Source organism: Anguilla rostrata, chromosome 8 (genome assembly GCF_018555375.3).
Source record: "Anguilla rostrata isolate EN2019 chromosome 8, ASM1855537v3, whole genome shotgun sequence".
Lineage (NCBI taxonomy): Eukaryota > Metazoa > Chordata > Actinopteri > Anguilliformes > Anguillidae > Anguilla > Anguilla rostrata.
The window spans coordinates 32679805-32751893 of record NC_057940.1 but is presented as its reverse complement, the minus strand read 5'-3'; the positions used below and the strand labels follow the sequence as shown (position 1 = coordinate 32751893).

Here is a 72089-nt window from a genome sequence, read left to right as displayed (position 1 = left end):
ACGACTCTCGTCACTGAAGACTAAAGACAATAAATTATCAAAATGTAAGCAACTGGCATATGCCTACAGGACTGTTTAGTATTTGCACTGTAGGCATTGCAAATACTATTTATTATGTCATTAAACAAATGATAAAAAATCTTTGGTGCTGGAGCGGAAGCCAGCCAGATCTGTCTTCTGTGCTGAATGTAGCCTACTGAAAGACTCAAATGACTGAAATGAACTGATTGTGCTGAATGTACTGAACGACTCAAATGACTGAAATGAACTGATTGTGCTGAATGTACTGAATGACTCAAATGAAGTGAAAGATTAAATTGGTACTAAAACTCAAAAAGTAGCCTACTGAACTCACCAAGTGTATAGCATAGGCCTACTAATGCCTCATGTGAGCAGAAATGATACAAACAGAAACAGGAAATGCTATTTGTTCGGCGAAAGAAGTGTTTAGATTTGTGAAGAATAATGTCACAGGGATAATGACATTAATGACAACCTTGATGACAACTGAACTTTTTAAACAGTGCTATGAGAGCATATTGTTCTCATTTGGTAAAAAGAATTAACATATGAGCTATTTCTCTAAACAAAACTCGATGAATGCAGCCTAGCAGACTTTCGCTTGTCGCTTTCGCTATATTATTTCGCTTGTCTCTAGAAATGGCATTGTCCTCAAACATGCAAAAATAATGCTAAGAACTCAAAAACTCAATTAATTTTGATGTACTGACTCAAATGTACTGATTCATTTTAAAGAATCGAACTTCCCAACACTAAGCTGAACTACCAGCAAACTGCTGCAAAATGTAATTAAACTACTAGTTTAACTACATGTGGTTAAACTACTCACCAACACTGCTAATGAGGAAATAAAGCAGCATGTTCATGTGTTTCAGCACAACCCTGTTTTTTGCAGCATCGAGAATATTTGTCTCTAATTCAGTCCTGCGGCAACCAAAGGAGAATTCATCCCCACGACAGCACCTGCTGAGCAACCATTAATAATCATCCCATTGCAGTACCGAGATCACCTCAGTCAGTTATTTAATGATTACTAAAATTATGTGCACTTTTATGAGAAGTGCTTGTGGCTATTGATACATTTGTATATTAATACAGCAGTTGTCACTGTAATGTGTCAATAATATGTTAATGTTCACCAGTAAAAGAATGATTTGTTAACAGGTGCTTTGCAGTATTGTTTTTACACATTATTAAGACAGACTGAATAAACATTAGAAAACTGTTTGTTCCTTATGACAATGTTCATCATTTCCTGTTGTTCATAATCTATACAACCTTTAATTTTGCCATTTTAATATTCCAATTCCAGGCTTGGAAGTAAATAGTGGCTTAATATGATAAATTTGACGTCACTTTCCCACCGGAATACGCCCCCTCAGTCGGGACTGAGTGGCAAAACATGCTGCCACATGGCTGCCTTTAGTATAGGAAACTGCAAAACCGGGAGTAAAACAAACGATTATTTGCTTAAATTAAAGGCAGTTGGACTTGACAGTGATCCTTACAACGTACCAAAGAACCAGTGGTCCATGGACATTCAACAAGAAATCGGAGCTATCTTTTTACAGACTGCCGAAAGCTAAAGAAAAGAGAAGCGATGAATCGCTGCAATTCGCAGAAACAACTCGAATCCAGGCACCAAAACATGGATTTGCAGTTGTTATTTTGTGTCAGGTATGTTGGATTTTTGGGTAAAATCATACCTTAATAATATATATGCTTGGCTAGCTAATACTATCTAACCATCCCCCATTTGTTTGTAGAACACAAGGCTCATCATCATGGATGTTTTTTAATAAATGCTGACAAAAACTTTACAGTTACACAGAATATAAATTAAACATGCTAAATATTTAATTGATGAGTAGTGAATACAGTAGCCTACATAACTTAAGGTATGATTTTACCAAAAAATCCAACATACCTGACACAAAATGACAACCGCAAATCCACGTTCCGGATTGTTTCTGCAAATTGCAGTGATCTGCTTCTCTTTTCTTTAGCTTTTGGCAGTCTGTAAAAAAGATAGCTCCGATTTCTTGTTGAATCTATTTGTACAGTCAATCGCACAACAGCTCTTTCCCATTTTAGATGTGTTTTTTGTGTTTTCACGGCATTCAAGCTGAACGCTAACGCTATCACTCAGTAGTCTTTCTGCCACTCAGTGGGTGTAACCACAGTGACTTCTACCTACTGTGACGTCATGTGCATACCCTCTACAGGGTGGACAGAGCAATAAATCTTTGCTACAGGGAGCTGTATTTTTCAGGATGGACCATTTTCAGGTACATTAGGTAAGTGGGAAAATGTATGTGGAAAAGATGCAGATAAATTATATAGATATATTATATAGCATAGATGCAGTAATGTAGTAATGCATATTATCTTCGAGTTTAATCCTGACTAAAGGATTGCTTCTAGATAGTCTTGAAAAGGAAATGTGATTTGATATGCAGTGCTGTTAGGTTTGGGCCATTTTGAACCAACAGGTCAGACTCACGTCATTCACGTCATCATGCTGTAAAGATTGATCACATTGAGACTGGGTACTTCCTGTAATTTCTGTAGGTATGGCAAGCCCTTTTAACATTTAATGTTAAACTATGCCTAATTACATTTTAGATATCTACAAATGCATTTTGACTAGTCATAATTACAATGTGACTTGCCAGAATGATAATTCAAGATATCTGCAATTATAGACTAGTAAGAACGATAATCTGCAGATACATTTTGACTAGTCAAAATACCTTATAAGATATCTATAATGCCGTTACAGAAATTGTCATTGGACTTGTCACACATACCGAATGATATAGATACCTGTAATTCTGTTTTGACAAGTCAAAATGATATTTTCCTATTTTTGAATTAGAATTATTCCTAGTCAAATCTGCTGTGTCTGACGTGACTCTGATGCAAGGCTTCACAATGGATATTAGTCTTTATGCTTACTGTTTGAACTATCCATGTTATTGGCTCTGGATAACCGATACTTTATGAAAATGGCACCTTATCTGACCCATGTTCGGCAGTTGTTCCAACAACCTACGGTATACACTTAATGCACGTTGCTTTGGATGAAAGCGTTTGCCAAATAAACTGTTATGTAAATGTAATGTTTTGCAAACCTAGTGTGATCGATTTTTGGTTGAAGAAATGGCGGTGGCTGTTCTCAAAAAAAAAAAAATTTTTTTTGAAAATCCCATGAAGTGGAAAGAGATGGCGAAACAGGCATCTTGTTGCAGACAGTAAATCATCTGCATGTATAGTTACAGTAGCTCCATTCGCGCACGGGCTGCAGAATTGAAAACCCTGACAAAGACACTTGACTCTGGTTCAGGTTGGTCTGACATGGCGCTCGCTTTGCATTTCTAGAACTAGGAACTTCTTACAACAAGGAGCACGTTTTTGATATCTACAACTGCATTTTGACGAGTCAAAATGATCATTTAAAATATCTCCAAAATAAGATTGGTCTCCTTTCAAGATATCCATAACTTCTTTGTAGATATCTTAAAAGGACTTGTGACTAGTAATAACTCAAATTCGAGATATCACCACTTTAGTTATGACTAACTTCAATTCAAGATATTTACAATTGTATTTTGACTAGTAATATCTTATTTTTCAGATATCAAAAAAGGTCATTTAGATGGAGATATCTTTAATTGAGAACTGATGTGGAGATATCAGGGCGACAGTGTAGTATTATGCATAAGGAACTGGTCTTGTTCCTGAGAAGGTAGCTACTTGAGAAAGGTAGCTACTTAACCTGCATTGCTTCAGTATATCCAGCTGTATCAATTGATGCAATTGTAAATGTAAATTCGATGTAAAAGTTGTGTAACTTTCTATACAACTGAATGGCTGAAGTAACTATTCAAAATATTATTAGAGATATCGTAAATTAACATTGGGACAAGTCAAAATGCAATTAGAGATAACTTAAATTAGCGTTTTGACTAGTCATATGATAAATGAATTACAGATATCGGCAATGTGAATCCGGTCGGTCTGTTAATTAAATGTTAAAACGGCTTGCTATACTGTAGGCTTCTATACAGGAACGTTCTTTTCTCTGCTTCTATTTCGATCGCCAGGGGGCCGGGAGGACGTGCACCGAGCAAGCGGCCAAAACCAGACTTCGTTTTTGAAGCTCATTTCCTGGTTGTAGTTCCTGGTTGCTCACTAGCGCCACTACGGATGGCTCCAGTATAGGTGTTTTCATATCCGGTTTCCATGTAAGTCTACGGTACAAATGCGATCAAAATACAAAGTCAATAATTTTTTCTCACAAGAACAAATAGTCATAATAGGTGTATTTTATTGGTCTTATGACTGTCCACGGGTCGATTTCATGATTTATTGCGTCATTTGGGCACAGTGCCAATATTTGTTCTGGACCAATGAGGTACAGCTTGCGTCACTTCCGGATTACTGCAGAGGACTCAGCTACAGTAGGGGCTACAGTCTATGGTCACTGGGGTGGGCGGTGGCGCTTCTTGGCCTTGCCATTGCGGCTCCGGCTACGGTCCGCATGTGCTAAGTCTGAAAATGCAGGCATCCCATTTCGTGGTGATTTCATTATGGGGTGTGCTATTTACAGCTGCTCTAGACGACCATAAAATAATCCTCCTCTTAAGTTTTTCGGTATCCGAGTCATTTTTACTATTTCCTTTAGCCTACTTAACCAAATAATTACTTGGCAGAAAGCGTAATCAGCTTGCTATATTTGGTAGTCCAGTAGTAGCCTGTGCTAAAACAGTTCGCAACTTCGGCTACCAAGCCATTTGACTAGCTAGCTAACCTTAACCGGCAAACATTCAATCTGTCAAACGTGTTTGGCGGCTTGTCAGTCGTGTACATTCCGTAGATGTCTACCTGGGCCATGCTTCACGCATGTGACAAAGCTACTATAATCCCGATTTTGGGATAAACACTTTTTCAGTTTCACGAAGCGAATTAAGAGTTTCAAGGTTCATTTGCTGAATATACAACACACGGATGAAATCACACACACAGAATTTAACGAAATTAACCATCTTGGCATTTAGAAAGGAACATGTTTTTAGCATTTAAGAGACCGACAAGCTAGGCATTTAAGACAGTGGTTCTCAGAATCGGTTCTGGGGGCTCCTTGCGTATATTGGCTTTTCTCCATTGGTTTAGATGATTTACAAGAAAAAAATAATAGCCTAATAATAATTAGAAATTCAACGTAGGCTACATTATTTTTGTCTTCATGCACCAGGTGGAAAACTTGCCGTACAAAGTGCGTTGTCATATTTACACGCCTGCAGATCAGTTATTAAAATACTTGGTAGATTTGTTAATCACCGCTGAGTGTTAATTTTTGTTCGGTAGAAAGTGATTTGCGAACGATCGGTCAGCTAGCGTCACCCAGCAAGTGAACACCACAAACGGTGATGGAGTAGCTAGTAGTAGCAGGCTCATTATCTGACTGGCGAAAACCTACGACGATAACTTGCTCGGTTAACAGCAGATCTACCAGACAGTTATACGAAAATTTGCCTAGTCAAATCACCAGTAACCTACACATCTCCGATTGATTGACCATCAGTGTAGTCAATGTTCTTCCCCCGTGGTTCATATTGCTAACGCGTGAGCTAACCACGGACAGCCTACCTAGCTCACTGGCAAGCTGATATGCTAGCTAAGCATATTCGTTTTGCTGAGAAACATAAATTGAAGATAACTGAACATAGCCTAATTGTATTTTTAATGTCATACATATAACGTGATTACATGACACAGTACAGTCACGGATGGAAATTAAACTCCGTAAACATCTGATAATATATTTTAAAACATAACGGCAGACAGTCAGCTAGCCTCGTTCAGGTTGAGGGGCTTTTCCGCACCGGACTGTCAATCACATTGTAAAAATCACAAGACCGCTTATCTCTATGGTTTTGGCTCCAAATCGAGAAAATGGCCGCGCCCGCCATTGAGCTTCAAAATGTGTTTTAGAGACCCACGGAGAGTCAATGGGTGACGTCATAGTAGCTTTGTCCATATTTTTTACAGTCTCTGGCACCGAGGCACGGCCTCTGAAAGTACAAGTAGGTCACTTCCCACTGGGCGAAGTGAGAGCGAAGGCCTGCATATGTAAAGCAACACACCGAGAGATGCACTCACTTAGGTTATAGCCACGACTAGCAGTTTATAACACCCAAGTAAACGTGTTGTACTTTAAGTTAGCTAAAGGCACAGCATCCACACATGATCAGTTTACTTACTGACTTTAAACACTGATATCGTTTTCCAACATAGCAACAAGTAAACACGCGTAGCCTACGTACCTTCCCGAGACAACGAACCAGCTTCCAGTTCCCGTAATGGCTCCCCGAAAGTACGGAAGAATCCCTTCGCCGTAATGCAAACAAGAAAAACCACGCGGCTTTGAATGACGAGATCCTGAGATTCCACCCAAGCCACTGTCCTTGAACCAGCAAGCCTCGTGATCCACCACGCAGGGCCATCGGCACTCCAGAAGTAAGACTGGCAGACATTCAGGCAGTAGCTTGGCTAAATTTGTGTTTGCTCATTTTTCAAGTGAAGTATGCTATCGGTTGTATTTAATGTTGTGTTTAAAGCATATCACAACTGCCCAGCCTCGCATAGCTAACGTAGCTATATACTAACATTAAATGACAATCCGACTTTCTTTAAACCGAGATCTGTGCATGCGAGCTCCCCCACACTAATATGTTTGATATATGGTCCCATTTACTTAGAAATTGGAATGTCAAGGTGTACAGGGATTAGCTAGATGTTACTTACTCCAGTAGCCCAATCACCAGGCTATATGTTAGCATCACATGTTAAAACCTGGCTCACAAAGTTCTCTCCGGCACCACGTGCTGGACAACACACAGGCAATGCTCCAGTCCCCTTTTCGTATCATCCCCTATTTAGCCTTTTAGATTTTAGTTTAGATGTGTTTGTTTCTTTGCTCAATAAATTATATTTTATTAAACCGCGTTGTCGGTCTGATTATTTTTTGGATACATTTTTGAGCCTACCACCTCAAAGAACATAGGTAGTTAAAATGAGTTATTGAAATATGTAATGTTGAAATTCATAATCGTGATTTGATACTTTTGCACCATTTGGTCACCGCATGGGGTGTTACATATGTATATTCTCTTCATTAGTTGGCGCTCGTGTTGGAGTACGTGTATATTACTGGCATAGTCAGACACCCAATGTGAGGTCATATAAATTTTTATTTATTTCCCCTGCATTTCTTGGTGAAAATAGTGGGTCACGTAATTGGACTACACAATTTGGCTCTATTCAAGAAGCTCTCTCTCTTTTGGCTACAGTGCAGCTACTGTTACTATACCAGTAACACCCAAACTGATTACTCATTGACCTTAGATGTGAATCATTTTTGTACAGTCTATGATGTGAATGCCGCCTCTCCCCTCTCGATGGACGGCACCCTAGGCAACCGCCCTTGTCACTTCTGCCTAGAGCTGGCCCTGTCTGTGGGTAAGGACCTGTTCAAGGTTCTGTGGGTCTTGTTGGCTTAAAAAGAAAAAATATCAGCCCTCTTCTACTCCCATACTCCTCCTGGCCTCATGGTGCAGTTTTTTTTTTTTTAATCGTGGGTGGTAATGGGCTGTCCCTGCTGTATTTATCATTGGTCTGGATTGGTACTGCTGATTCCATGCCACCTGAGTTGAAGTACACAAGCTCCCCGGTGAGTCACACATTAGTGCACAATGAATGATTCTTGCTGCAGCTGCTCATCTTCTATCTCAGCTTGAACGGTTTGTTTTAATTTGCAGTTCAACAAAAATAAAAATCAATTAGTGATGTGCAAATTAAAACAACTGAATTGATGAAATGCAAATCAGCAAAATGCTATTGATACAGTTGATGACACTCAAGATTCCAGCTCACAACCAAATAAAATACTGGATTCTGCCTAGCCCTTAATTATTCTTTGACAGATGAAGTGAAACAATAAGGAAATGGAATATAACACAATATATTGTAAATATGATTAATGTGGAGTTATACATTCCAATATCTTGGCAATATATTTTCTTGCAATGCATTTCCGGTATATTCCATTTCAAGAGTAGAGGAACAGGAATACGTTTAGGGTTTGAGGAACATAAATAACAAGGCCTTTATTAACTATTTGCAGAGATTCTTGCTATGCATCTTTGTATGCACGATTCCCTCCCTTGTACATTTAGACCAGGTTGGCTTTATTCCAGGAAAACTTCTGATAATATGAGGAAACTTTTGCATGTGAGGTTTAGCATACTGCGGTGGCATTGTCACTGGATGCGGAGAAAGCTTTTGACTGAATAAAGTAGCAATACTTGTGTGCTCTTTTAAATTTGTAATCAAACAATTCACTTGTGGTTAAAGTGCGTATTCTAAGCATTTATTAAGACTTATTTATATGCTTTGGTTTCACAATGTAGAAATCACAGCACTTTTTATACACAATCCCTTTATTTCAGGGCACAGAAATGTTTTGGAAAAAATACTGTTACACAAATGACAGTCATGCGCTTTCCACTTTTGTGCAGGTAAGCGAAGTTGGAAATGCCTAAGGATTGTGGCTTTTCTGGATGCAGAAAAACCAATACTTTCTTTTTTTCCAAAAAATGAAGAGAACCACAAGTAATGGATTTCATTTCTAGAGGTCCAATGGCACTGCAATATTGCAATAACCCCAACAGTTAATATTTTCAGTTGCTATTTTCACGATGAGGACTTGAACAACTATCTACAAAACAATATGGCTTGGTTATAAAAGTTTACAAAACAATGCGGCTTTGTCGACTAAAGTTTTTGTCAAATACCCCACCCCCATCAACATTCATGTTTCAAAATGTATCATTCAAAGTCTGGCCTACTCCTTAGTTATAAGCATTGTGAATAATAATAAATATATTTTCAGAATGAATTTAGATTCTCTCTGATGTAAAATGGGTTCAAGATCTTTATTGCACATGCTCTGCTGTTTTCACTGTCCTCCTCAGAAATATTCAGTCAGACAAGCAATTTCTTCCAAGGGCTCCAAATTTTGAATCTCCTGTTTAGACAACAACCTGTTTAGTCATAAAGCTTCAAGAACTTTTCTTGCTAGTGCATAACATTTTCAGTGTGCCTACTGTAAGAATTATGGTTTGTTTAGGCAGGAGAAACAATATGTGTTTCTTTCATGCAAGCCTAACAAACTACATCCGTAGAAATGTAATTTCCTCAGCTAAAATGCTTTTCAGTTGTCACTATTGTAGTTTGGTCAAGTTTATTGAGGAAATCTGAGTTCAACAGCCAATCAGAAGTCTGTATGTCTGTAGAGCCCAACTTAGTGAAATAACATGGACATGACAATTGTTTGGAAATGGAGGATATCGACATGCTATCAATTCTGTCTTCAAGTTAATATGTTTTTTGGAGTAAAAATTACTGTGGATTTTGTTCTCTGGATGCTTGGTGTGAAAAAACACAGTGATTCATGCCGTCTGTGGATTTCCAAAATGCATAGATGAGAAAAGTTTTTGTTTTGCCACCTCATATGTTACATTACAAAATAAAGAGCCATTGTCATTAACACATTGGCGTCAGACTTATTTGTAATAGTAGTTTAAAAAAGAAAATACAGGCTTTCTATTGTTAAGGTGCCACTATACTCAGAACGAAACATAACATTTCAAATAATAGACACATTCTGAACAAAAGACTAACAAAAAAACGCAGTGTTTTGCAAACAGCAGTGTTTGTGAACAGTTTGCAAACACCCACCAATTTGCAGTCCTCCATCTATCTGCAGCTGGTCCACCCAAATATCGCATGGTTGGTTGTGTCATGGTTGACTAGCCAGGAGACACAGTTGTTTTTTTTCCAGTTCATCTCATCACTGTACTGTCCAGTGGTGGTTGTGTCCAGATGGTATAAAGGCACAGAACAGTTCTATGGATACAGGAGATTTCAGGAAATGGTGTCATATCTGATAGAAGAATGAAATCATGCCTTATTCCTCCTTCCATGAGGAAGGTTTGACTTCATTTGTTAGCCAATCTAAGGATAAATGAACGAAGAGTTGCTGAACTTCTGTCAGGATATCGTCATCTTTATGATTGATCACACAGAGATTTTAAAGACAATGAAATGTGCTCAAATTCCTGGCATGTAATTTCCATGAAGTTGGGTGTCAATGATCCTGAGTTGTACGAAACAACTTGGAAAAATCTGTGCTCCCCCCAGTGGCATGGAGTGACATAAAATGAAGAACATGAAGTTTGTATTGAGTGAACTGACTGCAGTGTTTGGTAATGGTATGTGTGCTGGGGGTTCTCTTTAGAAAATTTCATACGTCAATTGGGGTATACTGCTTTCTTTAGTGCTCCACAGATGAGAGGCAGATCTTGCTTGTCATCCTGGGTCTTGGTGGTACTCCAAGAGAAGGGAGCAGGGAGACAGAGGCTATAGCCCTCTGTCGCCCCCCTCCTTTCCCCTTCTTTATTTTCTTCTTGTGTGTATATTGATTTTTTTGTTTTGTCTATGTAAATAGTGCCATTGTTATGTCATGATGTTTTATATTGTTATAATTTGTGTACTTTAAAAGAAATTTTTCTTTTCTAAAATTATAAATAAAATAACTTGTGGATGACGTGCAAAGGGCACCCAGTAACCTCCTGCCACAAGCTTTTGTTATCACATTTATAAAGTTGTATACAAGCTAGTGTACAAATTAAAAATATAATAAATGGCTGAACCCAATTTTGCGAAGATGGAAAATATTTTCTTACATTCACATGCAGTTCCCTGTCCCAAACAAATTATACTGAGTGACATTCTTAGTATTTATTAGTTATTTCAAAAAGAGAAAAAAATTCCCTGAGTGGAATTTGTAGAGGAAATTGATTCAATCATAATGCACACAGTGGTTACAGGGTAGAGCAAAGCCTAGGATAACAAACATGATGTTCCAGGGAGTGAGTGCACCTAGAGTGCAACCCCAACACTAACCCCTACCCTAACCCTAATTGTAGCCCTACTCTAATCCAAACTGCGACTCTACCCTAACCCCAACCCCACCCATAACCCTGCCACCATCACCATGGGTAGAAGATGGAATCTTCTACTCACAACATCCCAGGTCGACCAGGAAGATCCAGGAGTGGAAGATCACATCACCAGACCAAACATCATGTTTCTCAACCTCTCTAGGATCCAATCCTTCTCCAGAACGGACCACCAGATTGACAGTTACCCTGGGGCAACTGGGGCAACATTCCATCATGCGGCAGCTCCCCTGGAGAAAACCAAGGTGGATACCAAGGTGCAGAATTTTCTCCTGTTTTTGGAATAAACAACAAGGACCAGCACCCAGAGAAGACGGCTAACAGATTATGCAGACTAGAAATCTGGATTCCACTCATCATCTACTCCAGAAACCTGGAACCCCGCCAGAGATCCAACTTGGAAGAGATCATGGAGCACATACGCAGGAACATGTTCCGAAGCTTCCAGAGGAGGACTCCTGCACCAGGACAGTGACTAAGACCACTGGACCCCTGGCTCCATCATTTAAATTGAAGATCCCCACAAACCTGAGCACAAACAGAGAGGGGAACAAGAACATCATACTACTGGCTAAAAACTTCACACCAACACAGGATCAGCTCAGTCTGCTGGAGTCTGCTATCATTTATACCCATCGTAAATATCCACAACGAGATAGCCTCAAAGGAGAAGCCCAGGAGTTCCACAGGAAACTCAAATTGGCAGCCTTCTTCACAACAACCCCCTTCAGGCCAAAATAGAACTGGGAACCAAGGCCCAACCAAATTCCCGAGAAAGTCACACAATTCAAAAACAATAACACCCTGATCAAGGCACTGAACCCCCTAACCCACAAGGACAAAAACAACCTCAGCAGAGAAAGAAAGCACCAGCAGGCAGACAGACCCATTGTTCGCTAGACCCATATACCCAGACACAGCCCAGGAAATGCGCAACATCACACAGATACTTATAGGAAACAAACACGTCACCAAAAAAAGTTTTTACCTAAGGGGAGCGGACAATCCTAGACCAAAGATTTTCTGCCTCCTCCCCAAAATACACAAGCTACTGCAGTCTTGGAGCATACCATATGAGGTCCCAGCAGGGAGACCCATTGTTTGACTGAAGCAGCACATCCTTCAGAATCACAGAATATATTATGAGTATTTTCTCACTCCACTGTCCACAAAACATAACCGTTACATAAAAGACACTTATGACTTCAAACACATGCAAAAAAAACCCACAGGAAGCCATTCTGTTCACCATAGACATAGTCTATACACGAACATAAACACAGCAGCAAGACAAACTGCTGTAAAAATCTGGATGGAGAAGTACCTGGACAACAGTCGTCCAAATATGGCCCTCCTATAACTTCTGTAAATTGAGTTGCGAACATTGCGAGCATCAAAAGTGCAAATTAGCAGCCTTAAATGATGAGATATGTGTAGGCATATTGGTCCATGTTACAGGTCAATGTTCTGACTTCCCTTAACAAATTGTGAAACAGTAGCCCATATAGGAATAAGCTGGCAAACTGAGACCAAATTTCTATTTTACCATTAAGGGATGTGAAAAAACTAAACTTACTACACAGACCATAATTTTGTGATGTCTCTTTAAATCACTCCAGTTGGGGGGACCTTGAGATCACTTGATAGTATCTGGTTTAACTGGAGTCTAGCTGTGGTTCAGCTAAACTTGTAATTGTTTTTACAGAGCACTCACTGAAAGCATTTAGCTGAAGCTGTCCTAAACCACAGCTAAGCTAGTCAAATGCTAACTGAGCAACAGCCCCCATATTCCCAGGAGGGCTGAACAAATGCACATAGAACTTCAACACAAGAGGAATCAAATTCTTCCTACTTAAAGGCTCCTGTACACTGAATGGCCAGTGCAAGCTTCACTTTCCCAAGAGTCCCACTTAACCCTCCTGTTATGTTGCGGGTCAAATTGACCCTTTTTAAAGTTTGAAAATCTAGGAAAAATACTTAAAATTATTTTTTCAGTATGAAACTTCTTCTACTGGCCTTAATTAGTGTAATCAACATTTTAAATGAAAATGGTTCATTTCATGTATTTGCAAACCCCCCCTGTATGGGGATTGACCCGGGAACATTTTTGCTGTACCTAAAAAATGAACAGAACAGGAGGGTTAAGGGGAAGATTTTTTCCTAAACTAATTCTTACACTAAATCCTATTTATTTGGCAAGGACTTGTCACCAGTACTTGTAGAATTTCCATTTTCACTACACTTCTCACTAAGTCTTTGAATGTCTATTTCAATTAATTCTTAAATAATTGGGGAGCACAGAATTGTCTGCTAAATTCCTGCCATTCAAGCACTTCTCATTCTATTAATGTGTTATTGCATGAGGACATTCCTCTGTCCTCTGCAGCAGCCACATACCAAAATGCTTTTTTCCTCTTCTCTAGCCAATACTCCCTAAAACCATTCTATCATAATATACATCCTGCCCTCAAGTACAGTAAGATGTTGGGATTTCCAAATTTTTAAATGAATGATATGTGAGGTTTAAATTAATATGCATATTCAAAGAAGTTGTTCCCAGGATCCTTGGAAATCTAAAATCCAAAATGAATTATATATGATTCACTGGTGTACCGTACATAAGCAGAAAATAAAGATACTCTTTGAATGGGAGTAATTTGACACCGACATATAAATTTACAATGGATTTCATGATTGATATTTGAGAAGCACATATAAAGCGATCGCTCATACATAAATCTATGCATGGATGAAAGAGATTTCCACATGAGACTGAAAGGCAAACAGTCTTTGTTATTCTGAAGATAAGCCATACAAATTAATCATATTCCATTGGTGATCCTCCATTAATGATTTTTCTCATGATAGCATCAAACTTGCGACTATTCCACTATCATCTCAGAAAGATTCTGAATGGTTAATAAAGCAAGATTCAAAATGTCCTCTCATAGGAACATTTGCTTATGCAGAATGTAAGGAATTCAGAAGAATCAGGATTCAGCTTGAGATGGTGACAGCTGGAGGTCAAAACAAATGTGAACGAAAATAATTCAAATATCAGACATCATATACATTCCCAGATTTAAGAACTTTTTACCATTAGGTCATCAGATCATACAGTATTTGCAAGTGTTTTCTTTTTTAGGGTTTTTTTTTTTTTTTTTTAGTTTTCTTCATATGCAAATCAGGGAACAGGTGTCCTTTCAAAGTGACCAATTAGTCCAAAGAGGATTCATTTTCTCAAGTGTCATTAGAGGAGAACCCTCTTTTCCATCAATACAATCGGTCCCTGCTCCAAGATCCAGCCCTATCTGAAATGCTGGCCTGGAATGAATCTGATGTTTTGTTAAAGCATTTGCACATTAACAGAAATCTATGTAATTACACAGGTGCTTTTGATGAAAATAATGTATTTGATGAAATGCCCCGAGGCTGCATTTGCTAATATTAGCTGATCATTTTCTCAAGCATGTGCTTCGACAAAATAACAACTGTCACTGCTTGTAAAAAAATTCATCATTAGTTAAACAACGTTACAACCAATATTTTAATATTTAAAAATAATCAAACAGAATAAGGTACCTATAATGTATGACTGTAACTTACACTTCAATAAAATACAACATCTGTATAGTGGCCTGGATGTAAAAAAAACTTCCAAAAAAGCTTTCTGCTCATCAGTGACGTTCAGCAATGAAAACCTGCTCAGAAAGAAATTGAGTAAAATTACAATAGAATAAAAATGAATTTGTACAATATGTGCTTTTCTGCAATATATTTATGCTGGAAATAGGCACCACTATAACTAGCAAAAGGTCATTGGTTTTCAAACGATAATATTCACTTTCTGTTAAATAAATATTATTGCACTGATCTGCATGCATAACACACATATATATATATATATATATATTGCACACACATACACAGTGTATATGTGTGTGCAAAACAATTGTCATTGAACAGTATGTAAATAATACAGTATAACAAATTCATAATCTTTCTACCTAGATGTGCTTTTTGATAGACTATTGTCCTTGTGATTGTGGGTAAACAGTTGAGAGCCCGTGAACCTCTATAATGCACAGTTTCTGTGCATGGACATTTATGAACATTTAGCTGAACATTTCAATTATTATTAGTATCACACATGCTGATTATTTACCCGCTTGATTCAGCAGCACTTTTTACAGTTAGTTACCTGGCATTACCAAACCATTAAGGGTAATGGCCTTATCTGTGCAAAATCATTGCAAAATCAGTTCTACCGCTAAATTAAGCCCAGAGGAAGCAGCGCTTTCAGCTTGATTTTCCTGCATTTGTTCTGAAAGCTGGAGGGCTGAAAGTCTGACGACCTTAAACCTGACTCTTTGTGCCACATTCTCTGAGGGTGTTTGAATCTGAGGGACAGTATTAGAATCGTGTAAATTTCATAACACACACTATCGGGGATATGTTTAAGCCAGACTATTTGTTCCCCCAATATGAATGTAAATACACACAAATTAAAACTGTCAGTCTGCACTTTAACCTCATATACATTGTTTCAAATCCAATTTGCTGGAGTATCAAGCCAAAAATAAAAAATAAGAAAAATTGTGTCACTGTCCAAATACTTACAGACTATACTGTACCTACTATGTAACCTCCCCTTTGTATATTTCACTTAAAAAAACAGTGTATAATTAGTATATAATTGTGTATAATTAATCATGAAAATCATGAATTTTTCACATCACGCTCACATTCATATGCACACACACACACACACACACACACACATCATAAAACATATTTATATAAAACTTATTTAAATGAATCGTGATTTAACACCGACAGTTAACTGTAATTATACTTAAGCATACTTAATGGAGGAACACTGATATAATTGCTCTTATTACATTTTTCAGTAATTAGACCATTTGTCAAAGCACACTACTACATATTACATTAGTTATATACTAGCTTTGAAGTTTTTAATTAGTATAATGGTTATTTTGTTTAATGATCTCCATCAACTGTAAAATTTCCATGAAGTAGAATCAATTTTCTTTTGCAACCTGTTGAAACTTGTAACATTTCAAAAAGTCTATAGAAAAGTAAAATACTATCATTTTATAAATAAACAATGGTTATAGGTCTCTACTGGTTTTACCAAACTTTTACTCACAATTAAATGTTTTGACAATTAAATCTCACTTTACCTCTTCGTGAATACAGGATGGTGAGTTGTTGGTTGGTGATTGCTGTGGAATAAGCACCTTATCAACAGTAATAGCAACTGTTGCCTTATTTTCTTGGTTAATGTGTTTATTCAAAAGCTACAGAAAAAAAGAACAGGAAGAATAAAATTCTTTAACTTTGTGTAAACCCCACTTTATACATTGCCATGAAAGTATCTTTAGACAAAATGTACTGTTACATACGACAATGGGAAACTGAGTAAATGACAATTTTCTAAAAAAATATATTACTTACAAGTTATCAAACATCAATATCACCGATGTGAAGGTAATTGCCCCCGTACTCAATCAACCATCAGTTTGGAAAGGGTTATAAAGTCTTTTCTAAGGCTTCAGATCAACACCACTCAACAATGATAGCCATTATCTCCAAATGGAGAACTCTTGGAACAGTGATGAATCTTACCAGGATTGACTGGTCTGAAAAAGTTTCTCCAAGGGTGCAGCAACAACTTATCCAAGAAGTCTCAAAAAATAAGAACTACTTGAAGAACATCCAAAGAACTGCATCTTTAGCTTTAGCTAAGGTCAGCGTTCATGACTCACAGTAAGAAAGAGACTGGGCAAAAATTGAATTCATCAGACAGCAGCAAGATGGAAACCACCGATAACCAAGGAAAACATCAATGCTCGTCTTACATTTGCAAAAAAACACCTGGTTCCCTGTATCCCCAAGCCTTTTGGGATAATGTTCTATGGACAGATGAGTCAAAAATGGAATTTTTTTGACAACACAGGTCCCATTATGTTTGGCGGCGAACAAATACAGCATTTCACAGTACAGACATCATACTAACAGTGAAACAATGAAACATGGTGGTGGCTGTGTGATGGTGTGGGGATGTTTTGCTGCCTCGGGGCCTTTGTCTAACATTACATTTTGTCTAAAGATGTGAAACCATTCAGTGTGACAAAGATGCAATAATGGAGGAAATCAGAAAGGGGGCCCATACTTTTTCATTACACTCTGTGGCACCTAGAGCTTATCAGTACTATGATTCTGCCACATAACACAGCCAATTTAGGATGTGGTTTGATGATAAGTATTCTGATAGTTTATAATGATCTGTTTTTCCACCTACTGCTGTGCAAACGAATTCTGTGGCAGAGCTAATTGCTGATTGATGTATTCCTTATTGATTATATTTAGTGTAAAATCCTGCTCAAAGCTTCAGCTTGGGGTCAAATTTTTAGAGTAGTAAATAAAACACAATTTGAATCTAGAGATCAATATAAATATCTCTCATCTCAAATAATTGATATACTAACTCTAAAATGTAATCAAAATTAATTTAGTTATTTGATTCTATCCAGTGCAGCTTACAGGCTGTTAGAACCTATAAGATATGTATATAATTTGCAGAAGCTGTGGCATTGATACTCTCTGTGATTAAAAGAGAGACTACCTATCTCATGACCTCTCTCTTAATGTGTTTACTTATTATCCAGGACAATTAAGGGGCATCAGAAAATACTAACAAGGAGCAATATGTGCTATTTTAAAAGAAACATAGAGCTGTCTGCATTTTGAACTCAAATATCGTCGATGAAAAAATACCGTACATATTAAAAAAACACAAACAACTAATTACTGTGAAACACTGTGAAACAACTTAGGAGAACAGCTGTGAGGCACACTATCTCAGCCCACTCAGATGAGGTAGTGATGCAGATTTGATGTACCCAGGTACAGCCTTAACTGTGATACAGTAGCTCATTTCACATCCAAAGCAGATACTTTCCCAAAGCTATACCAGCTGCTCAAAGCATGCATCTGTGCTACAGACACCCTCCTGTGCTAATTTCCTATCATATTATCATCTTTGTTAAAGCGTTTGATGCCATTTATTCCATGTGATCTTTATAGGCGATCCAAACTGACCCTTTGTGTAACAACTCCTACTTCATTGATACATATTTTCTGTCAGCTTTTGTGTGGGTTTTCACTGTAATTGAAATGAAAGAAAAGTTATTTTATGTACATTACTTATGGCAATATCAGTTAAAGTAAAGTAAAAAACATTTGCTGCTGGACTGAAATTTATAGCAGTCCAGTTAACCTCACCAGTGCTTTTCCCCTTTAAAGTGCTCGTTAACAAATCATCACCACTTAAAGGTGCATTTGTCACTAAAGGGAATCCTGCCCCCACTTAAATAGCTGTGGACTGAGATCTGTCAAGGGGCTCATCAATAATAATATTCACCAAGGCTTGATCACAAGGGGATCTTTGTGGTGCATGGGGATGTTATGCAGTTTGTTTTTTGGCTTTCCTTTCCTTACCCTAATGCACGCACAATCAAAAATGCACACAAGCACACTTCCACTTATAAACAGTTGCCATCAATTATGAGAGTTACTCAATCTAAGATAATGCCATTGAGCCCCTCACATAGCATGGCACTTTTTCATTTATCTTACATGCTGCTACTTTATTAACCAGAAGTCCATTATTGTTATCCAATCAGACAAAGAGAGGGAGAGATGTTTCAGAGATAAAGGATTTTCCTCAATGAGTACTGCAGTGAGACGTCTGGCTCCACATGCCCCAGACCCACAGGCTAAGGACAGTGTGTGTGTGTGTGTGTGTGTGTGCGCGCATGTCTATGTGTGTGTGTGTGCATGTGTATGTGTGTGTGAGTGTGTGTGTGCAAGTGTATGTGTGCATGTGTATGTGTGTGATTGTGCATGTGTGTGTGTGCGCGCATTTATAATTTTGAACGTACATGTGGGGGTGTGTCGGTGACTCCACTCCCCACAGTGATGGTAATTCGTCGTGTCCCACGTAGCGTGTGGCGCATCTGTGCGCGTGCAGCTCTCCCACATCTGCGTCAGTGTTGTGCAAATAGATGTCAGGACGTGTAGCTGAGCGCTGGGTATTTAAGGGCCAGCCGCTCGCTTCTCTGAGAAGTTACCCACATCCACGCTCACCCTCCCTTCGCTTGGCTCCTCTGACTGCACGTCTATTGAAGGTACGCTTTCTCGACTAGGATAGGTCTGTGTGTGCATGCCTGACCCTTTGAGAGCAGGGGCTAGTAGAGATTCATTTTGGTTGTTATTTTGATGTTTTCTGTTTTTTTTTTGCAGTGGACCCTTTCTTGTGCTTGATTCAGCTTGTCTGTGTGTGGCACAGTTGTTTTCTTCAGTTTCTTCGGATTGAGTATTTTAGGAAATGAAAGTGCCTACATGCTAAGTGTAGGGCTTCACTGAACAGTACCGAGAATGCCTAGAGAAATTCTGAAGTCTAATCAGTGCGCTGCTGAAAAGCAGAACATTTTCACATGCAGCTTTGTATATTGATGGTCAGATGGAAAACAGTGATCACATGTAGACAATGACCAATTTTCCTACCGTATGATGACAATTGAATGCAATTTTAGATTAACATTTGTAGGGACATAAATTGGGACAAGAATTAGCGAGTGATGTAAAAGTCTCTCAGGGTTAAATATTTTATTCATTTCATTGTGGTTTTTTCATTTTTGATATTTTATTTTTTTTCCCACTATTGTGGAATGTGAAATTGAATTGATCAACATAAATGTATTGAACTGAATAATTATGCTTGACGTGTTTTAATCTTTAAATTTGATCAATCCTTAGACATAGTATTTGTTTTGTGCGCTTCCTATCCGAGTGTATGATTCATTTAAAATAGTTTGTATTATTAATATTATGCCATGGACAGAATGTGCTTTATTCTTCAATGTTGAGTGAAATTACATTGATACCAGATCGAAATGCAGATTTCTTTGACATAACGTCATCCTCCATTCTTTTGGAGAGAAGAAGCATTTTTCTCGGAATTAAATAGGCTGTTAATAGGTGGAGAAAATGCAGGTCTTGTGGATTTTGGACAGTAATTGACCTAAAGCTCACAGTACAGCCTGAGTGAGACTGACATTTCCTTTGGGATCTCACTGACAGAGAATCTGCTCTCAGTCTCACACTCCCTCATGGAGCCAGAAGAGACGGGATTATTATATAATTAATAAATCAGAGGTTTCCTCTTTTGGTTTCAAATGGCATACATAAATCAATGGTGCGCTTGGAAATGACTGGGCTTATTTTTCTCGTAAGGGGTGCAAATTTTTACCTTCCTGTAACTTTACATATTCCAGTTGGCTTCTGCTTGAATTTAGCTATATTACAGTTCATCTTCTGATTCTGCCATTTGCACTAATGGAGACGTATTGCCTATATGAATCCCCATTTATATTTACTGCAAATGTCTGCAAAAATTAATTTAATGTAACATTATTGAAATATCATTTGATCAATTAAAGTTTTTTTTTATATGAATAACATTATCAGTTATTAGTTCTGAATAACCCCAGAGCGGGAGAAGGGTGGATGCTTTTCTGACCTCCATCCTCTGCCCCCTCCGCTCGCAGCGATGAACGGCGGGATCTGTGTGTGCGTGCTCCTGGCTGCCCTCTCCAGCAGTTGCCTGGGTCGCCCGCACCCCGCGCCCTTCCAGGAGGAGGGCAGGCCCGCCCCGCCCCAGCTGGACAGCGGCCTGTCCGAGCGCCCCCGCCACGCCCGATCCACCCCCCTCGCCGGCCAGATGAAGCCCTTCCCGCAGCCCGAGGAGGACCAGGAGGTGAACCTCAGTCAGCTGCTCGCCAGACTGATGTCCAGGAAAGGTGGGTGTTCATTCAGAGTTCATTCAGAAAACCACAGTTTTCATACTAGCATGGAGTCAGTTACAGCCAATCTGTCTTCCGGGCAATTAGCTGAGAAACTTCACTCTTCATTCGGAATGACCTTCACATGAAGGGTTTGCTGTACTCGTATGCCCCTTTGTGTGCTGAATAAATGTTAAAAAAGCACAGCTAGTGCACATTGCAAACACAGGATTCACTGTGGTCTCAGAGAGCTAGTCTACATGTCGCATTCAGAGAGAATTATTGATGATATGTAGAGAAGTCTGTGCCTCAGAGTCATTTCCTTACATTTATGGAAGAGAAAACATCTGACAGCTTCAAAAGGAGTCCATCTGTTTTTCTCTCTCTAACTCTCTCTTACTCTGTCACTCTCACTCATTCTCCCTCACTCTCTGCCTCTAACTGTCACTCCACTGACTACGCGTCTGCTGGTTAACTCTCAAAGGCTGACAGTAGACACCTAATTCCAGGTTTCAACAGGTTATTGCATACGCCATGCATAAGCTCTGCTCCACAAAACACTTTTTTTGTTGTTGGTAAATTCAATAATTAGTAAAAACAATAAGCAACATGGGCCTGCATTTGAGCCGCGCATAGCAGTCAATAGCACTTTCAGCTAGAGCATCATTATGTACAGAATATTGTGTTTGAGAACCACTTGACTTATAATGGCACGATAAGAGTCAGTGCGCTGGAAAGAGCATTTCAGCGGTCGTACTTTAATAGTTTGGCTTCTGGTAAATGGCAGGCGGTTGTGCTTGCGTGACAGAGAACAAAGTGTCTCCAACACAATGGGGAAGAACAAAAGGGCCCTGGGGCGAGGTTCGGATGAAGTCGGTACGCTGCTGACGTAGCGGACAAACCCTTGCGGGCCAGGTGCAGAAGCGTTAGGAATTACCCCCCTCAAAAAGCCTGTTAAATGGTGGGTGGGGTGCGTCACCAATTTCAGGACCAAGGCCAGCTCACTCTTAACGTGGTGTCCGTTACCAGAATATAGACATGTCTATAGGAGCTGATGCTTGTCTGACTAATTCCTTGTCCACTGCACATGCAATTAGGCCACTTTAAATGGATTGTCTTGAACAAGTATCATTCGATCCATGTTTTATACAGCTCAAATAAACATCTAAAATGAGAACAGACGTCATAACTATTATATAAACATCTGATACACTCCCCACATTGGGGTTCTATTACAATTGCAGTGCTCAGCCATTGCAACTGCTATATAATTAGGATAAGTGCATGACAAAAACATTTCATGTTTGCTTTCTTTCTTAGCCAGACTCATACACATCTGTGATTTGGGAAGCAGATCTATATCTGTGAATCTTTGGGCTGAGTCAATTACAACCGCCTGAAGGGAGAAGAGCCGAAATGGCTCCAAAGCAGCAGTATAGCATGCATCCCCGGAGGGGTTTCGCCAATATCTGCTGTCAAATTTCATAAATCCAGTTTAATAAATAAGTGTAAAAGAAAAAGTGGTTGGGTTTGCAATGGCAGTTTCACTGCAGGCATTGTTGTTAACAGGTGCTATATTTAGTTATTTAACAACTGGGAAAATTTATATTTTATGAATTGATGAACAAAGGTTAGATTTGAACAATGGGGACGATAATTTAAAGGACATTTAAAAACGCTATCAAACAGGCTTGTCTTATTGGTGGTTTGTTTTCCCCTATGAATAACGCATTAGAAATTTACTTCAAAAGACGTGTGTGAAAAATAACATGTCGCAGCCATGCATTTTTAATTAGCCGAGATATTGAAAAAAGACGACGACACATCTCTCACACAGCAGACAATTAAATATGATCCCAAGTTTCTCTGTCTCAGCCCATGGGTGAGAATAGATCTCAGTTTGTTTGGCAGGGAGAATATTGCTGGTAAGTCATCCAGGTCAGATAAATCTATATATCTCTTTAAAATAATGTTTTAATATGCAGAGCCATTACACATATGTCAGCTGATCTCCAGCAAACCACAATCAGCCTCACCGGCAAGCACAAATATAAATAATTCAGGTACCAGTTTTACAACGGAAATTCAAATTCTCTTCATCCATTTAAAATGTTAAGAGCAGACAGGTTTGTATTTGTAAAATATGGTACCGGTGTGGCCTGAACAAAGGTTTTCAGTGAAACTAGCGTGCAAAGAAGACAAACAATGTCCCAATCCCCTAATATGCAGTAGGTACTGAGTGTTCCATTGCGTATGCATGAAACATCACCCTGTTGCTCAACCTAGCACACTTTGTTTTGAATTTCAAAGATCAGTGTTTTCCCTCTATTTGTAAACTTTAAAATTCATACGCCTTTCAAACAGCACAAAAACATGAATTGCAATTATTTGTTTATCATTTTGTGGGCACACCGCCACATCTTTAGAAACAATATAGAGTGGGGAACAACACAAAGGCCTTTTGATATTTTCAGTTGGAACCATTATTTTTATAATGAGGCTCAGTTGCACCATCATCATTATTTCTGTACACCCCACCCACTTTGATGGTAAAATAAGACCAGGTATTCACTGTGTGTTGTTAAATACAGGCCTTCACCCCTTTCATTTGACATGGGCATGGAGCTTATATATTATTATTATTATTATTATTATTATTATTATTATTATTATTAAGCTTAAAAAGGTCTTTAAAATGCATTTATTGTTGTCTTTACAATGTAAATCCATTAGTCAGCCCACTGCAGTATGTGTATGTAATAGGACTCCATCATACAACAGCTCCTCATAAGACTTTTTTTTAACATTGAGGGAAAGAACATGTCATTGTCATTAGGTACCTTGTTGGTTTTTTAAGGACTTTAAAGTCAGCAAAAGCAGCCAGCGTTTGTATAAAAAGTTCACTAGTTTTAAAATGATGTACCCAGTCATGTTTGGGAATCACAGAGCTCAAAGAGGTTGTCCTACCTACTAGGACCAATATCTCTTCTTATAAGCTATGCGCAATTAACTAATTACCACACAATTATGCTGTTTTCTCTTGTACCTCAAAGCAGCTTCATATGTCCTTTTAATTCTCCATAAATAGTGTTGTTAGAATTCCCTGCTCGTCCTATATAAATTGATAATCGTGCATGAAAAATATTCCAGTGAGTTACTAGGATATCAGAAATCTCACTAAATCCGTATTTTGCTATCACTGGACCAAGCAATGTAGCTAGTTAGTAACATGTTTGGTAAATATATTCCATCTAGTGCTAGCTATCTAGCTATTGCTAAGTTTTGTGTCATTGCAGTCTGTTGCTCCTAGATACCTCTGAAGGGTGTTGCATGGTTAGAACAGCAATCAATCTAAAAGAGATGATGTACACATGTGCATGAGACAGCCAATAATGTAAATAATATTGTTGCCACAATATATTTTAGGCAGCATCAACTTGTAGTTAAAGTGATTACCACACAGCTATTGTAGCCACCATTTCATAGATGCCAGAGTTTGGTGTCTTTTATGTAAAAAGAGCTCATGCATGTACTTGAGCACATACAAATTCAGACTCTTTTTGACCCATGTGATTCACACTCAAGGTCCAGGCAAAATAGTTAAAACATACAATAAACAACAACAGGATTGTTTAATGGGTGATATAAGTAATTATACATTACACATTTAGGGATATGTTCATTTATGCATAAACCACCAGTATTCCATCACTGTTATTAATTGGGTAATTAGTTATTGTTAACTATCCAAACTAAGGGTATTGGAACAGTTTCCTATTTCCTATTTCATGAATCAGGGAGGTGGCTATCTGTAGGCATGGGATCACTTGTGGGGAATTTAAAAAACGATGGCGCCCATGGTGCAGCAGTGATGCAATCTGATACGCTGCTCTGCGGAGAAGCACTAAGAAAAAACCCACAGAGTAATGGAATGGCATCCGGCTCATGTCATACAGCATGCTTTTACGTTCCTCACTCACGGACCACAGGCACTTCCTCCTGCTCCTTGTGAGAAGGATTCTGCGAAACTCATATTTAAGCCAGTTTATTTAATCCAGTAGGCAGGCATGCATGTGTGTTCCATGTAGGCCAGCTGTATACTCTACATTCTGTATACTCTACTGAAGAAACTAAAGCTTCAAATGAAAGGTGTATACTGAATTGAGCAGTTCTGCAAGATGCTTCTGAATAAAACATGAAGCAGTGACGCTGAGGGACTATTATCCTATGTAGGTAACTGTTATTTCATAAAGTAAAGGTATATTACATTACAGAAGTAGTTAAATGGGTGAGACTGCAGTTTACAGTGGCTCCATGCAAAGGTAATTCAACTCTTAACCCCATTTCAGAAAAGTAAGGGGGAAGCAAGACAAAGACTAACGTCTCATGATTCCTCGTCAATATTAACAAAGGAACAAACACTCCCTCAGCTGAACAAGATGATTTGTGCCTTAAATATTTATCAAACCAAATGAAATCTAGGCTGGCTGGCCATTATGCAGCAGAAATGATGTAGCCTGGTGTTTGAACAGGCCACAGCAGGCTTATCTATACATCAGACAGAACTATGGAAGAAACAAACAAAAACACTGCTATCTAGCTAACTCAAATGTATCAGTTCAATTTACCTAGAGATTCAGTTTACCTTAAGGTCTGATGTCACTCCAAAGCACCATTCCAACCAACCATTTTATTATTCCTGAGACTGTTATTGACATAACGTCAGTTGAGCAATCAGTACTTAAACAGAACACACACTAGATTCAACAATCGGCCATCACTCACCTGTACCTGAGTCATGATTAAAGTCAACACATTTCTCATAGGAGGCACTGAGCAACCATCAGTCAGAGTTAGAGCTACCTGTGGTCTTAATGGAACACTTATGGTAGATTATTGGGAGTAATCCAATAACTGTTGACCAAAAGAGCCTCAAAGCAGTTTGCTACAGACCTATACCGTACCTTTCCTTACTTCCTTTTATTATTCCGCACACCTGAAAGATGTCAAGTGCAAATCACATTGCACAGTTCAGCTCCCTCTTTCCTTTTCTTATTCAGACTACCAGATACAAATACCTCCTCAAAGTAAACTCTGGCATGTCTGTCACACAGCAATGGAAATAAGAGAGAAAACAATATCATAGCAGTAATAAAAAATTTAATAGACGTGCTAAACCGAAACCCCTGTGCCTTACGTTCCAACAAAACTCAATAGACATTCTTCTTTATATAGGGCTCAAGAGAGGAGGATGCTGTCTCCAAGCATCATCCACAATTATTGCGGAGTGTATTACAATGTTACTGTAGGCTAAATATCTCTAGATATTTAAGCGCACATTGTAAAATATTCTGCAAAAATGCGTAAAAAAGCTGCAGTTCTTTGGAAATGGAATCGCAGGACTGCCTCAACCTTTTACCTGTGTTGCTGGACCTCAGTGTTTTCTTTACAGAATATTTTTATTAACGTCAGTGTAGTGCCTATTTAACAAAGCACTTACCATTGTATTAACAGATTTACCATATGAATAAATGTTCCACAGAATCACAAAAGTAATTGCACACTGGTGGATCACATTCACAGGAGCACATACTTTTGTGCTTGGCTGAACTAAATTAAAATGACAGCTTTCATCAGAGCATTGGCTCAGGTATCACACTGTCAGGAGGACAGAAATCGTTGAAATAATCAGAAGGGAAGGAAAGAGTGAAGGAAAGCCCCAAAGAGGATCAATAAAGATGTTTTGAACCTCACTGGACCCGTCTGTCAGGTGCATACTCGGAGGAACAAACACCCCAAGGCTATTTTCCTCATTCGCGAGAAGAAAGAAGGTGAGACCAGGAAATGAAGAAAGAGGCAAAGTTCACGTGAGACTTCGCCCACTCCGAGCACGCTGTGCCGAGACTTGAGGGCGAAGGGGGCTTTTCTTTTTTCCTAGAGTGCACTTCCTTGACAAAAAAACCAAGGCACACATCTCGATGGGCCCCTCTAGACTAACTGTCATCCCACCCTAGAGCCATTAACCTGGTATGTTTCCGTGGTAATGAAGGCCAGGGCTGCAGCAGATGAAATATTAATGGACGGTCGGTGTGGGCGTAGCCGGGCCCGATCGCACAAAGGCAAACAGCGGCAGCGGCCCTTTCCTTACCGGCGGGAGGCGTCGGCTGCCGATGGGCCGCGGGCGTAAATCACTGCGCGGGGACGCCGGCCCTCTGCCGGCCCGATGAAACTCCCCTCCTGGCGGACTGCGCCTGAATTATTCAGCGCCAGCCCTCAGGAGCCACGGTGGGCGGAGACGTGTCCGTCCTAACCACTTCTCCTCAGAGGACCAGAGGGACCAATTGCCACGGGCTGCAGCGGAGGAGACGCAGTGGAAACGTAATACCGGCTGACGCGAGTCACTCTCGCAACACTTCCCGGCGTCGTCGCGGCACAGCGTCCACAGGTTGCCCCGCGTCAGAGTGACATTTGGAGAGAGTTATTTTGCATGTTAGCTTTGGAGAGACAGGCAGACCACCCCGAGGCAGACTGGTCTGCTGCGAGATTCATTTCACTGTCCAATTTGTGCTTTCCCACTAAAACTCATTAGTGGTGACCTTGATTTGTTTCTCCCTCCTATGGCTGTGTCAGGGTAATTAACCAATGAATAAATTACATGCTGTGTAAGGGATGGATTTCATGTCGCCTACTGTTTTCCACGCCTGTTGACGGTGTAGGTGGGCTACCCTGACATCGTAAAAGACCTACTCCCCTCATTTATCAGTGTTTGTTTTCCAGCGAGATCCACGTTACCTGATTGAATCTGGAAAATGCAGAACAGGTCCCAATGATTCTAACTTAAATTCAATATAAAGACATTAACGCCAACACAGGATCCTCCCCGTTCCGCAAGATGTCAGTTCTGCATTTTCTGGTTGTACGTTCTTCTTAAGTAGTCAACAAGCACTTTCTTCATATAGCTTGGTTTGTAGCTCGCTGGATTTATGTCTATTTCATTGTAAAAAGCTCTGTACCAGAAGGAATTGAAGCAAGATTCTGGTCAAGACTGCAGTCCTCTAAGCATTGATCTCCTGCTCTACAGTTCATGTGTGATCATGTGATCATGAAGGCTTGTAACCTGGCTTTTTAAAAAGGTCACAGTTTCAAATTGCGCATGGGTATAGCATCGAGCAAAGCTCTTAACCCAAATGCCTTGGGTACAGCATTCAGCTTTATACATGGATAGCATATATTATTGCGCTGTTCTGCTTTAAAATGTTTCTAAAAAGCATAAAGTATAACAGCGCTGCCATACTTGTCTGCACAGAGTGACACGTCTCCCCCTTTCTTTCTCCCCCTCCAGGATCCTATCGTAGGAACTCCACGATGAACAGCCGGTCCAGTGGCCTCAGCGCCAACCACAGAATAAAAGACAGAGACTACCTGGGCTGGATGGATTTTGGCCGCCGCAGCGCCGAAGAGTATGAATACTCTTCATAAGACCAGCTCTCTTCACCGAGGGATAGAAACCCACATCAGTTCTTTGTCTTTGGAAAAAAAAATCAGTGTCTCAAAAATTATATTTATTATGTATTTGATGTACATTTGTTTGTAAAACTATATGATGCAATATATAAATACATATACATGCCAAATTTTGCAGAAACAGCGAGAAACAAGGTTCCTTTTTCTGATTTTGATTCATATTGTTGATAGAATATTATTAAAATCATTTAATTATGAATACTTCCATGCAAAGTCCAGTCTTGTCCTGTTGGCAGAAGATTGTCAGATATTCAAGAATAAAACAGGTCAGCATAAAACATTTGCACGACATACTGTAAACTTCTCATGACTGGCCCAAAAATGGAAGCTCACACATGGATCATTCCACTGTGCTATTTTTACAAGATATTCTATCTCTGTACTGGATTTTTTTCTTATTAAGAACAGATGCTCCACATTGCTCCACAATGTACCATCAGCCCATTGTGTACATGTGTACATTTTAAAACAGCAACAAAAACAACAATCACTGCAGCTAAAAAATATTTTTACAGCCCCTTCAGTCATGGGAGATTAAAAATGATTAAGCTTATTTCTAAATATTGAATTGCGATGGTTTTAGGTAATATGCCGTACTAAAAGGAACCGAGTCGCATTACCATGGATTTACGAGCTGATTTTCAGGGATAACTAGGCCAACTGAGTCAGGCGGTCTTATTAGGCTCTGAACTAATGAGAGGATTAAGACTGTGCTCTGCCACAGGGGGCCTCGACAGATATGGATCATGACCGCATGTCATTGATGCAAACTGTCAATACATCGCTGTGAAATGAGATGCTCTTTGCATATTGCTTACTACATGTCCTCCAAGGCATTGCAGAGATTCCCATAAGGCCCTAGTATTGGCTGTGCTATTTCTGCTGGTTAGCACTGGACACAGATCCTGTAAGTATGGTCACTGGAAAATTTCTACCTTTAAACATGGTACCTGTGTGCAGCATAATTATATTAATTAATAGGTGCAAAAGCAGGAGGAACATGAACTGCAATTTCACAAGCATTAAAATGTATGAATATTTTCTATAAACTGCTCAGAATTCAGATATTAGAAAATGAGAAAATGGGGGAATTCTGGTGCACGAAATTGGAGGTCTGCTTATGTCTATGAATATGCTGCCCCGACCATGCATTACACCAGATCACACAGGCTATCTTAAAGTGACTGATACATTTCCACAAATGGCTGAGCTTCACAACCATGGTAAAAGAATTCCAATAGACCTAATACCAGTACACCTGAAGGTCCCCCAGTTTTGCTAAAATAATGTTTAAGATACCCAAGCATGGTATGATAAGAAAATAAAAACAGTATGGAAAGTTTCTGGTTTGAGGTACACAACTTTTATAAATCATTCTTATTTTCTGGCTACATACAACCCATCACTTTCTCTGGGGTTAAGTTTAAAGCATTTCCTGATATCCGTTTGAAAACTTGAAATTGAGTTCTAGTTGGACAAACTGTAGAACGGTAGAGACCTTTTTTCCCCTTGGATGTGTCATCCACATTGATATATCGAATCCTCCATTTTAATAATTTTACATCTGGGCAGAAAGAACCACTTCAGAAAGATTGAAACTCCAGGCTATGTACTTGTAAGACACAGACTATCATGTGTACTTTTGGTGGAATTCCCCTCTGAGAATATGTGCTATGAATCAGTTGTTTTATTTTATATACTAATTCATTTCTGAGAAGCAATCTGCTGTCTGTCTGTTGCAGTTTTTACCCTCTCTCGGAACTGAAACTGGAAACCTGCAGGACCCATTAAGGACATAATTCTCATATATCCAGCACCAAATTTGACAGGACTGCTTCTCGTGTAATAATGATAACTATTACTGCCTTGACGGACACAGCATGTGCAGTAGACCAAAGTCTCCAAAGCTGTCAGTTTAAAGATACGTTTTTTTTCTTTTTCTCACCCTGAAATAAAAATGTTCTCTCGGCCAGCGTGTGTCTGTGGATCGATGGGCCTCCATGAATTTAGATGAAACTTTGGCTGGCAGTGCCTCCTTTGCACAAGGAAGGACAACAATGAGGAGAGAACAAACAAATCAATGAATTCACAGCCCTGGTGAATAATTCAGCCTGTGGGGCCCGATGAGATTTAAAGAGGAAGACACAAACAGAAACTGCCAGGATAAAATTAAATAGCTGCCTGGGAGATGGCAGAGGGGTAAATGTGTCACGCCTTCTTTAAGAACATGATCAAGACACGGCGTGTGTCCAAAGAGAGGAGAAATACATGGCTGCAACGAGACAAGTTCAAAACCTTTACCGTCCTGCTAATGACGTTCAGTTATATTGCGAGGAACAAAGACTTCATTTAATCATCGCGTCATATGCGCATGTGCCAAAAAGCCTGATCTTTATTAACAACCCATTATGCACAATGAGCATTTCAATGGACATGCCTGTAATTGCACAATTAGCTGCCATCTCTCATTGAATCTTGAAACAACCTAATCAGATGAAGCAATATTTGTAATGTCAGAACTAATCTGGCATTGGCGAGGGGGTAAAGAATATTGCACCATCTCCTCAAAGCTCATTCTTTCATAAATGTAAAAAAAAAGGAGTATGACGCGATACAATTTATTTAAATTTCAAATTATGATAATTACATTTTACATGCCTTTTGTGGATGCAATTGGAAATGATATAATTGTTATAACCTTCAAATCACAGTCCAAAATGAATTTTGACTGGAAAGAAGTTGAGTGAAATGATCAATCTGACTATATAAATGAATCCACATCGATAAGAGAATATGAAGATTTTATATTTCTCTTCTTATTTCATGCAGAACAATAACAAGAACCAGTAATCAGCAAATTGATTGGGATTATATTATCAATAGCCTTGCGTGCAGTTACAGAACTAGTACATCATACATCTGTTTAACATAACAGGCATGTGCAAATCAATTTATGCAGCCCTTACTAAGTAAATGTAATGCATCCATCCACCTTTAATGTAAAATGATATTGTGGAAGCTTTGTTTAATAACATTACTTTCATTAGTTTGCCCAACACGGCCTCCTAATTTATGTACAATATATTCATTTATATAGCTGTATATACATATATATATATATATATATATATATATATATATGCAAAAGTAACATAAATGAAACATTGTGTTTAAAGGAATGGCAGCATTCTGTGAATTTCGACCTGCAACTATCTGGTTATAAGCTAAATTCTCTAATTGCATAAAATCCTCAGTCAGAATGTAGCACTTCTTAAGGAAGGTGGCTTCTTCTATGTTCTGTACTAGGGTCACTAGGCTTACAGGTTAACCTCTATAAAGACCTTAGTTTATTGCAGGTCCATCCACTAATACATATCCTTCCTTACTGTATGCCGAGCAATGGGAAGGAATTTTTCATTCTCGGGCGTGAGTGCCTCGGAGGTATTGATTCGTGGGAATCGTTATTGTGTTACAGTGGATTATCCAACCAGAAGGCCAGGCAAGCAGCAGAAGCGGTCAGAAAAATTTCTGCTTTTCAAGGATGCACTGGATAATGCCGGAAGGTTCTTCCTGAAAAGCTACAAAACATCATTACGTTGAAAGGCCAAAGATCTTTATCGTGAGGGTTCCCATTGACTGGTCCCAGCCCAGCAAGGGAATAGACCTTGTCCGCATTGAGTTAGAGAAGAGTGGTTTTCTGCCTAGTCTGTCAATTACATGCAGAATACAGAAGAAGAGAGTTACGCCACAGATCGGAGAAACCAAATCAAAGCCATGCTACACACATCAAATACAAAAGGATTCGCCAGTGGCCACAAGCCAACACAGCAAAGAAACAGAGAGCAGACAGCACACACCATTAATATCTGACAGCTTCCTGCTTTGAGATGGTGCATTTCCTCACTCAAAACATACTAGATGTTTATCTGATAACGTTACAATTAGGAGCAGAGCATTTTAACCATAATTGGAGACACATATTGATAAGTGCATGGAAGCCATCACAGACAGAAAATCAACATTACAATATATTGAAGCACACATGGATTTATGAATCTTATTTCAGGTAGAGGTTCCCTTGTAGAGCTATGCCAATAGGAGGTGTACATGCAGGTGGCTTGTGGTTCTGTGCAGCAGCTTGTGAACTTCAATTACATTTCAAAAAACCTCTCACGCCACATTAATGCTCTGGTTAGTTGGAAGTACAGCAAGCACAGCCAATGACCAAATTAGACTGCATGGAGTTGAGTAAGATACTCTCCTCAGGGTGATGCCAGAAGTGTTGAATTAGACCTTACAATCTGTTAAATCACTGACACACGAAAAAACCTTTAAAAAAACTGCGTAACAAATCCTTAACAAATGTACATTTCCTTTGTTAGCGTGTGGGCCTTCTCTATGATGTGGGCAGGTGAACACCTTGGGGCCTTACCTTGCAAACCAGAGGATGCACTGGGGAAAAAGTCCACAGGCAGACATGCATTCTGGGAAAGCAGGACAGGGGGCGGGGGCAGAAATGTCTCCAGCTGGTTGGGTCTGGCTCTTCACTTCCCCCAGCTATGATCTGCCAAGACAGGACCATTTTTCAATTTCCCAAACATTTTAATGTACTTGCATCATTGAGAGGATGACGGTTCTCAAGTAGGCCTAATTCACATGGAGATTGAGTAGGTGGCCTTTAATCTGTTCCCCCGGTGATATGGCGGGCATCACAGGTGATCACTGCCATGAACAGAAGGGAGGACCGCCTCTGCTTAAATCACATTTTAAAGCAAATCAAATCCGGGCAAACATTTACTGGCCGTCCATATTTATAACCGTCATCTACTACGTGAATGGAATTACTTACTGTGTAAGGCAAATTGAGTTCAGAGCAAATTAATGTTCCAATTAAAAGCAAAAATGTCTGAGCAAAAGCAAGAGCTGGCAAGTGTAATGGTAAAAACATCCAGGAAAGAATCCTTCCATGCACCATGTGTTTTGCAAGCAGTCTGGCCACTCTGATCTCTAATATTTATTTCTGTGGTAAATCTTTAAAAATGATATAAGGTTCTATTGATATTCTCAAGCCCTATGTAATGTAATACATCTATAATATTCAACGGGGTCTTCTTATAAGATTGTAGACTAGTATAGAAGCCCATTCTGAAGAACAAAGCACAAATATATTAATGATGCTCATTTTATTTGTCGAGATGAAGAAAATAAAGAGTAAACGATGTTTAGGCTTCAGTGTCAAATCCCAACAAAGAGAAGTAACGAGTGCATTTCACTTGTGTATTCATACCTATTGTAGATTGGGCTATGCCCTACGCACTTTTAAGGACAGCCTAACATGCATGTTGCAGTGCCCAGTAGCACTGCCTCAGTGAATCAGAGTACCAATTAGAAATTTCCATTTTTAGTATTTTTCTATAGTTTAACTATACAATTTAACTATACATTTCCGGTTAATAGGCATGAGAAAAATTGTGCTTCATTACTACAAAGCTTTAAGATAATTGGAATCACACTGTCATTATTTTCATTTTTAGCCTGATCAAACATCAAGTACATCCCAATATCTGTCATACTTCAAAGGATTTTAAGTGGCAAATCTGCAGTGCTCAACGGAGGACGCGCGTAGCACTGTGCCGCCACCGTACCTGAATCATTCTGTAGTTGTGACGCTCCCGGTTCACCTTTGGGCAAGGTTATCGAACCTGGCGGGCGTCAGTAAATAACCAGCTGTGTAAATTCAAATAGGAACACAAAAGAAATGTGTAGGCTATACCAGTCGCTGTGGACGAGGGTGTGTGCGAAGCAAATTATGTAATGCCACTATAATGGTTCGCTTTTCAGGGCTGACTCGCACGCATCCAGCGACAGGGAAGCCACTGACGGCTGAGTAGGCGCCGCTTGTTCACTTTGTTAAACTGTCAGACTGTCATGACTGCCCCTGTGCTCTGTACACACAGGAGGCGGCGTGGTGATGTGCGTGGTGATGTGCATGGCGAACAGCGAGGCCTCCCCAGCAAACACGCGAGACACTGTGCAGCTCTCCCAGTGATCCTTTCACACAGTTCAGATATCGGGAAATACGTTTCGCAGCGTGTGTACAGATAGGTCAGCTGAATTCACTTGAATTCAAGATGCTATTCTGCTTTGAATGCACAACCTTACTCCTGAGTAATGACAGAAAAACTGCACATGCGTGGGACACGTCATAACAGACTAAAGCAAACTTAAGTGTCTGAAAACTGCATTTGCAGGTTTGTATTTTTAGTTAGACCCAGATAAAAGGCCAGTTGGTAATGATTCTGCTGGTCTTGGAAAAAGATGCAAACAATTTAAATTTGATTAATAATCTTTATATCCGAGCCTAAAAGCAAAAGTAAAAGTACTCCAGTACACTCACACAGTGCATGTTGTAGATCCATGGTAATGACTGCCATCGTTGCGGTGTGCATTGCTTGCGTCATTCGTGCTACCCCCTCAGCCAGAGCTCCTTTGAAAATTCGATTAGAGGAACTTCCCTGGGCAGCACTACTGCCTCACAGCAAGGAGGTCCCAGGTTCAAATCTGGTCTTGGGGCTTTCCCTGTGGATTTTTCTGTTCTCCGTGTGTCCATGAGGGTTTCCTCCAAAAACATGCAGCTAAGCTAATTGGACACCCTCAATTGTCCACAGGTATGAGCATGCGAGTGAATGGTGTGTGTGACCTGTGATAGATTGGCAGCCTGTCCAGGGTGTATTCCTGCCTCTCGCCCAATACATGCTGGGATATACCCCCCGCGACCCTGACCAGGATAAGCGGGTATAGATAAGGAATGGGTGGATGGCTAATCATACTAGAAACCATAGCTGTTACCTGCTTTCTTGAATATGGCCTGGTTTCTTCAGCATTCCTGAGTAAAATACATCAGTGCTTTAAATTGCTGACATGTTCCTTTTCAATGGCATGCAACAAGTTAAATTTAGATAACTCTAAGTTTCTCTTTAGATTATTCAAATACACATTGCACAAGGCAGCAGACATAATGGAGTATATTTTATTTACATAGCGATCTACATCCAGTGATCTTAAAGTGCATTACAGTGAACCGACCACACGTTGCATTCACTTGCATTCTGAAGGTTGACAAATTACCATACAATTCTGATATGAACAAAAATTAATTATTGAACATAAACTGCTGTAAAAGAGTGCCATCTTGTGGTGAAAACACGTAAGTTTTCACTGAGGTTTATCTGTGGAAATAGGCAAAAAATATTTCAAAGAAGCTCTGCCTCTGACCATGGCCCTCATCTTGCTATTATTAGATCTGATTAGTCTGTTTGGTGCCATTCTCATGTCTGTTTGACTTTCTTTTAACGTTTTATCCCCAAATGTTCCTTCTTTTCTCCACTCCTAGTGTGGAGAGCCCATCCCTATGTTTAAGTCTGTCTTATCACTGCAACATCCTCTACTTCAAAATGTAGTCTTGATGCAGCACATTTTTTGAGGAGTACACTTATTGCACAGTTGATGCAGACAGACAGCAGGTGCCACAAAGAGACAAGAGAACCCTTCTGTATACACTGAAATTAAATGCTGAGTAAATAACTAGGAGAGAATGAGGGAAACCATATCAATATTCTTTATTGATAACTTATGAAGGACAGTATTTAAAGTTCCTGAAGGTTACAATGCAATAATTTTTGTGTTATAGCGCAAGTCTTGCTTGGTTCCTTTCTACTTCTATTGTCATTGAAAAAGTATTGCATACTTACCATTGAGGATTGCAAAAGTAGCATACTTCCCTTGGATGAGAAATGTGGTAAAACCATTGAAATGCAGAACTTTAAAATGCAGTACAATGAGCATATCTGCGGACACTAAATACATTCAGAAGAAAAATTCAAGTTATCGCTGATGAGTGCATACATAAGAAAGGATCAGCCGATTCATTTTTGTTTGATTATTTTGCAAAACGCTTGCAAACTTCATGTGTGCTTTTCTGCTTAATTACAGAGCCTAATATGTTATATAATTTAGAGCTGGGTCGAATCAATTCATGGGAGTCCCTCGTAAAGCCACTTTAGAACTGTCGGTGCAAACGCTCTTGTGGTTTGGCTTGGCAGACGACCAGACTGCATCCACATCAAGGACGGAATGAACTGCTGGAATGATCAGGCACTACTGCTTTGGTTCAGTCTCACCACGCCAGCCCTCTTACCGCACGATAGGATGTAACAGTCGACATTTAAACCAACGATTCCAAACCATCCCAGCAGAGGGCACCACAACCTGGAATACCAGTCAACTCAACAACATCTGTCTGGGCCATTGTACTATCCACACCATATAAAAGCCTAGTCACCAAACATTGGGGACATTTTTATATACTTATTTATATAATTTTATATAATTTTCTTGACTCCGAGTACCTCCCATTTAATATATACATATAATACATACATGATTAGACTCGCTCATTATGAGTAATATTTTTTACGCGTGAACGGCTGAATTGTAGAGGGATGGAGATGGAGATGGTGAGCGATGGAGAGGAAATGAAACAGAGAAAAGCTTGATTCCCTCCGCGTCTGACCACGGAAATAAAAGTGCTTTATTTGGATGCGTCGCAGACCCCGAACTTCTCTGATGTTCATGGAAATACTTCAGAGGCCCTGTGCTGCTGTACACGTGCTTACGCGCTCCTCCAGAGCAAAGCCTCCTGAGCAGACACGTGAGATGAGAATACACGGTGGTGGTGGATACTGCAGGACAGGGAGAGGGGTGGATTTGTAGAAAATGAGCCGTATAAAGAGTGTCTGTAACAGGCACAGCGTGGGTAGGTCACTGGAAGAGCGCGGATGTGGGAGGGGGCGGGGCTGGGACCTGTCCGTCACTTGAGGCTGGTCTGTTTGGGCAGCTTGGAGTCCAGGATGAGTTCCCCGCTCTCGGGCCCCGGGTCCTTCATGGCCATGCTGGCCCCCACCATGGCCGGGTAGGTGCGGTTGCGGCGCATGCCGGCGTTGAGCTGGTGCAGGCCGCTCAGGGGCCCCAGCGCGGGGGCGGGCCCCGCCACCCCGAAGCGCCGCACCTTGTCCACCAGGTTGAGGTTGAAGACGCTGACGTCGGTCTGGCTCTCGCAGTCGGCGCGCCCCCGCGACTCCGCCGCCACCTCGCGCAGGATGGAGCGCGCCGGCTTGGACGCCAGGAAGTTGTCGTAGGGGGGGCTGGGGGCGCGGAAGTCGAAGGGGGCGTCGGCGTTGGAGCTGGCGGCGGCGGCCGCGACTGGGCCGGTGGGAGAGTTGGGCGGGGTGGAGGGCGGGGCGTCGGGGGCCCTGGGGGCCGGGCAGGGCCTGGGCGCGGCCCCGCTGCCGGCCCGGTCCCAGCTCTGCGGGTGGTACACCGCTGCGGAGATGCCCCTCTCCTGCAGGAGGCGCACCAGGCCCAGGGAGGTGCTGGTGGTCTTCGTGGAGTCACGCAGGTTGGTGAAGGACTCGGCCAGGCTGAGGCGGCGCGGGGTGCAGGGCGTGGCCGCGGGGGTGGACCTCCGGCTGCTGCTCATGATGCAGGAGGATGTGAGCCCCGCGTTAAGGCTGAGGGGCGGGAGAGGGGCGGGAGGAAAGAGGCAATCGCTCCTCTTAGTACCCAAATGAGCTCACAGTTTGGACTGAAAGGCACTTCCTGTGGTTAAGCTCAGGTGCATATATTTGTATATCCTGTACATACATTACAGTTTCACAATGAACTGCATATATATACTGTATATAAACTGCATATATACAGTATATTTGTACCTATAAACTCTCTATCTCTCTCTCTTTCTCTATGCATATACATACACATATATATACATATATATACACACACATACATATGCATAGAGAGAGAGACAGATATATATATATATATATATATACATCTGTGTAACTGTATCTCTACAGATAGATAGAGATGCAGTTACATATATATACACACACATATATATATAAAGAGAGAGCTTCTCTTTGCTTGGTTAAAAACTGCACTGTTCCAGATGCAAACTTCTCATGCTCCCAGGTACCCCTTTCTTTCCAAATGCCATCTGCTTAGCGGTGGAAGACTCCAGCTGTGAGTGTGGGGGTGGCGGGGGCCTCACCTGGGGGTGACTCGCGTCAGCTCGTCAGAGGGGTGCAGGATGCGGCAGGTGGTGAAGGTGTACGTGGAGCTGGTGTGAGACATGCATTTGCCTGGGTAATAAGGCGCTGCGGGAACAACAGAACTCACTCAGTGAAAACAAAACACACTTTCTCCCACATACAGACAGACTGCATCATTCTCACCACACACAGAAAAAGTGAACTGTATTCATGTGATGTAAGTACATGCATATCGTAGACAGTGAATGTACATCAAAGATAAGCACTAAAAGTAAGGCACAGACATATCTTCATTAAAAAAAATTAATGATAAAAAATAAATTAATGCTATGAATGGACACAATCATTTCAATAAATATATTTGCCCAGAGCAGTTGTTCTTAAAATCAAACCAATTTTGGTCTATGAAAACACGTGATGGTCGGTGGGAAACAATTATATACTAAATTTTCTTCAGAAACATCCATAGTATCTTGTTGGTTTCGTGAAGTGTCAATATTACTAGGAAAAGACAGGCACACCAATCCCATTGTGATACAAATAAATTTTCAGGCATAAATGCAAATAAATGTTTCAATTTAGGGAGAGGTACTTTGATCTTCATAAGAGGGCCATAGGGAAAAAAGATTTGTGCAGTACTAGCTCATTCAGCTTCTTTGTTTTTTGCTACATGTTCAGAGAATTGTCCACTAGGGGGAGACATTTTGACACCATTTAGATCATGGATACTCAAATCTGGCTCTTGAATCAAAGTCCAGCCCTGGTTTAATTCAGTCGTAATTGACACAGACTAACTAGGGGTTGAGGTACTCGGACACTAGCTGCTTACCTGCGGGCTCATGAGCCACAGGATGGTTGTTGTTGTTGATGCTGCTGGAGGAGGAGGAGCAAGAGGAGGCGCGGCTGCGGCAGAGCGGGGGAACGGGGCCAGACGTCGGAAGGTTCTGGAAGAACAGCTCGCCGGGCTCGTCCTCCTCGAAGTCGGAGAACTGGTAGACCTCCTCCAGGTCCAGCTCCAGCGGGCGGAAGCCCTTGGGCACCACGCCTGGCCGAGAGTCCAGGATGCCACCCAGGTTGGGCTGTGCCAGCTGCTGCCACTGGTGCAGAGTGGCCGAGCCTGTCCCACAGCAGGGGGCAGAACCACAGAGAGCATCCGGTTAGACCAGTCCTCTGCCCACTGGCAGTGACATCACCACACACATAGGGCACATTGCTTTTAAAATCAACCAGTGTCATACATTTCACATCATTTCAAACAGACAAATACAGGCAGTCTATGTGCTGTCATACTAACATGCAGCCCAGGAAGACCACCAGCACCCAATCATTTGCCAGTGTAATTGAATGGAGAATTACACTGGATATAAATCATTCTCTGTAGCCAGAATAATTCCCACTCTCCTGTGGATGTGCACTGTAATGAACTATCCCAGATATTCCAAGGCGGTGATATTGCAGAGGTAAAAATAAGGTCAAGATTGTTTTTGCCTTCTGCAAAATTGAATTGTATGTCAAACTAAGAATATCTTTGAAGAAACTGCAAAGGGATGTATTTTCTGAGGCACAATCTTTTTAGAACATTTAGTACCATCACAGGCACACACGCTTCAGTACCATCACAGGCACACACGCTTCTTGTACGTGCATTGCTCATGAGCTTAATGTATAATCCAGCAAGTCAGCCAGTATTTTACCAATATCAGTAAAGTGGCATTGCCTATGACTATAAATAAGTAAAAATTAACAATATAATGTTTGATTAAAAATTATTATTTGCTCACAAGCTAATAATTAGTTCTCTTTTTTTTGGGCGCTTGTAAAATTTACCAGCTTTTCCATAACCTTCTGGATGAAAATATTTCAGGCATTTTCAGAGATCTTCAAGGACACTGCAAAGTTTGCGGTGCATGTATTACCCTTTGCTAACGATAGAGAACCTGTTGTAAAAAGTCGGGCCTACATTTGACAATAAATATATTATTCATAACAGAAGACTGGGGAATTCATTTAATTATAATGATATTTATCTAAATTATTGGCATTCTATCTTCTGAATGTAGGAGGAGATGATATTTCTGACTTACTGTATGTACTTCAAATAATTTATTAAAACAAGCAGGATAGGATGATGAGCTCCCTTTTCTATAAACCAGTACAATTCCCAATCACCACACTAATATGAGTCTGTTCACTTCTTTTTTCACTTTAATTTTCATAATAATAATAATAATAATAATAATAATAATAATAATCAGTCTTGGTTATGGCTATCATAAGGCTAGGCGCATACAAAAGAAACAAGGAGTAAAGAAAATGAATCAGAAATAAAGGAAGACAGTGAATTTTATTGAAGAATTTCAATCAAACCAAAAGGGAGAGAACAGAATGCAGATGTTGGGGACAGAGACAAGATGAGATGTAAACAAGCTCAAAGAGAATACAAGTGAAAAGAAAAGTGAACAGACAGTGGCCTCTTGTGGTACAGACCAAAGCTCTAGAGCACGGAAAGGTAATTGCATATGCTTACAACTGCATTAAATAATTTAGAACCATATTCGGCTGCCTAAAACATAAACCATGAAATAACAAAGGAATGCAGACTCTTGGAAGATACAGGGCATTAGGACACAGGCATTGTCATTTAAAGCAAGGAAATACACTAAAATAGATTCTTCAGCACGAGACTGCTGCACTGAAGGATAGAAGTGCTGAGATGATATAAGAACTGACATCACCGTGTATAATTGTGAATTAATGCAATGTAATTTGCAATGTCTTGTTGTTTAAGGAAAAAACCCCTGAATACCCTACGTGCCATATAAGCCCGGAGGTCATCAGAAACTCCAGTAAGTATTGAAAACACGCTTCATAACACACTAAAATTATCCAGGCCATGTACTATCACAACCTTATAGCTCAATCACTTGGGGTTTTGAGCCATCAGTGGTTGGATACTGAAATGGGCATTAAATAGAGCTTAACGAGTATGTATCTCAGTGTGTTCTGCAGTTGTTTCAGTAACCTTCTGTACACACTTACTTACATAACCAAAATAGAACGTAATGTAAAATGTGAACAGAAAAACAAAATGATAAAAACAAAACTGACATATAAAGTTTTTGTGACAATAAAACACAGGAACTGAATCTAAAGTTTAAACATCGAAAATCTTATAAAAGGAAAATTAATAACTGGTTCAGAATTTGGTCAAAAATACTTATAACTATAGCGTTAACCTGGCTTTTTCTACAGAGACCTAGGGATAAATTCTTGGCACTAACTGTAAACAGGACACAGGGTGAAGTCTGGGTGAAGGTATAGTTTATCCTCCCTACAAGGTACACAAGTCAAACATCAATACTTTAACCAGTGGTGCGGCTGGCTGTCTCTGACGTAGTGCTGTGTGGACACACCCCTGGACTTCCTGTGGTGCATGAGAGACCAGACAGAGCGAAAGAGGAGCAGGGAGAGGGGGCGGGGGCGGGGACGGGGGCGGAGCCCGCAGCAGTCACCTTCCAGGGGCTTGACGATCTGCAGCTTGTCCGGCAGGTAGGAGCGGCTGACCAGGGAGTAGCCCACCAGGCCGGAGGGGTGGGTCCCCAGGGACATGATGCTCTCGATGGGTGTGAGGGCGCCGCTCCGCCCCCCGCCGCTCTCCGACAGCTCCCGCAGCTTGCGCCCGCGGTCCCGCTCGAAGAAGCGCCGCTCGCTCAGGAAGTTCTCCCGCCGCAGGGACAGCCGCCGCAGGGCCAGCTCCAGGTCCCGGGAGCTCTGAGCGCCCGGATTCTTATTGGAGTCGTCCATGCTGGAGCCCAGAGACAGATATGCAGACAGACAGACAGACATACAGACATGCAGACACAATGCTGCCAAAGTTAGTCAGGGAAAATAACACCCTGCTGACAAAAACGAGGCACTAAGTCACGACTGAGTTTATATTTACACTCACAAATTACATTCATTATATCAAAACGCTTCACTATAATTTTAAAATTCAACACCTTGTTCCCTAACATTAGAACACTAATCTTAAACTTATAGAAAAGCTAACCAGTTTTTAAATAAATAAGAAAACAAAGTAAAACCCTTTCCTGGTCTCCTAACCCACATACAAAGCCCAAATTTCAGACAGATTAATCAAATAGATTATTTTATTTAAAAACTATTTGTGTATCTTGGATAGTCACCATGTACAGTACAAGCAATGTATTTCCAGCCAGTGCTATTTTAATTGGTATTTTGACATCCATAACAATGATATCCACAGAATCCTGCTAATCTCAGTGGCTATGCCATTAGCAGTGAGGGAATCTGAGGGAGTGGCAGTTCGGCTCCGCCCACCTGCTGTCGGGGGACTCCAGGATTACGCCGCTGGAGCGGTTGCCGATGCCAACGCTGCTGAGGTCACCGGCGTACCAGCTGGACGGGGGCGTGCCGGAGTTCAGCGAGGACGGCTGGTTGGAACCCGGGATGTTCGCGGTCGAGGAGGCCGGCGAGCGCAGCATCACCGTCTGGTTTATGTTCTTAACGGTCTCGAACACGCGCTTGTGGTGGGTCCTCGCAGAACAGACAACACGCACAGCTTTCTCTCACACAAGCACCGGGAGAGCAGATGTCTGGCTTTGCACACGGCACCGGTGCTTTCTGTACTACACACTAATACACTGCGCTTCCATGCCTATGACCAATATGTGTAGCCTCTGTTGTTATCGACATAGCCACAGGAACTCACCTAAACTAAATTTATTTCCTTGCACACCAGGAAAATAACATCACCTTAGTTGTTTTGAATTACTGACACGTTTAAACCTGGAGCACAAAGTGACTGCAACATGGCAAAAACAACCTTGTGTAAAAGACAAAAAGTGTTGAACTTACTTCTGCTCTTCCATTTCAGGGTCGTTCAGCTGCATCTCCTTCCTCATGGTGCCTTCAATCTCTGCGGCCAGGGAGTCCTGGGACACAGGAAGAGGACTACTGTCCCAAAACTCCATTGATCTACCGTACCATAATACACACTAAACTACTGTACTACACCTCCCACTGTACAAGTGTACCATACCTCCCACACAGAGCTGGATCACAACTGATGTACTGTATGAATAGTGTTTGCACTCTGACCCTTTGGGCTCCTGTGTTATAGCAACGGAATTGTATCTAGATAAAACTGAATCTATTCCACTGCTGTTTACAAGGGGAAGGGAAAAGAGGCTCAACCCACAGGGGCCGCACACCCACCAGGGGGAAGAGGCCGAGGGGGTGCACGCGGCGGGGGGTGCTGTTGGGGAACACCCTGTTCCTCAGGTTCTTACACTCCTCCTGAGCCTCGTGGAGCATCTCCACGCACTCAGCGTACTTCTCCCCCAGCTCCAGCAGCTGTTCCAGAGAGACAGAGAGACCCGTTACACCAGAGGCACGCAGGCCTCCAGGACACTGCTCCGCCTCACACTTCTGTTTCCGGCTCTCTCACCTCTATCACGGTCAGGGAGAGCGAGCCAAACAGAGAAGGAGGGGGACAGAGTGAGCATGAGCAAGAATGCTAATGGCATACGGCGGAGAATTGAACAGGGGAGAGAAAAGCAGAGTCAGGGAAATGGAGGGAAAGAAACAGATGCATGCAACGGGGGCTCAATTTGAATTTGCATCAAATTAGCAACTGCATTCAGCTGTTTTACAACCGCAGCCATAAAGGAAACCCTGATTCGCCCGTTCCTTAGTAGCAGGTCTGAATCCTCCGATGTGTCATCGCTTACCTCAGCGGTGAGCTGCCGCTGGGCATCTTTTGCTGCCGCCAAATGCTGGCTGAGCTCCTCGTTTTCAACCGAATACTGCAGAGAGAGAGAGAATTCATACAGCCAAGTGAACAGGCCAGAATAAAGCATAACAATACCCAGAACGACAGCAATGACTGCTGCCAAATGAGGAATATTATCTGTTATCAGAAAATGTGATTAGCTTTGCCAAATGCATTTTGGAACCCATTATTAATTTGAACGGTTGAATACAGTCACACAATCAAAGCACAGGCAATGATGACAGAATTGCGAACAGACGTCAAGTGGGGCGATCTGACCCCGGATCACATGACTAGGGTGAAGCAGCAGTTGGGACACTCACAGATTTGGCCTTCTTCTGAAGGTCCACAATCTGGGACAGGAGGTGCGTGATCTCCTCCTGCTGGCGGGCAGCGTCCTCCGTCTTCCGGGCCAGCTCCTCGGCGATGGAGGAGATCTGGAGGGTGGACTGCCCTTCAGGCCGGGAGCGTGGGGGGAAAGGGTTAAAACAGTCAGGCTGAGGAAGGCCAGTTCCACAGGAGACGGGGCCTAGCGATCGATCACCATCTCAGGTCTCGTCCATTAAGATGACCAAAATCACCCACTTTTTGAAACATTGCTAAATTTGTACATGGCAAAATGTTCAGAGTGAAATCAATTCTGATAGAGTACACTGGATCTAAGATGGACTCAAATAAACACTGACATTTTTACTATTTGTGATCATCTGGAGATAACAGACAATTATGAAGATATAATCCACTCAAATCCATGTAAAAACATCAGAAACATCACAGATTATCAAATTCACTGATGAGTAACTAAAATTTCTGATTGAAGGTTTAAAGGCCCTAATCAAATTTTCATCTCAGTACGCAGTACAGCAGCATTAAATCCCAGTGTAACTCCGCAGAAGTAAACATCCAGCTTGCAATTATGATTTCTTAATGGTTACACTGATGAATAAATACAAAATTTTAGTTGTAAGTGATCTAAAATACTTAACAGACACCCAGTATGGCTTAATGTAATAATTTGGAGGCAGGGGCTGCAAATGAAAAACACCAAATGGGATAAAAATATGGTATAAAATTTCAAAGATCCATTACTAATTCTAAAATACATAATGGACAAGAGACCCATACTGATTGACCCATAATAGATAAAACTCCATAACGAGCACACAAAGACACCCCCGATAAAAGTGTGAATAAAAACTTTTTAAAAAACAACCATATGAATGATAATTTGCTGACATGCTGAACAGATGCTGGGAGAAACCGTCCGTGTCGGCTGAGGTGCTATTTACTCACTGAGCTCTTTCACGCAGTCGTTCACAAGCTGATGCTCCTTCTCCTCGTACGAGATCGTTTCGGTCTTCAGGTGACAGGCCTGAGGAGAGAGATGTGAATAAATTACTAAATAACACCAGGCACGGCAAAAGAATTACTGTCTACAAGCGTCTACCTCTCAGTAAAGCCACCGTCCGGTCATTCTACTGAACGGGCGCACAGTCTTACACAGGAGACAGCCACTGAGTACAGAGATTCTGCAACACATGCTGCACACATGAGCACACATACCGCACCACTTAGAATACTAATAACAGAGTTAGAAAGTTCTTTGAAATCCTCCTCTGCAAGTAAGGCATTAACATGCATTTTGGCTTACTGTATATACATTCTACAGACAGAAAATCGCACACAAGAGGAACATTCAATATGCAAACTCCCATTTACCAGGATTTTAATTCCTGCACTCGTTTAATCTTGCCGGTTCAAATGTCCCAAGGAGGACAGACTTTTATTATGAAAATGAGTGACTTGGGAAATCCGCCGTTATACAAACCAGGCAAAGTGGCCTTAACTCTGGAAGCAACAGTAATGAAATATGACAGCGGGTACAGCTTCACATATAATTTGTCCCAAATGCCATCCGCATCACCCACAGGGGCACAACCACTCAAGCCTTACTTCTGATCTGAGTACGATGTTCTCCTCCTCAAGGTCTTTGAGCTTCCTCTGCAGGGAGTCCATGGGGAAGTAATTTGGCACAGATTTGTTTCGCCGTAATCTGCGCCAGCCCCCCCGCAAGGAAAAAAAAAAAAACAAGAAACAGAACAGCGTATGGCTTCAGAGGACCCTAGGGAATGTAAAAGCTGTGTAGCTAGGAGATGGTGTTTACGTCATCAAGACAAAATGCACGCAGCACTGTCACAACATGGCAGCAGTATCATCCGTTTGCCACAGCCAGCAAAGCCATGAGATGGCAGCACTGTCGGTCTGATAGAGCCGAGCCAAATGCGAGGGGTAATGTAAAAGGAAAAAAACACGGACAGAATATAGCATGGAGGGGGCGACGTGAATACAGTGGGAGGATGGATGGGAGAGGTGAACACAGGAGGAAGAAGAGAGTAGGAGGGAGAGGTTAGGAGGCAAAGTGTGGGTGGCAGGAGAAAAAAGCAGGAAAGGAAGAGGTGGGGTTGGAGGGGATGGGAGGGAAGGGAAGGGGCACTCACGGGGTGGAGCTGGCGGACTCTCCCTCGCTCTCCTCCGCGGTGCTGGTGTAGAACTGGAGGAGCTCATCCTTCATGGAGAGCTCGTGGCGCAGCTGTGCGATCTGCAGGGCCGAGGGGCGGAATTAAAAATGAGGTCACCCCCCCGCGCGCGCTTCAAACCAGCCTCTCCCGTCCGGCCGCGCCCCTCCCGCTCACCTCGTCCCGAACGATCCCCACCCGCTCCTCCAGGAACTCGTTCTGCTCCGTGAGAGTCCGGTTCTTCTTCAGGAGCGACTGGCCAATCCGGGCGGCCAGCTCCAAATCCCGCTCTTTCTGCAGGACGGACAGAGGAAGAGGAGGATCTCGGTCAGCAGACAGGACAGGCGAGAGATTTGGTCAGCAAATACACACTAAAAAGCAGCGATATTTGGGAGCTGGAGTGGAGAAAGAAAGAACACACCTGCACAATGCCAAGAGAGATTAATGTACAAAAGGCCTACATGCAGTTCATCAGGTAGAAGGCTGTGCTGAGCCAAATGAACCTGATGACTAAATAGGTCAACACAAGCCTAATGAAGACTATGTAGCTCAACAGAAACTTGATGAAGACTGCTTAGGTCAAAACGAACCTGACGAAGAGCCTTTAAGGATTAAATGTTGTTCGTTTGCAAGAAAATCACTGAGGGCACTGAAGCAGAGCTCAAGAACATTCGGTTTTTTGCTTTAATTACTCCTTGTTATCCTGCACGGTACTCTTTTCCTCCAGGGGCTAGAGCAGGCTTGCACGCAGAAGTGCCGTAACAAGCTGTCAACTTTCAGAAGACACCACACCGCACTTCTTGTTACCCGCTCAGCCACGCACAAAGCCAAAAGCCTCAGAAATGCCACTGAATTTGGAGCGGCATCACTTCTCAGGACACATCACATTATCGCGCGCTGTCGCCTCCTTCTTTCGACACAGCCTTACCTCTTCAAGCAGACGTGTGACAGCATCGATGTCATTGTATGTCTTAGTCATCTGGCCCACTCTTTCAGCACATAGCACTGCAGAGAGATGGGGGGAAAATGGGTGAGTTGTACCGCGTCCTCCGTACATCACAGCAACATCACAGGTGCATGATGGGTACAGAGGGGGGCCTGAGGCTCTCTGCCCAAGGCTGACTGACGCCTGGAGAACGAAGATGATGAAGATGCGCGACAGGAGCGCTACCACAGTGTCAATCATACGCAGCAGCCCAGATGACATCAGCGCCTGTGCCATTTGCCCACGTAAATGAGACGTGACTGTTACCATGGTGACACACCCCTCCGAGTCCCCCGACAGGTCACAAATCACTTCTATTAAGTCCAGAGTCACCAGGCGGGATCGGAAGAACGTGGGAGGCTAGACATTTACCAGACTGCAGCATTGATTGGCCGGTGAGCTTTGAGGTTTCAAAGTTTGAGTCTTGAACATGAATTATTTTTAATTAAGTTATATAAATAAATTGGGGTCATAAAATTGAACAGCACTTGCCTGCCCCATGGCAACACTGTGCTTAATCCTGCATAAGGTAGGCATGTGCAGCCAGTCTGAAGTACTGACCTGCAGAACTGTCCTCAATCCCTTCAATATGATAACTAAGACAACAGCAACTGGCTGTATTTCTGGTCAGGGGCTCGAAAGGAAAGTTAACAGGACCTTTCTTTCAGTCCAACCCACATTTAAGGAACAAGTCAATCAGATTCCAACGCAATGCACTTTCTAAGTCTTTCTTTCACCGGGAGCCAAGACTACAATCCCCAGCAGTACTGTATGGAGATCTGCTCCATCTGCAGACCACTTACAGAAACCTGAGGTGAGCCAAGGGAGGGAGTATGACAGCAAGGATCACTTACAAGCAGACTAACTTAAGATGGCAGAGACCCCAAACACTGAGGCCAGGCAGGAAAGAGCCCAGCACGTTCTGCTGATATTGACAAAGGACGGTCTAAAGACAATGGATTACTGACGGCGTGTGTAGTTCAAACAGGAGGTACGAGGACGAAAGGGCCACCATTCCTTAGGTAGGAGAGCGTGTAAATGCATGCCCTGTAGGTGCTAGAATATCGAGCACACTGAAAATGGGCCTTCCGCACTGCCAGACAGTGATCGATATTGGACCCAGCAGCCTGTGCAGTGGAGAACACGCTGCATCACAGCCAGGCCAGTCATTAAAGAGGCAATAGGGTCGCCGTCTGCAGCCTGCCCACAGGCACACACAGGCCTGACCTTTCCCCAGGAGCACAACCGGGGGGCAGGGTTGATCCAGGGGAGGGGAGGGGGAGGGGGATGTTTTTAATGAACATGTGAGAGCTGCAATATAGGGACAGGGGAGGATGGTGAGTGAAGGGGGGGGGGCAGGAGGGTACTGGATGTAATTTTCACCTAACACTTTCACGCACCATTAACACGTACACTTGTGCCTGCAGCTAATATCAACGCCCATGTTCAGATCAATCGGTGTGAAAAAACAGAAATGTACCAAATGATAACGTGCACATAACAGCTGCGTACCTTCTTCATATTTACTGCAAATGAGTTTGACATATTCAACGACACGGGCAAACTACACAGTGTATAATAGTGGTAAATCAATACAGTGATGAACATCAGCCAGTCGAAGTTTGCAATTTGCCATAAAATGGAACTCATAGTTTGTGTCAGGCTCAGATACAAATGAAAGACATCTACCTCGATATTTCTAAAAGCGAGGCCCACTTTTTTCAGAACAGCAAATCTTTAGTGTTATATAATAAGGAAGGTAATCTGAAAGTACACAGATGGGACTGTGCACCGACTCCACATTGCATCGCACAGGCAGAGGACAAGCCTGGCATTGATTGTCATTAAACATCCATGCAGTGCCCCACAGCAGCCCAGCATGATGTGACATAACCGAACAGCAGCGTGTAGGGATGGGGGTGGCAGGAGAGTTAGCCTGCTGGGGCCTGCTCTCCTCCCTGCTCTGACCATAAACACAGAACCAGGGTTCCTCTCACTCCACAGACGTTCTGAAGGAAATCAAAATGAACCCTAATAAACCTCCACTCTGCCAGCTTTGCAATTCTGCCAGGCCCAGAAGCGGCTCTTTCATGAAATATTCACCATCGCTACCGAGAGCAACAGAAGCAGTGTGGCTCAGTGTTGCAGGCCCACTGACAACAACAACAATAACGATGACAACAACCACGCAGAAACTTCCCAGCTTGACAAACTTTGCTGAAACCACACAAAGGCAAGCACACGCACACACTCACTCACAGAGAACAATCACCTCTACGTTCTACCTGGCTGCTTTCGGTGCAAGAAAGCAGTGGGCTAGCAGCTCCCCCCTGAGAACAGAAGCGGGGCTAGCAGCAGAAGCAGGGCAAGGCCCCTGAAAGATCCGCGCGCACTGGGGCATGATTACAGGCACTCACACTCTCTCCCAGCAGACAGCCACGATTCCCTCCCTCTTTCATAACGGCGAACCCAGAGGCGTTACCATCCGTGCTCTCCTCATAGTACCAGTCCAGGTCGTAATAATCCGCCTCCACGAATCTCTGCATGCTCAGTGTCCTTGGGTGGAGAGGGGCTCCTCTGCTCCCGCACGCCTCATGCTTGTGTAACACTAACACAGCCCGTGGCAGGCAGCTGCATCCCTGGTACCCCAGCGCGAGTGTGGGAGACAGAGGAGGGGAGGGGCCAGACAAAATAAAAACTCTAACACAAAAACTGCAGCTACCGGTTGGAATAGGAAAGGAGGCGTGGCCTGTGGCTCCCCCAATCCAGAGCTCTCGTTTGAGGGCCGGACCGCCCCGGGAGGGTTAGGAGGGGAGAGAGAGCCAATCCAGGAGGGCTGCGTCACAGAAAGCCCCGCCTACCTGAGATTTCATCAACACCGCCACTTCCCCCCCTCCTCCCCCTCATTCTCGCTCGCTTGCTCCCGGAGGACACGGCCCATCCCTCCCTCTCTCTGGTTGCTATGGAGACCATCTCTGATTCCAGCCTCCAGCATGAAGGATATGAATGCTAGGCACTCCTTTTAACTTTCACCAAGCAGTTTACTTCAGCCTGGATTTACAGCATGGCCGAGGCGGAGGGACGGTGGGATAAAATATCGGAAAATAGCCAGCCATTATACACCTTCCGTTATTCAATTTACACCCAGAATGCTGAGAAAAGCACTTTGTCTCTTCAGAGCAGCTGAGGAAAAGCTGCTGAGCGGGTGTAATCATCTCTTCCAGCCAGGCTTGGGAACGGGTGTGTGGAAACAGCCCATAAATGATGGCAGATGAGGCTCAGTGAGTCACCCTAACCGGAACCATGAGGAATGTTGTATCTCAGAAAAGAAATGGCGGTCACACCTGAAAAGTCATGTTTTCGCTTTTGCTGACTCGATAGAGACCTACAACATTAGTCACGCCATCTTTGCTCTTACTTTATGTTCTCTGGGTTCTATTTTAAGCATTTTTTGTAAGCATTGTTTTGTTTTAACCAAAATTACAGCTACAGAATATAAATAGCAACTACAGTCTGTGAATACATTAACAGCTGAAGCTAAAATTAACAGCATAGAGACAGCTTCAGAAAATCATCATCTTACTGTATGTCCTTAGAGGCACCTGCCCATAGACATCTGTCCATCAGTCCATGCACACACACACACACAGACACACACATACGCACACACACACACACACAATCCATTTCAAGTCTGAATTAATTTATTGAATTACCCCACACTGATATTTTTAATAGCTTCTTCTCAACATACATAAGGTGGTGGGCAAAACTCCTATTCAGGAAAGCAGTGCTTGTTAACAGACTTCCTATAAACAAATAAATATCTTTTGATAGGTACAATGGGAAAAGACTGTGTATTGAATTTTTTACAGCCCCTTATATCAATTTAATCTAACTGCATATAACAGCGTATGAAATAAATACAAGACAGCAAGAACTTCCTGAAAGTTTTTAAAGTCATTTGTTACTGGTACCGAGTAACCAGTGGCATAAGAAACTACAAATAGCTTTATTGCTGATAAGAGTATTTTAGAAGAGAGCAGTAATTTATTTATCTGAAGTATGTTGACCCAATAAAGAAATATCTACAATAGAAGAAGAGTCGAGATCTATTGACTTACCAGAGTTTATTTTGACTATTCTAAAGAAATACTGCAGACAGTTTAAACATCCAAAGATTAAATCAATGGTAGAATCACATTCAAGGTAAATCATCTAAAAAGTACTGTACTGTAAAAATTTAGGGAATCTACTGTATCAATAGCACCAATTAAATTCAGATGTCCAAATGGCCAAAAAAGTGACATAATGAAATGTTCTTTAATCAACTCAGATCTTCCCCCACTAATGTACCATTCCACCACAAATGTACCATTTTACACTAAGATATTTATGCTAGAAACTTGAATACTCACCTCAAAAATAAAAGCAGAAGAGTCTTACAGCCATATAACATTCATTACCACAGAAATGATGCACCTCACAATTTTCGCCTTACTGCAACGGTATCCCATTGTACTGTAACGTTCTGGGGAAAAAACAAAGAAGGCAGGACTCACAGAAGTACTTGAGCGTCTCGTCGATCTGCTCGGTGGTGAGGTCGATGCTGACGTCAGGGGAGATGAGGGGCGTGTGCAGCCAGTCGTCGTGGTCATACCCGAAAATGGTGTCCGCCCTCAGCTTGTAGAGAGGCAGCTGCTCCTCCAGGAGGCTGATGATCTCCACCTCTGGAAGGTCAGTGCTGTTACACACATCTGTGATGGAGGTAAAGGAGCATCAAAGCCATTAAAAACATCTGGGAGGTTGGGAGGGCAGAATATCAACACTGTTACATACATCTCTAGAGAGGACATAGCACGAGGACCGTTACAAACGTCTATGCAAGAGAGGAGACAGGACATACATTGTTACAAACACATTTTCTACATCTCTGATATACAGGGCATAGTATCAATATTGTACCAAACAGCTGTGACAGACAGGACAGAGACTCAGTACTGTTACACTTACCCGAGAAACAGATAGAGAGACAGAATACAGTAAACCAGTACTGTTATTAATTTAGATTAACAGAAAAGAAGAGTGGGGTGGCTCAGGAGAAATAAAGTTTCTCAGTATAACAGTGTAAAATAGTGAAGTCTGAATTAGACGACTTGGGCTACTGGCTTCATGGGATTACAGCTGTATTGAACTCAGCGCTGTCAGATAAAAGGAAACGGGCTAATCTCTGTAATTAAGATAATGGCACAGGATGTTATCCCAGGCCTACACATTCACCCTGACGATGGTGGACAGCTGCAAACACCTCACTCTTCTCCTTCACAAAAACACCATTAAGAGTCATTACTCAAGTCCAGACAGCGGGTTCATTATTTCTGCCATTACCAGCTGCACACCGTCTTAAAAATAAAATTGCATAATCAGTATTCATTTAGTTCCTGCATTAAAATATAATGGTCATATGTAGTATGTCCAGCACAAATATGCCACATAAACTATACGACAATGAGGCAGGACAGAGATGAGCCATAGATAGCTATGAGCCAAAGTCAGTAGCAGTTCCAAGTTCACTATGCATATGTTTGTGTGTGTGTGTGTGTGTGTGTGTTGTGTGTATGTATGTGTGAGTGTGTGTGCGCGCATGTGTGCTCACATGCATATGTGCATGGAGTTGGAAGATGGTATGAAAAAGGTGCAGAGAAGTAGTCAGCAACATTCGCCCACTGTCCAGTGTGCCCGCAGAAGCTGTCATGTTCCACCAGGCTCCCTGATTAAGTACTGACTGCAATGCCTGTAATCTAGCCTGCCACACTGTCCTGCATTTCTGACCCAGGGGCTCTATGCTTCAACCTAAATGCTTGGAAAGGTACGCCAGAGCTAAGGGCTATACATAATTCAAAGTTTTCCCCAGCTGCTGGTAAATAACAGAAATACTTCCATGATATGCACTTATTTCCCTTTTTCTGTTGTACAAAACCAATGAGATACTTTCCATTTCCTCTGAATTCATAGTTTCACACACTGCTGGGAAAATAATTTGATTTAAACTAGGTCATGCCCCAAATAACTGAATGAAAATGCTAACCACTACCATTAAAATTACTTTAAAAATAAATTTGCTACATGTGCAATCAATACCTTTAGCCTTTATTGCTGACAAAGGCACTGGTACTCAGGAGACTGGATTATTGCATTTCCTACTGAATCTGAACAGCGCAAATATATACAAGCTACATCAGAGAGGGACACAATTAACCTTGAGCACCAAAATGTACAGTCAGTAACACACTCGTTTCTCTTAGACTTGAATGCTGCCACTGTGTTCTATGTCCTACATCCTCGAGTTATTATAAATGTCAATTAATATTCAAGCCTTTCATAATATTGACAGTGCAGTTCCACTGAAAACCACAAGATGGTGCAACATGCCCATTTGTAAAGATTACATTCGACAACCTGCAGAAAGACATAGTGAACGTGAGCAAATGCAGTCCTGCCACAGCCACATTAAAATGGATTTATATAAAAAATTTGTTAATTAACACCACCATATGATTTATTTTACAATAGTCATCATAATCACAGTCAGTTTGCCTTTTCATTTTTTTTTGGAGTCCAGGCTCACATACAGTATTTGTACTACAGGACTAGCATGCCTAATCTGAGATCATTAGGCAGCAGGAGGAATAGACACACAGTAGACATGTATGAGCCACTGATATACATACAATAAGGAATGGGAAATATAATTTTTGTTTTCGTTTCAGCTTAAAACAGCACATTATGAGCTTGAGCGAATGGGGATGTGCATTATGTGAGTTCACCCCAAGTGTGTCTGCACATGTGTTCATTTATGTGTACTTAGGGGTGTGCGTGTGCATGTGCGAGTGCAGGTGTGTGTGTGTTTGTGCGTGTCTCTACAAGGTCAGCATTAATTAGGATTAGTCAGGATCAGCCAGGTGGGCACTAAAAGCCATTTTCACAGTCGAAGAGAATGCCATGATTTGTGCTGAAATCAGAGACTCAGAAATGAGGAGAAATGGTTGGTTAACTGTTTCCATAAAGATCCTGACCTCTGGACTCCGACAGGTCACTCTGAATCACCTGCACACCGAAGCGCTTACTCAACCCTGCAAGCCCGGACAGCTCAGCACAGCGCGAACAGGAAGAGCGAGAGAGAGAGGTGCCAGGGGCCACGCACCTGTAATGGTCCCGGCGTCCCTGTAGATGATGTCACCCGGTGCCTCCTCCAATGACACGCCCTCGCTCACATATTGCTCCTCCTGGCCGAGCGCTGCCGGTACGCCACCGGGTTCTGAGGGGGGCGTGGAGGGGCGGAGCGAATCGGTGACGTCCAGCTTGGCAGCTTCTCATAGGAGGAGGGCACCGCGTGCCATGTGAGGCGCAGTGCCAGTCGACTGGGGTCGGGCGGGCGCAGTGGCAGCGAGTCTGGGCCCTGGGCCAGCCTGAACAACCTGCGGAAGGGGAGAGCCAGAGGAGCGTCACGCACCTGTACACGCACCTGTCCGGAAGAGTCAGGGATACTGAGAGAGAGTAATGTCTCCACAGGCAACAAGCCACACTAATGCAAATCCATTAAGAGCGATCAATGAGTAATATGACCAAAAGCTTAATGTACGCTACCAAACAACATATAGAGCACTATTGCTACATATAATGCATTATTAATTCAACAATACAGTGAAACAGCTCCAGAAAAAATGTAAATAGAGGCAGTCACCACTGTGACTATAGCTTGTAATGTCGTCACCACTGTGACTATAGCTTGTAAGTTAATGGAGAGCAGTGTCACCCAACAGGATATTTTTATAGATCCAGAGGACCTTGCAGTCTGTTGAGAATTCCCTTTTTCGTTACAGTGTATAGCTTATGTCTTTTGGGGGTCGTAAGGTGGAATTTTCTATTCTGTGGACCAAGACGTGGGACTCAGGTCTCTCACCCGAATCTCCACGGACCGACACTGTATACCAGACAGCAGAACTGGAAGGTCAATCAATGCAACTATCGGGACCTAGGACAGTCTCACAGACTATTGTAAGTGGGGTGACCTATGCCATTTGTTTGGATTTTGGGTAAACTGTGGAATGTGGAAGGTTTGGTTGCAGTGGCATTTAAGGGGAGCTCAAAGGGACAGCCAAGGAGCTCTCCTGGTACCACAACCAGGTCCATATGGAAACACCTGGTCATGTACTTTGTTTGTAAACTTGTTTGTGTTTATTAGCCTTAGCATGCATGCCAATCATGTTCATCTAGTGTTAAGCCACAGTAATTGAGGTATTGGATGTGTTAATTTTAGCATCCAGACTTAACGGGTGATTGTGTTGATTAACAAACCATTGTGTTTTCAATTAATCTTTATCTTCCTTTTAAACTCCACAGCTTCACAAATGCTTAGAGCCCAACTTACAAGAAGCCACTAGAGTCAGTGAGTATGTTCTGAGGAGCAACAGTATCTTGGCACCTGTAGTACATAAAGTACTTGGGTCTCAGATCCAGGGCCACCCGTTCCAGTTCTGAGCTGTGTGCAAGTCTCTCAACCTGAGTCAGGTATGAAGCCTACGACCTCTGACTTCTAGAATCAGAAGCCAAGTCCAAATACCTCTGAATTTCTGATGCAATAGCTCTTTGGAGCTATGAAATAACAACCAGTAACAAATCCCAGATCTCTGAGCCTTGTGTAGCATAGAAAGAAGCCCCCAACCTCAGAGACAAAGCCAGAGAGGGGTGCTGGTGCAATAGGCCTGGACTTAAATATACAGGTGTGCTGCCCAGCACTATGGCTTATGCATCAGGTTACCTCTGGGCATGAACAGCAACGCATCTCCTGGTTCCCTAGCACCTTTCCCCACTCCCACCTACAAAATGTCCTTCCAGGGTAGTGCTTTAAATCTTCGTCCATAATTCTTCCAGGGAGGGATATATACTGCCAGCTCCGTAAATGCATGCAGCACCAAAATCCATAAAGCAGTCCAACGTGACTTTAGCACAGCACCCTTTACGACTGAAATGAGGGCCACCGAAAGAGCTGCAGAAATCAGCATAGAGAACAACTATAAAAACATACACATATTTAACAAAAGGACTATACATAAGGAATAAATAAGAAAATGACTAAACAACCTCAAAATTCAATATGCACTGCAGGATATAAACTGCACCACTGTAAACTGCAACGTGCAGCACACTAAGGAGTCTGCCTCTGTAACACGTAATACACAATGTAGGACAAAAACACCTCTGCAACCAGTATTAACACGCAGACTTACTGGCCCTGTAACATGCAGAGTTAAGCACTGTAGCTCTCAACTCACCGTGTTTGGCATTCATGACTTCAAAGGAACAGCAGTGACTTCGACTACAGCAGGAAGTAAATTCACCTTGACTTGTGACAATGATGCAGGTTTGGTTCTAAGATAGGTTGCTGCAATTGTACACAGACTGAATTGATTCTGTCAAGCTGTAGAAATGTGCCCTTTGTGAGCAATTCAACAATTTCTCTGCTTTCTTCAAAAGAAAAAATTGAGGACACCAGAGCCAGTACAGTGTCCTCTCTTGCTCCCTTCAATCCCAAACCCCGCCTCCCCCCCCTCCGACTTTTCATTTGTAATTCACAATGACATCATCAATATGATTTTATAAATGCAACCTACCACGTGCCCTTGAGCACTTTCCCTCCATATTTCTCAAATCTACCCATTCTCTACCATTTCATTACAGACATTGCCAACAGCTGCCTCTGATCTGGAGCTAAAATTCACCTTTTCCACTGTGCTTTTACCCCACAGCTCCTTCTCACATATGCTGCTAACCCAGAATCTTCTACCAGTAGCCCTATGACTACTTCATTTTATTCATAACCTCTTTTTCCCTCTAGTTTGCTGTTCATTGCCCCGAGATTTCATATGAAATGTGCTCCACAAATCAAATTATTCTTCTTAGTATTATTCCTATGATCATTATTTATTATTGTAAGTAATAATGTATGAATGAACTATTGGTATTCTGGTCAAAACTGCATTTGACATCTTGGACAAGTGTTATTTTTCTTGCCCCATCCAACCACATGCAAAATTTCAGACTCCTCCCTCATTTGCATTATAAAAATCCTGTTGTTAGCTCAGTCACGTGTCTGTGCAGTGCAAACTGAACTATGTCTAATTTTGCAAGCTGGCCTACGTTAGTGAGATCATCTCACTACAAGCAAGCAAGCAAGCAGGAATTTGTATGGTGCAGTATTACATCACATTATTCGTCTCTGACAGCCTGATCTCACCCGCAGCAGGGTAAAGCTGTCCTACACCCATGACTCTCAGGACCACAACCTCGCTGCAGGATCTCTTTATCCTGCCTCCCCCCATTGCCCACTCCTGCCCCAGCAGAGGAAAGATTTCTCCCACGCCCACAACCATCAGGTACTATGAAACCCAAGCGATCTCTTACACAGGGTTCCAAACACAGCCACGGGTTCCTTATCACACTGCATCCCATTTCAAAACTACAGGCAATCATCAAAACACACATACAGAATATAACTGTACTGTATACATTTCATAATATAAAAGCAATCGTGCTGATGAGAGACAAAGCATCACTGTACTGTACATCACTGAACCAAGTGGCTCTGCATTAAAAGCAAACTTGCAGACCTCATCAGAACACATCCAATCCGGCTGCAACTGCAATTTACCTCTGGTACTGAGAGCTTACCACAGAATGTACAGCTAGATCAAGATTAAGGCCAAAAAAGCATTCAGTTCTAAATAAAGACAGCTGGTTTCTGGTGAAAGCCACTCAGTGATACCAAACCCAAACCATTCAGTAATCACCATTTAGGCTAAAAGGTATAGAAGTTATCAAAGGTAACACTGCTGTCACATTAACACCCTGTATGTACATTTATCATTTTTTCCATGTTTATTGTTAATTCTTATCCAGCTCTATGCACTATATCTCAAAACTGAAAAATCAATAAAGTTGGTTTAATACTCCAAATGACTAAGCCATACTATTCTGTTGGTAAATGGAAATGTTTTTGTTGTTCTTCTTCTTCTTATTGAGAATTTGGTCAACCATTTTTTTTTTTGGAGATTGATCTTTTTAAACACAGATTTGACACCAATTAACATCTACGTAACTGCAGAGGTTTTACATTTTCACAACAGTTCAAATTACACTTGTTTGATGTATAAAATCCAGTTTTTAATTCTACCATTATCATATCAATCAAGACACCTACTCCAGTCTATTACTGTACCTTGTATGGGAACTAATTAATACACTGACGTGCACTGCAACGCTCTCTTCTCCCTTTCCGTTGCCAGGAGACTTTAAAGACAGTTTGACGCGGTAGCCAAACTTAGCTCAGGATTCATGGCAACTTTCTCAAGAACGTAACATTTTACACAAGATAGTGAGTTCAAAGCTGCTCAATAGAGGCTAAAAAGTATGACTGTTAAGCTGCACTGCCACTCTGCGTGAGAACACTGGCCACCATCCAGGACCTGACGCTGTCTAGACATCACAACAATGAGGGCAGACGCTACAAGAGGGACCAGTTAGTATCACTGTATATACACCGTCTAGTCTTATCAAAGCCATTCCTCTATTTAAAAAAAAGTCCCATTGCCCTTGCAGTGCCCTCTACTCCTGTGTAAAGTGGAGGCATTTAATCACATCCTCACTCAGCCAGAGTCAGCCAACATCGCTGTTTAAATATAGATCCAGGCACAGAGGTGGAATGTTGGCTGCACAAGCGCACTATATCCATCCTCAATTCCTCAAACCCCAAAAACCAGCATCCTCATAACCAATCATGTTTTTTTCCCCAAAAATACTCATAATCTCATAAAGTCCTTAGCCTACAGATTTCCCATCCATTTTCCAAGGACAGCCTGAGCTTGCCGTTCACATTATACAGAATAGCACAGCCGAATGTCCGAACAAGCAGAATGCAACGATAAGTCATTCGCAACATTGCTGTCCGCAGCAACAACCTAGCACTAAGTGCAGTGATGGGGTCTGAGTCCATTATCCTCTGACCTTGCTCACAGCCCTTTACGGACCGCCACAGCTGCATTCATAATGAGCGTAACCTCTGGCAAAACAATACTGCACACCCGCGTGCAACGGGCAGACCCTACAGGCCCTGCAAACAGAAGCACACTGCTGCAAACAACACTCCACTCCACACTGCTGTGCTCCAACACAGACCTCTGTGTGAGTGCGACTCTTATTGACAGAGCAAGAACAAACCATACGAGAGGCTGAACCCTGGGTATCTCCCCCACCCCTCTGACAACAGAAAATCCCCCTCTCTCACAGAGGAACACTACAGATTAAACTACGATCATGTTTCGAGTGCTTTGGGCATTATCCACTCAAACACACATCCTGAATCCTGACCAGGCCGATCAGTCTGACTGCAGGGAAAGCTAGCAGCCCCTGTCACACTACCAGGGTAAGCACCAGATGTTTTAAAAAATGAAATACACCAGCCAAATGGAAGAAGTTGTCCTATTTTACAATTCAGAATGTAAATATAAATTATTTTATTTAAATAAAGGCAAGAAATAGGCTCTAAAAGATCAAGTCGCTTACACTTTCAACCCGGCCTCCCTTTCTCAACAATCTTCGGAATGATCACCTACATCATATTTTGTGATGTGAGTAAGATAGTCAAATTTGCTATAGCTAGCCCTTTTTCCATTAAATAATTAGCCTATATCACTACAACTTGATGTACATAAGAAAGTTTTTGCAATAACGCTAATGGAAAACAAGGTAAATCGACATATGATGCTAGACTAATTCGCTCGCTAGAGGTGGATTAGAGTAGATCCTAACATAGGCTAATTACCTAGAGCCGTCCATCTCCAGCCACTGATGGAGCTAACACTGTTAGCATGCAGCCTGTATTGTCTAATATCCTTGTAGGCTACTGAACACAATGGGATGCACACAATAGGCTGAATCTGGGCAAGATAGTTAAACAGCAAATTTCCCAAAAAGTGCTCTGGTAGCTGGCTTTGTGAAGAATCCTCCAACTCTGATCACCTCTGGCTCAAACCTCAAATCAGAATCAGAGTCACCTGAGTCATTGAAAACATCCTTTTATTCCGAATAAAATATTTCAATGCTCCATTTCTGTCAGCTTTTCAACCAAATTCTGTCCATGTCTGTCAGCTTTTCAACCAAATTCTGTCAATGTCTGTCATCTTTTCAACCTAAAGTTATAACAGCAGAGCTGCTTGTCTTCCACCTATTAGCCTACATCACGCATCACAGAAGTAATTTTCGTTGTTCCCATCAGGAGTGATCAATTTGTCAAATTTGTAGCCATATTAACAACAATTTCAGCTTAATTTAATGGAAAAACCTCTAGACTATTGATCTAGGGGTATTAGAGAATTGATCTAATACCTTTGGGCTATGCCATTATGTGGTGCTTTTATCCTTTAAAGAAACAGGTTCTGAAAGATCAGGGTTCCTGACAAGATGCAAAGTACAGCACACAATGGTAATAATGGAATCTCCTGACCACAACTTTTGAATGAAATCTTGTTCATGTAAAGAGAATCAAGGAAAACCCTCAGCCAATATCAGTAATGCATTTCTTTCTAATTCCGGAACAATATCATATTCCAGTACTGTTACATTAATTTAGCATTATTATATGCAACACAATAGCCTATATAAAAATAATATATTTGAATAATACATAATAGACTTTCAGGAGTTTTGCTTTTGTCTGAAATGCCATTAGCTACATGGTATAATAAACAACAGTCATTAAAGAGATTTGTTAAGTCATTTATGTACTGCACTTAAAACCACGCTTCCACTCAGGTTCTTATACATACGCAATAGGCACCACTTACTCATCACAAGGAACCGGAATAGGAGATCCAATAAACCTTAGATTATCAAACCAGAAAGTGAGTGAGAACGGTCCCAGAACCTATTAAAGGACACAGACATCCTGGCAGCCATTGCCTATGCCTGAACCGTGTCCAGAGTGGATGCAGAAGGCCAAATGAATCAATTTTGCATGCATTAAGGTGATTGACCCCGAAAAGCAGGCAGGCAGCAAATGACAGCAGGAGCTAGAGTTAGAACAGGGAACGGGGATGGGAGTGCTAGCACAGGCTTGATACAGATGTCCATGTAGATCAGGAGGAGACGCACATACACTGGAAATCAGGAAGGGATGAGTGACAGACAGGGCTTCATTGTCCCAAGACGGGAATAAAAAGCTAGAGAATGGACTCCTTGTCTTGTGAGCGCTTGGACACTTGGACCCGTGCCGGCCCACAGTACAGCGAGACAAAGACGACAGCCTACCAAAACGGCTTAATGCTCCACCGCGTGGGATTAAACAAATGCAGTGTCTGCAGAGATGAAAATACAGTTAGGCTTGTCTACAATCTGTTGAAAGTTAGAGATTAAAGATCACACATGCCACGCAAGCAGAGATTCTCCTATGTGCGACTGCACAGCACACAGTGACATTCTCACACTATAGCATCTTCTCTGCATATGAGGGCAACTGACTGGTTAATGCTGGCTATGTAGAGCCAAAGTGGGGAAGCTCTTCCCAGTACTGTTCCTCTCTGGTGTGTGACCAACTATACCATTCTGCACAATGTTTCTACTAAAAATTCTTCGTGCTCTGAGGTTCAGTGCAGGCTTGTCCTACCATTCTCTACGGTGCCATTTCAGATAATCTACCAACCACCCAGCCACCTGGCCAGAAAACAAAACAAACAATACAACAATTAACAAAATTAAGGCTACTTTTTGCCACACCTCCATTAGTTTGTTTTTCTGTCCTGGAATATTTTCCAGATGAATGTTATTTTTTAAAATACTTTTAGCCGAGCCTAAACAGTAAAACGGGAGTAGGTTTCAAAAGCACTTTACATTAATTTAGTAGATGCTCTTATCCAGAGTGATTTACAATATAGGAGAAAACATAAGTGCATTAACCTGATTAAAATGAGCAATAGAGGCAGACCTGGCTAACAATCCAAGGCTGGAAAGAAAAGATACAACATCACAAAGACACAACATTACGAAAACGCTAGTGCGAGTTAACTATTTTAACCAAGAAGGAAAGTATAAATTCTAAAGGAATACACATGTCTATAACAAGCCCCAGAAGAGAAAAATAAAATGATAAACAATATTACCTAAATTAGTAGAAAAGTAGGGAGTGCTATCAGTTGCAAATGGGAGGGGAACCAAGATTTAGTCTGGAGATGTGGGTCTGCAGTTTGCATCAATGATTCTGCTAAGTTTTGTAAGATTGACAAGGAAACATGAAAGATTGTAATAGCCTGTAATAGGTTTAACTCACCACCATTTTGACTTTATCAACAATTTGGATTGTAAACCAAGCTTGAGCCAGAAAAAGACCTGTGTAACTATAACAGTGCTTCCAGAAGTGGTAGTATTAAGACAACAAAAAGAAAGAAAGAGAAAATAACGATGTGTGCTTTGCACCTGTTCAATACAAGCGTTCATGTTTACACAGTAAATACTTAAACCGGTAAATCTGTAGGTAAAGTGAGGTCAAGTCCACACAGCTCTCCTAGTGGAAAGTAGTGAGTGACTTCACCTATTGAACATCACAAGTAATGAACAGTAGAACAGTTTGCGGTTGTCTTATAGCCAAATCTCTAACATGGCAAAGAATGCATATTCAGCAGATACCAAACTGAAAAGATGACCTCTGGCGTGTTTCAATACAATGTCTTTCTCGGTTGTATACAGGCATACCATCACAGTTACAATGTATGCTATGTTGTAATTTGTTCAATACTTCAGGTGGTTCTGCCAAGCTAATTCAATAATGATGCAGTTATACTGCAAAGCCAACCCAGGTTTTGCAAAGCATATAAAAAGCCCAACATCAATGCACTCAGCTTGTCTTCAAAAATAAGAGCCCAAAAAGCAAGATCATGTCAGCAACTTCTTAAAATTGTTTACAGAAGTATGAAGGTTAAAAAAAAGTTGTGTCGTATGCAACAACCACTTTGCATACGATGTCATGGCTGTGAATTATTTTAAGTCCCGCTTCATTATAGGCTAAACATTTTGCATGTGCCTGTCGTTTAGCAGTTAGCACAGAGCAAAGGGGTGTGACTACGCACATCATGATGATGATGACGTTGTGTCACGGATGCCGCTCACCTTGAAAAGCAAAACCACTGCTAAATCTGGCAAAGTCAAATTGGTCATACGTAAGGATTCCCGTATTCTTAAATGATGCTCGGTGGAATCCAAACCACGTTCACTTTCAGCGTGCATGCCCTAATGTAGCCTCGGATACTATACCCAGGCGCAGTGAAATAAAACGCGCAGGTGACATTCGGCAAGGTGCATGTTCGACAAAAGAAAAAATGTTTTTTACTTACCACACGATGTGCGATGATAAATCAGAATTTATATAGTTAGATTCAGAGCATATCCGCGGCCGTAATACCAAGGCAAGTGATTTTGTATGTTAGTTGAAAGGTTTGTCTTTGTCGGCGTTGTTCATAGCTTTTCGTGCTACACGTAATAGATGTTTGTTTTACTGCAAAATGCGAACTACAACTGCGAATTTCTACAATGCAGTAACGTTAAACATACCGCTACAATCGCACCCAACTGTGCCCGGTCCAAACAAGCCAGCTAGAAACTTCGTTGCGAAGCTTGAGGGTTGTGCCGAATTAAAGTCTAGGGGCTTGTTTTGATTCAGAGGCCGGTTTCACATCCACTGCACGTTCCTTTAGCCATTGCCCTCTCTGTAGCTTGCTCTGCATCACACCGAAAGCACTGTCAGTGACGTCACTCACAGTCACAGCTGGAGGACGCCTGCAAAGCGTAAAAATGTACAGCCGGGACTGGCTCTTGTACAGAATCCATATTATTTATTTATTTATTTATTTATTTATTTATTTATTTATTTATGGGAGACTGCTTGGGAACATATATTTGTTCAACACTGTAAATGGCCTTGTTCACTTTGTGCCGTCCAATTTATGTATTTATTTATTTTACACCCCGCTAAAATTAAAAGAATACATTTCAGGTTTAACCGGGTGATATAGCCTAGTCACGTTACTTGTTGATGATGCATTGTAGTAACAGCTGGTGGTTTAACTACATGAACAGAATAGTTTTAACGATATGAATAGTATAGAACACCCTTTTAATGTTTTATGCTCTTCAGCGCGTGCAATCTCACTAGAACATGTAAATGTAATTGACACCGGTATTCACATGAAATAGTGAATGACAGACCCTGTACACGGGACCCTAATTAACAAAGATGGGAGGTGGTTTATAACCTGTGATAAAAAAAATTAAATTGAGAAGTTAATAAAGGGGTAACCAGGTCCATCTGTGCTAATAGGCCCAGTTCCTGATAGAAGCAGACCCTGCTGAAAATTCCACTGTACACCAGCCTAACCTGGTCAAGCTGTGTTTTTGACTCTTTTAGCTGGTTAACCAGTTGTTCACCAGCTGACCAGCTTATATAGTCTGCTAGCCCACCAACTGACCACCAGCCCACTCTATCTGCTTAACCAGTTCTGTCCAGCTTAGTCCAGTTAGAGACCAGCTTAGACCCGCAACAGACTAGTTATGACCTACTGTGACTAGCTAGAAGTGTCAAAAACAAACCTTAAGCCACCTTAAACCAGTTTACAATCCCAGCTGGTCTTAGCTGGAATTTTCAGCAGGGGACACCATGATCGATTATCAATGTTAGCTGAATATGTTCAGCTCTGTGCTCACCACATGAGTTATGCTATGAGAAACAGAGGCAGCATTGTTTAGAGAAAAAAAAAACTGGAGGAAAATGGTAACTATTGTGTCTGCGAAACTAGTCGTCTCGTCATCTGTCTCATGTCTGGTAGCAGACTCAGGGAAATCGTGGTAGCTGGAACTTTTATGAGAGGAAAATATGCCACACCTTAACACTGTCCGCAGTGACCTGAACTGAATGTGGAATAAAGCAGAAACATAGGTTTACAGTTATGTACCAGGCTAATATACAATACAGAAGTACTGTCTGTCCATCTTGAATCCATGTGTATTTTTGTATTTTTTATTGATTGACTTTGCTGTCTGGATTCATTATTATGTGTGTGTGTGTGTGTGTGAACTGATAAGACACAGGACTATGGAAATGTACAATTCAACTTCTTAAGGATAATCCAAGCTGGTTATATCAGTTACATGTTACAGATCCGTAAAATTTATTTGAAGATAATACATAATAGTCAACACATATAATATAGCGAAAGGCATTGGATGTAACTCCAGACTGGATTGAACCCATAATACAAGCCCATTGCAGGGTATATTCTGACCATGACTCATCACAGTGGGAAGTGTCTGAGTCTGAGTGGTGTAAATAGTTACTCCATCTCGGTTACTGTCTGAGATAACCTTGAGCAACTTGCACTCCGAGTATTCTCCTGGCATCAGACTAGCAATGACAAAGAGATTCAGTCACTCAGTGAGAGTCAGTGTACATTAATTAATTAATATAAATTATACTGTTTAAAATGTTTCTCTCTCTCCATCTCGCTGTGTGTGTGTGTGTGTGTGTGTGTGAGTGAGAGAGAGATATTTGTACAATCACATACAATATGATTGGCTTACATGCACACCTCTCTGAAAGGCCTCCATGTTGTAACCAGGCCCTTTTATTCATAAGAATTTCTTAGCTGATAGTTTGCATTTAGTCACATCTATTTGGGATATTGTTTTTTCAGGATGTGAGAATTAATGTAAAATGTCAGCTATCTTCCTCCCTACTGATATGGTTCTACAACAACACAAAAAAATAAATGTTTTTTGGTCAAATTGATAAAGGCCAGGATGTAGACCAGTTGATTATATACGATACAATTATATAATTCATAATATATTCCATTGTAATTTGTTTAGGACCTGGGACAATCTAGGACAATCATAGGCCATATATGGAAAGGACAGGATACCAGTCTGTCAACAACTCATTCTCATGACGTAATCCTCTTCCGGAGGCATGTGCGTGACTCATTTAGTACTGTACCAACAGAGTATAGAGATGGGAACAACTGCCTTTCTGTCTCCTCTCATTCACTAAACCTTCCTGTGGAAGTGTTCCACAAGGTGAAGTTCAGTCTATCCACAAAAGCCTGAAGCACAAGAAACTAGTAGCTTAGAGCATAGCGTGGTTTCAAGGAGAAAGCTCCTTTGTTGTCCACAGCACAAGACTAAAGCTACCTGTCGAGTCTTGAATATGGCGGCTTTATTCATTCACAGAGGCTTTGTGGTTTTCTGAGAAAAATGGAAAATAATTATTGTACACACATACTCCTTGATTTCTGTTCTAGAAGAGAAAATGAAACAGTATCACCAAAAATATAGTCATGAAAAATAAATATATAGTAAAAATAAATGTTTTGACAACATGTATAAGATAGCTCAGTTTCTAGGGGCAGAAATCTTTTGGCTCCCATTCTAGATTGAAGGTGATGCAGACTCTAACAAGGATTACAATATTTATGATTAGTCGAACAAAACAGCTCACTTTCAACACCATAAATGTGTCACAGAGATATTTTTCACTTGGCACCTTTAATGCAAATGCAACACAATAAATATCAAAATTAGATTGGGCCTGAGACTCAATCTCACAAGGCTGTGTGTGTGTGTGTGTGTGTGCGTGCACGCGAATGTGCGTGTGTGTGTGTGTGTGTGTGTGTGTGTGTGTGCGCGCACACGAATGTGCATGTGTGTGTGTGTGCGCAGCGTGCCCTTGCCAGAAATCATCTGCTGGTTAGTTCTGGAACTACAGCTGGACTGTGCCACATGTTTCTGGAATGTGCTGTGCTGCAAGCCAACAATTACCAAATGCCTGCTCTCTCCGTGTGCTCTCAGTTCTACGCTCATGCCCCCGGTCTGTGCCCCCGCTCAGTTTTGCTTAAAATTTTATTCGAAACTCAGTTAGTTCAAATTAGTCTTGTTCTGGGAGCCCGACAAGTTCAATTTTGTCAATAATCAACCACCAATCTACAGCTTTATTTCCTTGTTGCTGCTTCATTGTATTCACGTGATCACCATAAATATCTGCTATATATAGTAGGCTATTTTTTACTAGCACCAAAAATAAAACTATTATTGTTTTCTCCCTCCAAAAAATAATATAAACAGACTTTGTTGTTTTGTTTAACTCCATGGGGTTGGTGCTAAAACTGAATATGAATACAGTGCAGTAAGTATTTGGAAACATACTGTACTATAGCTACACTATCCAGAGTAGGAACTACACACAGGCCTTGTTCCATACTTCTTCACTCTACTTGTTCAGTAAATGGCCATTAAGATATTTGTTTATGCTAGCAGAACCCTCCTGTTTTAGAGGCACAAGTTCACAAAATAAAATCTTCTTCAGCTCTCTACATGGCGCAGAGCTTGACTGGCTCTGTGACCAACAAGGGCAATAAACCCCCAGCCAATAAGCACTGCCACCAGGCTACTTCCCCAGAATGCCTACCATTGCTGGGGCAATCATCTGCACAGTGCGATTCCAAACTTCCTAAGTAAATCTGACAGAAATATAATCATTACATCTCCTCAGTAATGGCTGTCTTTAATGGCTACATGCCTCAAACCCCCATGGTAGCTTGAGGTTTCCTGCTACTGCGCACTATACAGCAGTAGTGTATCTGAGAAAGTGAATGGGAAACGGAAGTAGCATACAAGTCTCCCCTTCATTGTTATTGCCCTGTTACATGGTACAGAATGTACTAACACATAGCATTCTCAGTACCGCTGCCTGCTGAGGAAGGAGGGGTGTTGTATACGAGGTGGGGTCCAAGCCTGAGGAAGTACATGTTCTAATGAGGGAGGATCCTGAGGAAGTTGGACAATGCTAAATTCTGGTGGTTTCAGGAACTGAATGTTTTCTCTGGGGTCTGTCCCCTTAAAAAACTGGGTATGTAACTGGCAAGCACGTCTGTGCAGGCTCACATTAATAGTGATTAAACTGACAAATAAGTTGTTGGTTTTTCTTCTGTAGAAATTCAAAGTAAGTACCTTGCTCAAGGGCACACCAGCTGTGTTTTCCCTGAATTCAAATCCACAATGCTGAATTCCAGAGTGCTGTAACAGGATCACTCCTCCATATTCATGTGCCAGTGAAAGGAAATGGATCAATTTAGAACCCATGGAATGCATTTATGAATGACAAGAAAATGACAAGCAAATGAGGTTATGATTTCAGCTATTTTAGTAATATTGACAGATTGTCCATTTATTATAAGAGGGTAATCTCAGGGCCAATATCAATATTTCTGATTCCTGTAAAAAGAACACTTAAGCAATAATGTGCTTGCGCGCGTGCACACACACACACATGCACACAAACCGTAAATGGCAGCAAAGTAGAACAACTAATGTGTAAAACGGTATAATTCAGTGTTCTGTAGTACCGGATAAAACCACTGGATGTCACTGTAGCTTTGCAGTTGCACATTGTCAACTGTTTGCGATTGACACAGCCCAAATGATTTTTTATTTTTTTGCTGCTAGTTCAGGAGAAAATGAAATCCATTCTTGATAAAGAACATGGTTGACTCAACTTGTGGAGCTACAGGAATACTGCTGCACAGTTCTGCTGATACGCGCTCTGGAACAAGGAAGCGTGAACAGATCAAAAGGCAGCAGAGAGATGGTGCGGTTAATTGTTTCAGGACATGGTCATGTTTGATGTGGAATATGGTGGCTCCGCCCTTGGTTTGTGGCATTTGTGGATTTTTCCATTGCAGGGTTTGGCTGCTTCTGGTACATGTGGCATCGAACATACGAGCATCTAGTGAAACCGTAGGGCCATGCACGTTTTCCATGCCAGAATCTGAATTCTGTTTGAATAAGTGACATGGGCACAAGATCCAGCAGCCCTATAAGGACCATTCATTCTAGTCATTCTTCGCACCAGATCCGACCATTTCTGGCTCAGGGGCCAAGTCTGTAAGCTGAAACGCAACGACCAAGGAGGCATCCTAGTGCTCTTGCATGGTACGGAACACTCACCGTTCTTGTAGTACACCCTTGTGAACAGCAGTTTCCGCTCTGGTATTTAGAGCTGCGAGGAGACAGGCACTTGCCAACAGTAGCACTAGATGAAGTAACTCTGTCTCGAGGGACGCTCATCAGGCACGGTAGAAAAGTGAACAAGAGAAACATTCTCCCCTCATTGCTGACACAATAGCTGCCAGGAACGTCTAATTCATACAGTGAAATCCAAGGTAACAAAAAGTACGTGTACGAGTTTGTGGCTTTATTTTGTAGCTGTTGCCAGCTATTTATAATCTTCACAGCATCCCCTGCTGAGTTTTGCCCAGGCACGCCAATGAAAGAAGATTATTGCATGGGTAAATTGCATATTGTTGAGTTGAAAACTGATTTATGAATTTGTCGTTATTAGTTATGTAGTTAAGAGCGCTTAAACACTTGAGAAATCAGTTGTATAATGGAAAACAGGCTAGTTCTCTGAATAAAGGCTGTCAAATTCAGGACTAAAATAGTTCTATTTTATGTGCAGATATCGACATAATTAATCATTTAAACATCAGCAAAAGACTCACCAAAATAGGAGGTATTAACAGGAATGTGATAAATTCAGCAGGATAATACATGAGTGCTATCATTTAAAAATGATCCAAATTACTGTTTAATGTTTGAGGAATATTCCATCATATCAACACTAAGCTGAAGCAGGCTTAGAGTCATTTTGCTTCATGCATGTAATAACTTGAGAAAAAGTTTTTCTCCTTCCTCTTAATGGATTTTTCCTCTAAATATAATTTGCATAAGCTTCTTTGAGACTTCATCTCTGGGATGCCCAGGAATGCTTTTTTAAAAAAAAAAAACCCTCTTCCTAATTATGTGTCAAATTAATAAACTTTTCCGAACCCAAACGCAGAAATGAGCGTGAGCTCTATCTCGTCTCCACACACACACACACAGGGCCAGCGCTTCCAGGCCGAGCCTTCCGCGGAGGCGGGCCGCGGCTTCGCCCTTTAGCGGAGTTACCGCCGCCTCTCCCGCCTGTAACTGTGGCCTGAGAGAGGGCCGGCTCCCTCTCCCTGCTCTAACACTCCTCCGCGCTGCCTGGAAAGTCTCTGGCGGCCTGGCTTTCGGTCGAGCTCGGCGGCGTGCGCCTCGGGATCGCGGGCTCGCCGGTTCACGGGTCAGCCTGTAGGTGGTGCGCTGGGCCTTGCCAATGACCCATCGCCTCACCTACCGCCCCCCCAAACCATGGTGCAGCTTGAGAGCGAGAGAGAGAGAGAGGTCTGGGGGTTTCTTGCTCGCTGCACATACCGTATTTTGATTTTCACGGCCAATTTAATTCGCTAATTATTCTGCAAATCATTATAATTTTTTTTTTGTTGAAAAATCGAATTTCAAATGAGGCTCCAGTTTGCTTTCAGCAGCTAATGCACCAGAATGTTTGTCTATGGAATGGGACTTGGAGTAATTAGAACGTGACTATCGCCGCGCTCCTGGTTGTTTATATGTGATTCTGAAAGGGGGCTTGTTTCCTGCGCCGAGGTAAGGCACGGGGAGCAATGTCATCCTGAAGCCATCAGTATGTGGCACCGCCGCTGTCCCATCACACTGGGAAATTACAATCAGCACGGCTACACGCGGCCCCGTCTCATTTTCCTCCCTGGAAGATGAACTCAATATGTCAAGTAGGCAATTCGATAAAACCCAGCGCTCTCCCAGCACACGGCCCTGGGAGTCCTGAAGGCTTTCTATCATACAGCTTCATATAGGATGTCTTTGATATATTGTGTTTCTCGAGTGTCTGGAACCGGCCTCAAATGTCATTTTGGCTCCCTGTCAGAGGCAGCTGTATTACAATAAGGGAAGTTAAATTGTACGGAACATGTGTGCTCTACTGGAAAGCCCTATGGTTCCTGCCATACTGTCAGTGGATTTTTACGTGAGAGTATTCATTGGGTTAAACCGGGCAGTACAACGTAGAGAACAGCACATATTTTATCTCAACCACCCTTAACAGTTGTCATGGCAGCCATTAAAACTAATAACTTCCTAGTTCTAAAAGCCAATTATTTCACAAAGATTCATCCAAAGGCTAACTTGGATA

General features: G+C 41.8%; 2 protein-coding genes and 1 long non-coding RNA gene across 4 annotated transcripts in view; 1 reads left to right on the top strand and 2 right to left on the bottom strand.

Moving 5' to 3' along the window:
- Positions 1 to 7034, bottom strand: part of LOC135261453 (uncharacterized) — a 10202-nt gene extending 3168 nt beyond the window's left edge. The window contains exon 1 of the long non-coding RNA XR_010331939.1: positions 6351 to 7034. This is a non-coding gene — a long non-coding RNA (uncharacterized LOC135261453). The remainder of the gene's footprint in view (positions 1 to 6350) is intronic.
- A 12120-nt stretch (positions 7035 to 19154) lies between these two features.
- LOC135261452 (cholecystokinin-like) lies at positions 19155 to 29586 on the top strand. The gene is made up of 3 exons (XM_064347768.1): positions 19155 to 19321; positions 20744 to 20995; positions 28320 to 29586. The coding sequence occupies exons 2-3, from the start codon at positions 20746 to 20748 to the stop codon at positions 28454 to 28456; spliced, it is 387 nt and encodes a 128-aa protein (XP_064203838.1). The 5' UTR covers positions 19155 to 19321; positions 20744 to 20745; the 3' UTR covers positions 28457 to 29586.
- Positions 29587 to 35517: 5931 nt separating this feature from the next.
- On the bottom strand, positions 35518 to 55280 carry LOC135261451 (trafficking kinesin-binding protein 1-like). 2 transcript variants are annotated; one of them, XM_064347766.1, is made up of 16 exons: positions 55113 to 55280; positions 52471 to 52665; positions 47852 to 47928; positions 47101 to 47217; positions 46906 to 47006; positions 46361 to 46460; positions 45701 to 45779; positions 44731 to 44861; positions 44367 to 44441; positions 43852 to 43989; positions 43492 to 43568; positions 42955 to 43170; positions 42126 to 42418; positions 39443 to 39730; positions 38613 to 38718; positions 35518 to 38070 (listed from the first exon to the last, which is right to left on the bottom strand). In XM_064347766.1, exons 3-16 carry the CDS (start codon positions 47900 to 47902, stop codon positions 37371 to 37373), a joined length of 2472 nt encoding a protein of 823 aa, XP_064203836.1. In that variant the 5' UTR covers positions 47903 to 47928; positions 52471 to 52665; positions 55113 to 55280; the 3' UTR covers positions 35518 to 37370. The 2 variants fall into 2 exon arrangements, with proteins under 2 accessions (XP_064203836.1, XP_064203837.1); XM_064347767.1 differs by lacking the exons at positions 52471 to 52665; positions 55113 to 55280 and adding an exon at positions 50391 to 50593.
- Between the last annotated feature and the right edge of the window lie 16809 nt (positions 55281 to 72089).

Coding starts and splice junctions, on each gene's coding strand:
- LOC135261452 (XM_064347768.1), top strand. CDS start 20,746: ATGAACGGCGGGATCTGTGTGTGCGTGCTCCTGGCTGCCCTCTCCAGC. Junction 20,996..28,319: donor CAGACTGATGTCCAGGAAAG/GTGGGTGTTCAT, acceptor CTCCCCCTCCAG/GATCCTATCGTAGGAACTCC.
- LOC135261451 (XM_064347767.1), bottom strand. CDS start 50,454: ATGCAGAGATTCGTGGAGGCGGATTATTACGACCTGGACTGGTACTAT. Junction 43,171..43,491: donor CCTGAAATGGAAGAGCAGAA/GTAAGTTCAACA, acceptor CTGTTCTGCGAG/GACCCACCACAAGCGCGTGT. Junction 38,719..39,442: donor TGTGGCTCATGAGCCCGCAG/GTAAGCAGCTAG, acceptor TTGTTCCCGCAG/CGCCTTATTACCCAGGCAAA.